Source organism: Salvelinus namaycush, chromosome 5, assembly GCF_016432855.1.
Source record: "Salvelinus namaycush isolate Seneca chromosome 5, SaNama_1.0, whole genome shotgun sequence".
In the NCBI taxonomy this organism is placed as follows: Eukaryota; Metazoa; Chordata; class Actinopteri; order Salmoniformes; family Salmonidae; genus Salvelinus; species Salvelinus namaycush.
The window spans coordinates 24714295-24782311 of NC_052311.1; the positions used below are offsets into that span (position 1 = coordinate 24714295).

At 46.6% G+C, this 68017-nt stretch overlaps 2 protein-coding genes across 2 annotated transcripts; one reads left to right on the forward strand and one right to left on the reverse strand.

The window, feature by feature from the left end:
* Positions 1 to 23583: 23583 nt before the first annotated feature.
* LOC120048098 (E3 ubiquitin-protein ligase RNF38-like) lies at positions 23584 to 31536 on the forward strand. Its single transcript, XM_038993804.1, has 12 exons — positions 23584 to 23819; positions 24485 to 25067; positions 27744 to 27793; positions 27923 to 28134; positions 28271 to 28652; positions 28790 to 28930; positions 29113 to 29301; positions 29475 to 29636; positions 29797 to 29900; positions 30124 to 30327; positions 30446 to 30545; positions 30732 to 31536. The coding sequence occupies exons 2-12, from the start codon at positions 24800 to 24802 to the stop codon at positions 30792 to 30794; spliced, it is 1875 nt and encodes a 624-aa protein (XP_038849732.1). The 5' UTR covers positions 23584 to 23819; positions 24485 to 24799; the 3' UTR covers positions 30795 to 31536.
* Positions 31537 to 32738: 1202 nt separating this feature from the next.
* Positions 32739 to 41233, reverse strand: LOC120046983 (proline-rich extensin-like protein EPR1). Its single transcript, XM_038992531.1, has 7 exons — positions 40945 to 41233; positions 40555 to 40793; positions 40126 to 40513; positions 39466 to 39954; positions 38856 to 39284; positions 38158 to 38654; positions 32739 to 32819 (listed from the first exon to the last, which is right to left on the reverse strand). Exons 1-7 carry the CDS (start codon positions 41231 to 41233, stop codon positions 32739 to 32741), a joined length of 2412 nt encoding a protein of 803 aa, XP_038848459.1.
* Between the last annotated feature and the right edge of the window lie 26784 nt (positions 41234 to 68017).

A 68017-nucleotide genomic window follows, 5' to 3' on the forward strand; every position in this document is an offset into this window, starting at 1 on the left:
TATAAGCTATTTATGAAATTGGTTTGCCAGCTCCAGGTAGCCCAGCTAGCACAATGGATCTGGGCCGTTTCCGGCTGAGGGTCGGGGCACTGCCATGTGGCCCAAGTCTGGGCCGCATTCGGCATTATTAGTTATGGCTAGGATGCGAGGATTGAGCTCGGGCCGATTCCGGTGTGAGTTATCTAGCTCAAATGTATTACTTGGGGCTCGGGCCGATTGTGGCTACTCTCTGGCAGATGATTACATGGGGTGCTTTATATTTATTTATTTTTCCATATTTTCTCATTGTTTCTGTGATCAAAAAATAAAATTAACATTTAAATTAAATTCTTTAAGAGTCCTGTTTAAGTAATATTTGAGTATTTTGATACTTTGTGCAAGGCAATTGATAAGCATTGAAAACTTTGTGGATGGGGCCTCCTGAGTGGCGCAGCGGTTGTCGTGGACAATCGGTTCAAATATAACGCTGACAAGAACTTGTGAAATCAAACATGCTTTTAATACAATTGTATAGCAAGCTGGAATGTCCCGCGGAACACACAATTTCCCAGAGCCCTAGCTCTTCTATTTATACACACATAGTATTATGTCCATCCCTTATGCAAATGAAGTTTCTCTTCTTAAGTCATTCACCACCATTATCTTTTAGTTCAAGCTTCCTACTTGTTCACGCCCAATAACGCCCATATCTGCTTTCAATTAGTTTATAATGGTGGCCGGACCCTCTATCTTAGTGTGTCAGCAGATTCTGTGTCTCTTCCTTTCATTCATGTGTCAATGTACTCTTTGTTCTGCCTTTATTGGAATCAGCAGATTCTATCCTATAAGCCTTCTTTTTAGAAGGAGCTGACTATGGGTCTTTTTATCATTAGTGTGTCACGTCAGCAGACCATGTGTCTCTCCCTTTCATTACTGTGTCAATCTACTCTTTGTTCTGTTCTCCCCTATCCTTAGTGTGTCCAATTGTCTTAGGCGCCTATGTGTCTCCCTGTCTTCCTGTAGTCTATTCTTAATGTTCAGCTATCTTATACATCTATGTGCTGTCCTATACGTCTCATTTACTCCTACTCCTAAGACACTGCATGCCAGTGCAAACTGCGTTGCTACAGACGCTGGCTCGATACCCGTGCCGGCTGCGACCGAGAGACCCATGAGGCGACACACAATTGGCCCAGCATCGCCCTGGTTAGGGGAGGGTTTGGCAGGCCGGGATGTCCTTGTCTCATCGCGCTGTAGCGACTCCTGTGGCAGGCCGGGCGCATGCACGCTGACATGGTCACCAGGTGTACAGTGTTTCCCCCGACACATTGGTGCGGCTGGCTTCCGGGTTAAGCGTGCATTGTGTCAAGAAGCAGTGCGGCTTGGCGGGGTTGTGTTTCGGACAACGCAAGGCTCTTCACCTCTCCAGAGGCCATACGGGAGTTGCAGCGATGGAACAAGACAATTGTTTGGATATGACGAAAAGGGGGTAAAAAAATAAATAAATACAATTATGTAAACAATGTGTTGATGGGTATAATTTGTATGTATAAAATGTATAATAGTAATATTTAAAATGACTAAATTGGGTAATTTTGAATACATTTATTTAAAATTGCATCAGGCCGCTTCTGGGGTGATTCTGGTAAGATGCCGGCAAAGTCGGCTCTAGTGCGGCCAAAGTCGTTTTTCCCATTATTTCTTGATGTGCATCAGTTCTAGCATATTAATGTATTTTACAGCAAAATAGTTGGAAATTGGTTTCTGCATAATAACAATCTAAATAGCCTACCCTGGTAAAAAGTTGTCATGACGTGTCCTCGCCTCTCGCTCACCTAACTCAGTCAAAAGCTGTAGCGCTCTCTCAACACACACACACACACACACACACACACACACACACACACACACACACACACACACACACACACACACACACACACACACACACACACACACACACACACACACACAGACCCCCCCCCCCCCCCCCCCCTCTCCGTCCCTACTCACTCGCTCAGCAACAGCCTGACTCACTGCCTGACAGTCAGCAGCAGGTCACAGTGAAATATTTATTTTTTTACGAGAAATGCCAAGGAGGCCCCGGTGCTACTTAGAAATAGCCCAAAAACCCGCAACACGTGACCAATACAAAGTAGCCCAATTTCCCTAGAAAACACATGGCAACACTGGGGGCATGGACTCTACAAGGTGTCAAAAGCGTTCCACAGGAATGCTGGCCCATGTTGACTCCAATGCTTCCCACAGTTGTGTCAAGTTGGCTTGATGTCCTTTGGGTGTTGGACCATTCTTGATACACATGGGAAAAAGTTGAGCATGAAAAACCCAGCAGCGTTGCAGTTCTTGACACAAACCGGTGCGCCTGGCACCTGCTAGCATACCCTGTTCAAAGGCACTTAAATATTTTGTGTTGCCTATTCACCCTCTGAATGACACACATACACAATCCACGTCTTGATTATCTCAAGGATTAAATGCTCTTCTTTAACCTGTCTCCTCCCCTTAATCTAAACTGATTGAAGTGGATTTAACAAGTGACATCAATAAGGGATCATAGCTTGCCATAGAAAGAGCCAGTGTCCTTAATGTTTTGTACACTCAGTGTACTTCATGGTGTGTAGCCTAACATGCACAATGTTGTGCCAAATTTTGATTTAGTGCATTATTATAGAGTAAGCATTAGAATAAGCCGCCTCAATATTTGCAGTCATCGGTGGTAATGTCTCTCTAGGAGCTGATACGGTATGTAGTATTGTGGAATATTTCTAATGTAGGTAAGATTTGAATGTAGAAAACTGATCCGAGAGCAGCACTGTCTTTCCTATCAGTATCGACACATGCTCCAATGACGCGCTTAGCGAGAATTCTCTCTGCTTGGTGTTTTTAGGTTAGCTGACAACGTCACAAAAAGGATGCTCACGCTTCAATGGGGCAGAAGGCATGTCTTTTTGTGATTCTGGATGGCCAGATAGCAAGCAACAATTACAAGAAACTCCCATGTGTGGAATCGTAAGTGACTTTTTTCAGCTAGTTTCATCTGTTCATGATACCATGTCTGCTTTTGAGGTGTTTGGACTGATTTAATGTCAATGCTAATATGGCAAAAATTCGCTAGCCAGCCTACCAACAACTGTAATAATGTATTTGAGGCAAGTGCTCATTGTATGCAAATTAATTTATGTTTTCAGTGAACTTTGGAGACAAAATCTAGTTTACTGAGAACGTGTGCTCAGTCAACTTAGCTGTTAAAATAACGTTAAAATAAAAATAAATAAATAAAAATGTACATGTTGTCAACAATCTAAGTCAACCCTGTCTGTTTTACCCCATAGTTGAGATCACTATCAGGGCATTACCTTGTTTCTTTTGGATACTGAATCATGTCCTTTTAGACTTGTTTTGTGTTTTTTACTGTTAAAATACAAGGAATATAATGAGATTCACAGAAATATGTTAAATTACATGTTTTAAATAAGTTGAAGCCTATTTCTTTGCAATACATGATTTAAAATCACAGTTTATGTGAGAATGAACGAGGTCCAGCGTTCAGAGAGACGAAAGAAGAGCTGAAGGTTTTCCGCCGCTAAGGAAGTTGAACAGAGTTGAGTTTGGGGGTCATTTTTCTGTGTGTGGCCACTGCTTTTGATACTTAAGTATATTTTAGCAATAACATTTACTTTTGAAACTTAAATATATTTAAAACCAAATACTTAGACTTTTACTGAAGTAGTATTTTACTGGGTGACTTTCACTTTTACTTGAGTCATTTTCTATTACTGTATCTTTACTTTTACTCAAGTATGACAATTGAGTCATTTTCCACCACTGGTGTCGAGTGAGCAGTGCACCAGACCGAGTTCTGGAGGTGAAATGGAAGTGAATGAGGGGGAGTTAAGTGAGGTAGAAGGTGTGGTGAAGAGCTCGGAACCTGAGCCTGGCGATCAATGGACATGATAAAGAAGAATCTGGTTCAGTAGGAATGAAATCGTTGGAGAAAGTGGGTCCTTGCCTTTTGGCGGATCCATTTGTTGTTTCGGGGTGGTTGAGAAAGGAGTTGGGTGCAGTTGAATCAGTGAAGGTAACCTGTAGTGGACTTGTGATATTTGTTTGTGTTTCTTCTGACCAGAGGGAGTGGGCACTCTGTGTCACACAACTTGGGTCAAGATCTGTTTCTTGCTTTGCTCTTAGGAACAGGGCACCATTGAAATGAGTGATTTCTGGGGTAGATTTAAATGTGGAGGTGGAGCAATTGAAGTTGAAGATTCCTGGTGTTAGAGGATTGTGTAGTTTCGGTGGATAAAGTTGTGTATGTCAACTGTAGGGGTGCCCACGTTGCTGGGGATCGGAAGTGTCCGGTGCCAGAGAGGCAGGTTGAGATGGCTAGAGTCAGAGTAGTGCAGAAGGTGTTGTATGCTGAGGCAGTGAAGAAAGTAGAGGAGAATGGGTCAAGGGTGAGGGATCCTGAGAGGATCCCTGTGAGTAGTAGATCTGTGCCAGCACAGAGGGAAAGGACAACGAGTAATAGGGAAGGGAAAGGGGGATACTTAGTCAGTTGTACAAATGAATGCCTTCAACTGAAATGTGTCTTCCGCATTTAACCCAACCCCACTGATATGCTTCAGTAAGGTTGGCTTCTTAGTGTTCATAGCAATGGTTATTAACTGTACCACAGAAATGGAATGTAAATCACAGAAAATATATGCTGTGGTGGCAGCTGCAGAGAAGTATTTGGGTATATGAGATTTGACTTCAGAAGAGTTACAGGGTGTGTTGAGTGGTGGTGTCCCATCTTCCCAGGCCATTGACATGGTGCAGGACTAGATAGGGTCAAAGTAGTGGAATGTGGTGGTGGGTTTTAATGAGTGTAGGGTTAGTTTGAAGGGTGGTGTAGACCTTACCGTGAAATGCTTACTTACAAGCCCTTAACCACCAATTCAGTTCAAGAAATAGAGTTAAGAAAAGATTAGCTAAATAAACTAAAGTAAAAAATAAATTAAAAAGTAACACAATAAGATGACATAACAATAATGAGGCTATATACAGGGGGTACCGGTACCGAGTCAACGTGACTGACAATTTTTTGGGCTTTCCTTTGACACCACCTAGTATACAGGTCCTGGATAGCAGGAAGCTTGGCCCCAGTGATGTAATGGGCCGTACGCACTACTCTCTGTAGCGCCTTATGGTCGGATGCCGAGCAGTTGGCATACCAGGCGGTGATGCAACCGGTCAGGATACTCTCGATGGTGCAGCTGTAGAACCTTTTGGGAATCTGGTGACCCATGCCAAATCTTTTCAGTCTTGTGAGGGGGAAAAGGTGTTGTCGTGCCCTCATCACGGCTGTCTTGGTGTGTTGATAGTTTGTTGGTGATGTGGACATCAAGGAACTTGAAACTCTCGACCCGCTCCACTACAGCCCCGTCAATGTTAATGGGGGCCTGTTCGGCCTTCCTTTTCCTGTTGTCCACGATCATCTCCTTTGTCTTGCTCACATTGAAAGAGGTTGTTGTCCTGGCACCACACTGCCAGGTCTCTGACGTCCTTCCTATAGGCTCTCTCATCGTTGCCGGTGATCAGGCCTACCACTGTTGTGTTGTCAGCAAACTAAATGATGGTGTTGGAGTCGTGCTTGGCCAGTTGTGGGTGAACAGGGAGTACAGGAGGGGACTAAGCACGCACCTCTGAGGGGTCCAGGTGTTGAGGATCAGCGTTGAGGATCAGCGTGGCAGATGTGTTGTTGCCTACCCTTACCACCTGGGGGCGTCCCGCCAGGAAGTCTAGGATCCAGTTGCAGAGGGAGGTGTTTAGTCCCAGGGTCCTTAGCTTAGTGATGAGCTTTGAGGGCACTATGGTGTTGAATGCTGCGCTGTATTCAATGATTTCCGGGATGATGGTGTTGATGTGAGCCATGAGTGCTATGGGGCAGTAGTCATTTAGGCAGGTTACCTTCGCATTCTTGGGCACAAGGACTATGGTGGTCTGCTTGAAACATGTAGGTATTACAGACTCGGTCAGGGAGAGGTTGAAAATGTCAGTGAAGACACTTGCCAGTTGGTCCCTGCACGCTCGGAGTACACGCCCTGGTAATCCGTCTGGCCCTGCGACCTTGTGAATGTTGACCTGTTTAAAGGTCTTGCTCACATCGGCTATGGAAAGCGTGATCACACAGATGTCTTTATACGTTTGTTGATTGCAGTAGAGTTAGACTACTTACGTACATTTTAGTTCAAGTGCACCGTATAATTAATATAACTGACAGCTTCAACCCCTCGACTGCCACTAAACCGGTCAAAGTTTTTGTTGTCCAACCAATTGTATGACTAGCGTGGAAAATCATGGGAACATCATTACCCCATGTCTGTCCAACACTGAAAAGGTTGATAAACAAATTTCTCACTCAGCTACCGGTGTTCAACTAATATAAAGCGGTACATTATCAATTTGGATAACATATTAAGTCTCTCTTTTGACTTTTAATAAGTCTTCGTTAACCATCACTCACTACACGTGGACATTTTCAGCACAATTTACTAGCTACTGTAACATTAGAATATAATATTGTCAGTAAGTTAACGAATGGAAATGTATCAACTTTACAATTGAGGCTGGGGATGTAGTTTCAGTTGTGTGATCAAATTTAGCTACCAGTCACTGCCATTTCATTGGCGGGCACGGTGAAATGAGACAGATGAGAAATGTGTTTTTCAGCCAGCAGAACAAGTTGTGGCATGTCTGCTGGTGATGGAAGCAAATATTATCTATTGTATTGACAATATGGTCGAGTGACTGCTCTAACAATGGACATACATGTCCTCAAAGATGGAAGGGAGGCGATATCAGGTGAGAAGCATCCAGTTGCAGATTTTTACATGCTGACGCCGTGTGGTCTGCGAACGTTCAGTGCTATCCGGGATCCTTGGGACTCCACACTATGTAGCTAGCAGACACTCTAGCTTGTAACTTCTAATTCTAAATGTAATTTCAGCACCTGTCCTGTTGGGGAATGGTGCGTTACCGCCAACCACGCACCATTCGACATCCTGTCTTATCTTATATGTCTCACAGTGTCTGTGGAGTGAGAAGGTATCTGCTGGAGCCAGACTCAATTGTATCAGGTGGGACCCCCAGGAACTTTGACATGTCAACCTCAACATCCTTGATGTTTTATTTATTTTATTTATTGAACCTTTATTTAACGAAGAAAGTCAGTAAAGAACAAATTCTTATTTACAATAACGACCTACCAGAAGACAAAAGGCCTCCTGCAGGGACGGGGGCAAGGATTAAAAAAGATATACATATCAAAATATAGGACAAAACACACATCACGACAAAAGAGACAACACAACACTACATAAAGAGAGACCTAAGACAACAATATGGCAAGGCAGCAACACATGACAACACAGCATGGTAGCAACACAACATAACAACAACATGGTAGTAGCACAAAACATGGTACACACATTATTGGGCACAGACAACAGCACAAAGGGCAAGAAGATAGAGACAATAATACATTACACATAGCAGCCACAACTGTCAGTAAGAGTGTACATGATTGAGTCTTTGAATGAAGAGATTGAGATAAAACTGTCCAGTTTGAGTGTTTGTTGCAGCTCGTTCCAGTCGCTAGCTGCAGCGAACTGAAAAGAGGATCGACCCATGAATGTGTGTGCTTTGGGGACCATTAACAGAATGTGACTGGCAGAACGGGTGTTGTATGTGGAGGATGAGGGCTGCAGTAGATATCTCAGATAGGGGGAGTGAGGCCTAAGAGGGTTTTATAAATAAGCATCAACCAGTGGGTCTTGCGACGGGTATACAGAGATGACCAGTTTACAGAGGGGTATAGAGTGCAGTGATGTGTCCTATAAGGAGCATTGGTGGAGAATCTGATGGCTGAATGGTAAAGAAGATCTAGCCACACGAGAGCACCCTTACCTGCCGATCTATAAATGATGTCTCTGTAATCAAGCATGGGAAGGATGGTCATCTGAATCACGGTTAGTTTGGCAGCTGGGGTGAAAGAGGAGCGAATACGATAGAGGAAACCAAGTCTAGATTTAACTTTAGCCTGCAGCTTTGATATGTGCTGAGAGAAGGACAGTGTACCGTCTAGCCATACTCCCAAGTACTTGTATGAGGTGACTACCTCAAGCTCCAAACCCTCAGAAGTAGTAATCACACCTGTGGGGAGAGGCATTCTTCTTACCAAACCACATGACCTTTGTTTTGGAGGTGTTCAGAACAAGGTTAAGGGTAGAGAAAGCTTGTTGGACACTAAGAAAGCTTTGTTGTAGAGCATTTAACACAAAATCCGTGGAGGGGCCAGCTGAGTATAAGACTGTATTATCTGCATATAAATGGATGAGAGAGCGTCCTACTGCCTGAGCTATGTTGTTGATATAAATTGAGAAGAGCATGGGGCCTAGGATTTTCTGACTTTGTACACAGCACTCTTTGAGAGAGGTAGTTAGCAAACCAGGCCAAAGACCCGTCAGAGACACCAATACACCTTAGCCGGCGCACAAGAATGGATTGGTCTACCGTATCAAAGCTTTGGCCAAGTCAATAACAAAAATGTTGTGGATGTACATGGTGTTGGAGGTTTAAGCTGTAGAGACATACTCACAACTGGTAGTGCCTTATTATGGATAAGAAGGCTTAGAGCAGGTTTGGTGAGGCATTTTCAGGAGAGAAGACGGGCCACATGTTCCACTGAATCAGGGCCACATGTACCACTGAATAAATAACTGGAGATGGTGGGTTGAATCCAGGTAGAAGGCAATGCAAGTCAGTTGGATGGTCTGTGCCCCTTGGTAGTGGGATAAAACAGGGGATTAAAAAAATAGTTAGTGAATGCACAACTAACACAACACACACATCTCAAAGTCAAAGCACTGAGCTTGTTCCCATTTCAAGACTATTTTAGATGTTAATTTGCCTGGCTACCCAAACTCCCTGGTTCGGCCAAACGCTACGCCACGCCCACGGACATTCGTTTCTTCTCTGCAATGAGTCTGGTTCTGAGTAGCTTCCCGACGATTTCTAGAATGCAAACACATTCTAACCGGTCTAATTGGTCCCAGAAACCGATGGGTTGGGCCAGAGCCAGAACACACGTGGGTAAAGCAGCATTTTGAAAATTCGTCATTGGGTTTATAACTGATTGGTTAGAAATAATCCAATCGCTGATGACTTTGTTTTGTACAACACCCCTCATTTTGACGTCACCATAAATTACTTCAATGACTGCCGTCTCGGACTGAAGTATGTAGCGAATGATAGAGCAGCAGAAGATTCCAGTTTGAGTCATCAGGCAAGATGTTAATTAGACATTTTATTGATATTCATTATTTGACTATTAATTATACTGTCAACTAGTTCATGCCAACAAATCCAATACATTCCATTAAAAACTGCTGGTTCATTAAGTGTCACTTTTGTTTTTAAACTATCAGAACAGGGGTGAAAAAAGACTGCTGCAGCCTGATTGGCTGAACGCGGTGTCCAACATCCGGGAGAAACATTAGCCACTCTAGCATAGTGGTGGAAAATTGTTTTTATGTAGACAGTACGCACATTTTACACATTTTTTAGACATTAGATTGAGTTAAAGGTGTAATATGCAGAAATCGCACCGCCATTTCCTGGTTGCAAAAATTTGAAGAGTTCGTCTAATTTTAGTTTATGTGACAAAAAAAGCAATGTAGAGAGTCATTGTACCATCTAAACCGCTGTGAAATATATTTTCAATAACCAAAAATATTGTATTTTAAAATGTTTGAAGATGGTGTACAAAACCGAAAGTAAAACAAAATGCATAGAAATAGCGCACATATAACATATCTACTGCTTCTTAGACTTGCTTTCAATGAGAATGACAGATTTACAGCTCACATTTTTATGTGAATTTGGTCGGGTTGTGCGCGGTGCAGTTGCCGTACCAGCCGGTGATACAGCCCAACAGGCTGCCTTCAATTGTGCATCTGTAAAAGTTTGTGAGGGTTTTAGGTGACAAGCCAAATACCATCAGCCTCCTGAGGTTGAAGAGGCGCTGTTGCGCCTTCTTCACCAAACTGTCTGTGTGGGTGAACCATTTCAGTTTGTCCGTGATGTGTACGCAGAGGAACTTAAAATTTTCCACCTTCTCCAATGCTTTCCCGTCGATGTGGATAGGGGGTGCTCCCTCTGCTGTTTCCTGAAGTCCACAATCATCTCCTTAGTTTTGTTGACGTTGAGTGAGAGGTTGTTTTCTTAACACCACACTCCGATTGCCCTCACCTACTCTCTATAGGCTGTCTCATCGTTATTGGTAATCAAGCCTACTACTGTTGTGTCGTCTGCAAACTTGATGATTGAGTTGGAGGTGTGCATGGCCACGCAGTCATGGGTGAACAGGGAGTACAGGAGAGGGCTGAGCACGCACCCTTGTGGGGCCCCAATGTTGAGGATCAGCGAAGTGGAGATGTTGCCTATTCACCCTCTGAATGACACACATACACAATCCACGTCTTGATTATCTCAAGGATTAAATGCTCTTCTTTAACCTGTCTCCTCCCCTTAATCTAAACTGATTGAAGTGGATTTAACAAGTGACATCAATAAGGGATCATAGCTTGCCATAGAAAGAGCCAGTGTCCTTAATGTTTTGTACACTCAGTGTACTTCATGGTGTGTAGCCTAACATGCACAATGTTGTGCCAAATTTTGATTTAGTGCATTATTATAGAGTAAGCATTAGAATAAGCCGCCTCAATATTTGCAGTCATCGGTGGTAATGTCTCTCTAGGAGCTGATACGGTATGTAGTATTGTGGAATATTTCTAATGTAGGTAAGATTTGAATGTAGAAAACTGATCCGAGAGCAGCACTGTCTTTCCTATCAGTATCGACACATGCTCCAATGACGCGCTTAGCGAGAATTCTCTCTGCTTGGTGTTTTTAGGTTAGCTGACAACGTCACAAAAAGGATGCTCACGCTTCAATGGGGCAGAAGGCATGTCTTTTTGTGATTCTGGATGGCCAGATAGCAAGCAACAATTACAAGAAACTCCCATGTGTGGAATCGTAAGTGACTTTTTTCAGCTAGTTTCATCTGTTCATGATACCATGTCTGCTTTTGAGGTGTTTGGACTGATTTAATGTCAATGCTAATATGGCAAAAATTCGCTAGCCAGCCTACCAACAACTGTAATAATGTATTTGAGGCAAGTGCTCATTGTATGCAAATTAATTTATGTTTTCAGTGAACTTTGGAGACAAAATCTAGTTTACTGAGAACGTGTGCTCAGTCAACTTAGCTGTTAAAATAACGTTAAAATAAAAATAAATAAATAAAAATGTACATGTTGTCAACAATCTAAGTCAACCCTGTCTGTTTTACCCCATAGTTGAGATCACTATCAGGGCATTACCTTGTTTCTTTTGGATACTGAATCATGTCCTTTTAGACTTGTTTTGTGTTTTTTACTGTTAAAATACAAGGAATATAATGAGATTCACAGAAATATGTTAAATTACATGTTTTAAATAAGTTGAAGCCTATTTCTTTGCAATACATGATTTAAAATCACAGTTTATGTGAGAATGAACGAGGTCCAGCGTTCAGAGAGACGAAAGAAGAGCTGAAGGTTTTCCGCCGCTAAGGAAGTTGAACAGAGTTGAGTTTGGGGGTCATTTTTCTGTGTGTGGCCACTGCTTTTGATACTTAAGTATATTTTAGCAATAACATTTACTTTTGAAACTTAAATATATTTAAAACCAAATACTTAGACTTTTACTGAAGTAGTATTTTACTGGGTGACTTTCACTTTTACTTGAGTCATTTTCTATTACTGTATCTTTACTTTTACTCAAGTATGACAATTGAGTCATTTTCCACCACTGGTGTCGAGTGAGCAGTGCACCAGACCGAGTTCTGGAGGTGAAATGGAAGTGAATGAGGGGGAGTTAAGTGAGGTAGAAGGTGTGGTGAAGAGCTCGGAACCTGAGCCTGGCGATCAATGGACATGATAAAGAAGAATCTGGTTCAGTAGGAATGAAATCGTTGGAGAAAGTGGGTCCTTGCCTTTTGGCGGATCCATTTGTTGTTTCGGGGTGGTTGAGAAAGGAGTTGGGTGCAGTTGAATCAGTGAAGGTAACCTGTAGTGGACTTGTGATATTTGTTTGTGTTTCTTCTGACCAGAGGGAGTGGGCACTCTGTGTCACACAACTTGGGTCAAGATCTGTTTCTTGCTTTGCTCTTAGGAACAGGGCACCATTGAAATGAGTGATTTCTGGGGTAGATTTAAGTGTGGAGGTGGAGCAATTGAAGTTGAAGATTCCTGGTGTTAGAGGATTGTGTAGTTTCGGTGGATAAAGTTGTGTATGTCAACTGTAGGGGTGCCCACGTTGCTGGGGATCGGAAGTGTCCGGTGCCAGAGAGGCAGGTTGAGATGGCTAGAGTCAGAGTAGTGCAGAAGGTGTTGTATGCTGAGGCAGTGAAGAAAGTAGAGGAGAATGGGTCAAGGGTGAGGGATCCTGAGAGGATCCCTGTGAGTAGTAGATCTGTGCCAGCACAGAGGGAAAGGACAACGAGTAATAGGGAAGGGAAAGGGGGATACTTAGTCAGTTGTACAAATGAATGCCTTCAACTGAAATGTGTCTTCCGCATTTAACCCAACCCCACTGATATGCTTCAGTAAGGTTGGCTTCTTAGTGTTCATAGCAATGGTTATTAACTGTACCACAGAAATGGAATGTAAATCACAGAAAATATATGCTGTGGTGGCAGCTGCAGAGAAGTATTTGGGTATATGAGATTTGACTTCAGAAGAGTTACAGGGTGTGTTGAGTGGTGGTGTCCCATCTTCCCAGGCCATTGACATGGTGCAGGACTAGATAGGGTCAAAGTAGTGGAATGTGGTGGTGGGTTTTAATGAGTGTAGGGTTAGTTTGAAGGGTGGTGTAGACCTTACCGTGAAATGCTTACTTACAAGCCCTTAACCACCAATTCAGTTCAAGAAATAGAGTTAAGAAAAGATTAGCTAAATAAACTAAAGTAAAAAATAAATTAAAAAGTAACACAATAAGATGACATAACAATAATGAGGCTATATACAGGGGGTACCGGTACCGAGTCAACGTGACTGACAATTTTTTGGGCTTTCCTTTGACACCACCTAGTATACAGGTCCTGGATAGCAGGAAGCTTGGCCCCAGTGATGTAATGGGCCGTACGCACTACTCTCTGTAGCGCCTTATGGTCGGATGCCGAGCAGTTGGCATACCAGGCGGTGATGCAACCGGTCAGGATACTCTCGATGGTGCAGCTGTAGAACCTTTTGGGAATCTGGTGACCCATGCCAAATCTTTTCAGTCTTGTGAGGGGGAAAAGGTGTTGTCGTGCCCTCATCACGGCTGTCTTGGTGTGTTGATAGTTTGTTGGTGATGTGGACATCAAGGAACTTGAAACTCTCGACCCGCTCCACTACAGCCCCGTCAATGTTAATGGGGGCCTGTTCGGCCTTCCTTTTCCTGTTGTCCACGATCATCTCCTTTGTCTTGCTCACATTGAAAGAGGTTGTTGTCCTGGCACCACACTGCCAGGTCTCTGACGTCCTTCCTATAGGCTCTCTCATCGTTGCCGGTGATCAGGCCTACCACTGTTGTGTTGTCAGCAAACTAAATGATGGTGTTGGAGTCGTGCTTGGCCAGTTGTGGGTGAACAGGGAGTACAGGAGGGGACTAAGCACGCACCTCTGAGGGGTCCAGGTGTTGAGGATCAGCGTTGAGGATCAGCGTGGCAGATGTGTTGTTGCCTACCCTTACCACCTGGGGGCGTCCCGCCAGGAAGTCTAGGATCCAGTTGCAGAGGGAGGTGTTTAGTCCCAGGGTCCTTAGCTTAGTGATGAGCTTTGAGGGCACTATGGTGTTGAATGCTGCGCTGTATTCAATGATTTCCGGGATGATGGTGTTGATGTGAGCCATGAGTGCTATGGGGCAGTAGTCATTTAGGCAGGTTACCTTCGCATTCTTGGGCACAAGGACTATGGTGGTCTGCTTGAAACATGTAGGTATTACAGACTCGGTCAGGGAGAGGTTGAAAATGTCAGTGAAGACACTTGCCAGTTGGTCCCTGCACGCTCGGAGTACACGCCCTGGTAATCCGTCTGGCCCTGCGACCTTGTGAATGTTGACCTGTTTAAAGGTCTTGCTCACATCGGCTATGGAAAGCGTGATCACACAGATGTCTTTATACGTTTGTTGATTGCAGTAGAGTTAGACTACTTACGTACATTTTAGTTCAAGTGCACCGTATAATTAATATAACTGACAGCTTCAACCCCTCGACTGCCACTAAACCGGTCAAAGTTTTTGTTGTCCAACCAATTGTATGACTAGCGTGGAAAATCATGGGAACATCATTACCCCATGTCTGTCCAACACTGAAAAGGTTGATAAACAAATTTCTCACTCAGCTACCGGTGTTCAACTAATATAAAGCGGTACATTATCAATTTGGATAACATATTAAGTCTCTCTTTTGACTTTTAATAAGTCTTCGTTAACCATCACTCACTACACGTGGACATTTTCAGCACAATTTACTAGCTACTGTAACATTAGAATATAATATTGTCAGTAAGTTAACGAATGGAAATGTATCAACTTTACAATTGAGGCTGGGGATGTAGTTTCAGTTGTGTGATCAAATTTAGCTACCAGTCACTGCCATTTCATTGGCGGGCACGGTGAAATGAGACAGATGAGAAATGTGTTTTTCAGCCAGCAGAACAAGTTGTGGCATGTCTGCTGGTGATGGAAGCAAATATTATCTATTGTATTGACAATATGGTCGAGTGACTGCTCTAACAATGGACATACATGTCCTCAAAGATGGAAGGGAGGCGATATCAGGTGAGAAGCATCCAGTTGCAGATTTTTACATGCTGACGCCGTGTGGTCTGCGAACGTTCAGTGCTATCCGGGATCCTTGGGACTCCACACTATGTAGCTAGCAGACACTCTAGCTTGTAACTTCTAATTCTAAATGTAATTTCAGCACCTGTCCTGTTGGGGAATGGTGCGTTACCGCCAACCACGCACCATTCGACATCCTGTCTTATCTTATATGTCTCACAGTGTCTGTGGAGTGAGAAGGTATCTGCTGGAGCCAGACTCAATTGTATCAGGTGGGACCCCCAGGAACTTTGACATGTCAACCTCAACATCCTTGATGTTTTATTTATTTTATTTATTGAACCTTTATTTAACGAAGAAAGTCAGTAAAGAACAAATTCTTATTTACAATAACGACCTACCAGAAGACAAAAGGCCTCCTGCAGGGACGGGGGCAAGGATTAAAAAAGATATACATATCAAAATATAGGACAAAACACACATCACGACAAAAGAGACAACACAACACTACATAAAGAGAGACCTAAGACAACAATATGGCAAGGCAGCAACACATGACAACACAGCATGGTAGCAACACAACATAACAACAACATGGTAGTAGCACAAAACATGGTACACACATTATTGGGCACAGACAACAGCACAAAGGGCAAGAAGATAGAGACAATAATACATTACACATAGCAGCCACAACTGTCAGTAAGAGTGTACATGATTGAGTCTTTGAATGAAGAGATTGAGATAAAACTGTCCAGTTTGAGTGTTTGTTGCAGCTCGTTCCAGTCGCTAGCTGCAGCGAACTGAAAAGAGGATCGACCCATGAATGTGTGTGCTTTGGGGACCATTAACAGAATGTGACTGGCAGAACGGGTGTTGTATGTGGAGGATGAGGGCTGCAGTAGATATCTCAGATAGGGGGAGTGAGGCCTAAGAGGGTTTTATAAATAAGCATCAACCAGTGGGTCTTGCGACGGGTATACAGAGATGACCAGTTTACAGAGGGGTATAGAGTGCAGTGATGTGTCCTATAAGGAGCATTGGTGGAGAATCTGATGGCTGAATGGTAAAGAAGATCTAGCCACACGAGAGCACCCTTACCTGCCGATCTATAAATGATGTCTCTGTAATCAAGCATGGGAAGGATGGTCATCTGAATCACGGTTAGTTTGGCAGCTGGGGTGAAAGAGGAGCGAATACGATAGAGGAAACCAAGTCTAGATTTAACTTTAGCCTGCAGCTTTGATATGTGCTGAGAGAAGGACAGTGTACCGTCTAGCCATACTCCCAAGTACTTGTATGAGGTGACTACCTCAAGCTCTAAACCCTCAGAAGTAGTAATCACACCTGTGGGGAGAGGCATTCTTCTTACCAAACCACATGACCTTTGTTTTGGAGGTGTTCAGAACAAGGTTAAGGGTAGAGAAAGCTTGTTGGACACTAAGAAAGCTTTGTTGTAGAGCATTTAACACAAAATCCGTGGAGGGGCCAGCTGAGTATAAGACTGTATTATCTGCATATAAATGGATGAGAGAGCGTCCTACTGCCTGAGCTATGTTGTTGATATAAATTGAGAAGAGCATGGGGCCTAGGATTTTCTGACTTTGTACACAGCACTCTTTGAGAGAGGTAGTTAGCAAACCAGGCCAAAGACCCGTCAGAGACACCAATACACCTTAGCCGGCGCACAAGAATGGATTGGTCTACCGTATCAAAGCTTTGGCCAAGTCAATAACAAAAATGTTGTGGATGTACATGGTGTTGGAGGTTTAAGCTGTAGAGACATACTCACAACTGGTAGTGCCTTATTATGGATAAGAAGGCTTAGAGCAGGTTTGGTGAGGCATTTTCAGGAGAGAAGACGGGCCACATGTTCCACTGAATCAGGGCCACATGTACCACTGAATAAATAACTGGAGATGGTGGGTTGAATCCAGGTAGAAGGCAATGCAAGTCAGTTGGATGGTCTGTGCCCCTTGGTAGTGGGATAAAACAGGGGATTAAAAAAATAGTTAGTGAATGCACAACTAACACAACACACACATCTCAAAGTCAAAGCACTGAGCTTGTTCCCATTTCAAGACTATTTTAGATGTTAATTTGCCTGGCTACCCAAACTCCCTGGTTCGGCCAAACGCTACGCCACGCCCACGGACATTCGTTTCTTCTCTGCAATGAGTCTGGTTCTGAGTAGCTTCCCGACGATTTCTAGAATGCAAACACATTCTAACCGGTCTAATTGGTCCCAGAAACCGATGGGTTGGGCCAGAGCCAGAACACACGTGGGTAAAGCAGCATTTTGAAAATTCGTCATTGGGTTTATAACTGATTGGTTAGAAATAATCCAATCGCTGATGACTTTGTTTTGTACAACACCCCTCATTTTGACGTCACCATAAATTACTTCAATGACTGCCGTCTCGGACTGAAGTATGTAGCGAATGATAGAGCAGCAGAAGATTCCAGTTTGAGTCATCAGGCAAGATGTTAATTAGACATTTTATTGATATTCATTATTTGACTATTAATTATACTGTCAACTAGTTCATGCCAACAAATCCAATACATTCCATTAAAAACTGCTGGTTCATTAAGTGTCACTTTTGTTTTTAAACTATCAGAACAGGGGTGAAAAAAGACTGCTGCAGCCTGATTGGCTGAACGCGGTGTCCAACATCCGGGAGAAACATTAGCCACTCTAGCATAGTGGTGGAAAATTGTTTTTATGTAGACAGTACGCACATTTTACAAATTTTTTAGACATTAGATTGAGTTAAAGGTGTAATATGCAGAAATCGCACCGCCATTTCCTGGTTGCAAAAATTTGAAGAGTTCGTCTAATTTTAGTTTATGTGACAAAAAAAGCAATGTAGAGAGTCATTGTACCATCTAAACCGCTGTGAAATATATTTTCAATAACCAAAAATATTGTATTTTAAAATGTTTGAAGATGGTGTACAAAACCGAAAGTAAAACAAAATGCATAGAAATAGCGCACATATAACATATCTACTGCTTCTTAGACTTGCTTTCAATGAGAATGACAGATTTACAGCTCACATTTTTATGTGAATTTGGTCGGGTTGTGCGCGGTGCAGTTGCCGTACTAGCCGGTGATACAGCCCAACAGGCTGCCTTCAATTGTGCATCTGTAAAAGTTTGTGAGGGTTTTAGGTGACAAGCCAAATACCATCAGCCTCCTGAGGTTGAAGAGGCGCTGTTGCGCCTTCTTCACCAAACTGTCTGTGTGGGTGAACCATTTCAGTTTGTCCGTGATGTGTACGCAGAGGAACTTAAAATTTTCCACCTTCTCCAATGCTTTCCCGTCGATGTGGATAGGGGGTGCTCCCTCTGCTGTTTCCTGAAGTCCACAATCATCTCCTTAGTTTTGTTGACGTTGAGTGAGAGGTTGTTTTCTTAACACCACACTCCGATTGCCCTCACCTACTCTCTATAGGCTGTCTCATCGTTATTGGTAATCAAGCCTACTACTGTTGTGTCGTCTGCAAACTTGATGATTGAGTTGGAGGTGTGCATGGCCACGCAGTCATGGGTGAACAGGGAGTACAGGAGAGGGCTGAGCACGCACCCTTGTGGGGCCCCAATGTTGAGGATCAGCGAAGTGGAGATGTTGTTTCCTACCTTCACCACCTGGGGGCCGCCTGTCAGGAAGTCCAGGACCCAATTTCACAGGGCGGGGTTGAGACCCAGGGCCTCAAGCTTAATGATGAGCTTGGAGGGTATTATGGTGTTGAATGCTGAGCTGTAGTCAATGAACAGCATTCTTATATACAGTTACATACAAGTCGGAAGTTTACACACACTTAGGTTGGAGTCATTAAGACTTGTTTTTTAACAACTCCACAAATTTCTTGTTAACAAACTAGAGTTCTTGCAAGTCGGTTAGGACATCTACTTTGTGCATGACACAAGTCATTTTTCCAACAATTGTTTACAGACAGATTATTTCACTTATAATTCACTGTATCACAATTCCAGTGGGTCAGAAGTTTACATACACTAAGTTTACTCTGCCTTTAAACAGCTTGGAAAATTCCAGAAAATTATGTCATGGCTTTAGAAGTTTCTGATAGGCTAATTGACATAATTTGAGTCAATTGGAGGTGTACCTGTGGATGTATTTCAAGGCCTACCTTCAAACTCAGTGCCTCTTTGCTTGACATCAAGGGAAAATCTAAAGAAATCAGCCAAGACCTCAGAAAATAAATTGCAGACCTCCACAAGTCTGGTTCATCCTCGGGGGCAATTTCCAAACTCCTGAAGGTACCACGTCCATCTGTACAAACAATAGTACGCAAGTATAAACACCATGGACCACGCAGCCGTCATACCGCTCAGGAAGGAGACGCGTTCTGTCTCCTGGAGATGAACGTACTTTTGTGCGAAAAGTGCAAATCAATCATGATGTTTAATGAGCTTCTTGATATTCCACACCTATCAGGTGGATGATTATCTTGGCAAAGGAGAAATGCTCACTAACAGGGGTGTAAACAAATGTGTGCACAATTTGAGAGAAATAAGCTTTTTGTGCATATGCAACATTTCTGGGATTTTTCATTTCAGCTCATGAAATATGGGACCAACACTTTACATGTTCTGTTTATATTTTTGTTCAGTGTAATACCTACATGAAGCTAAGTCCCTCCTCTTCAACAGCGGCAAGTGGACGATGCTTCCAAGGCTATGTTTTTTTCCACAATTGCATTTTTAAATGATTTACGATCAGAACACATTTTTCTCTTGAGCGCATGGGGGAGATGAGAGTCGCTCGCTCATTACAGCAGCAGGCCCCAGTGAAACTGGGGCAGGGCACACTTTCATGACAGGAATCATGAGAATAATGCACTTACTGTTGGACCAAATCATGGTTTTAGCTGCCCAATTTAGTACACTTTTGATTGAGGTAACAATATAGAATGTGCTATTTTTATGTTTATAGGCACCCTTTCCGTTTTTTAAGATCCGTGATCTTGGCTGCGTAACTGATGACAGTCGGAGCAGGCGTCTTTGCTGATGCCGCGTTTGATTTTGAACGTGAGTTTACATGACTGTAGCTCAGCCTATCAGAAAATCGGGCTGCCCCATCTTGGTGGAGGGGGAGGCCGTTGCACACCGATCAGCCAAGGCTCATTATAGATTAGTATAACAGATATTATTATGTTTTACTTCACAGGCCTATGGGCCGACGGCCATGTCATGTTTTCATAAAAAATAATAATATATATACATTACTACTCAAAAGTTTGGATACACCTACTCATTCAAGGGTTTTTCTTCATTTGTACTGTTTTCTACATTGTAGAATAAAAGCGAACACATCAAAACTATGAAATAACACATTGAATCATGTAGTAAGCAAAAAAGTGTCAAACAAATCAAAATATATTTTATATTTGAGATTCTTCAAAGTAGCCACCCTTTGCCTTAATGACAGCTTTGCACAGTCTTGGCATTCTCTCAACCAGCTTCATGAGGTAGTCTGGAATGCATTTCAATTAACAGGTGTTTGGTAAAAGACCAAACTATATTATGGCAAGAACAGCTCAAATAAGGAAAGAGGAACGACATTCCATCATTACTTTAAGGCATGAAGGTCAGTCAATGCAGAACATTTCAAGAACTTTGAAAGTTTCTTCAAGTGCTGTTGCAAAAACCATCAAGCGCTATGATGAAACTGGCTCTCATGAGGACACCCACAAGAAAGGAAGACCCAGAGTTACCTCTGCTGCAGAGGATAAGTTCATTGAGGTTACCAGCCCCAGGAATTGCAGCCCAAATAAATGCTTCACAGAGTTCAAGTAACAGACACATCTAACATCAACTTTTCAGAGGAGACTGTGTGAATCAGGCCTTCATGGTCGAATTGCAGCAAAGAAACCACTACTAAAGGACACTAATAATAATAAGAGACTTGCTTGGGCCAAGAAACACGAACAATGGACATTAGACCGGTGGAAATCTGTCCTTTGGTCTAATGAGTCCAAATTTGAGATTTTCTGTTCCAACCGCCATGTTTTTGTGAGATATCACAGAGTAGGTGAACGGATGATCTCTGCATGTGTGGTTCCCACCGTGAAGCATGGAGGAGGAGGTGTGATGGTGCTTTGCTGGTGACACTGTGATTTATTTAGAATTCAAGGCACACTTAACCAGCATTCTGGTTTGCGCTTAGTGGGACTATCATTTGTTTTTCAACAGGACAATGACCCAACACACCTCCAGGATGCGTATGGGCTATTTGACCAAGAAGGAGAGTGATGGAGTGCTTCATCAGATGACCTGGCCTCCACAATCACCAGAGCTCAACCCAATTGAGATGGTTTGGGATGAGATGGACCTTAGAGTGAAGGAAAAGCAGCCAACAAGTGCTCAACACAGGCTTTCAGCACACATATAGGGAAGGACACTCAACAAGCATGGCACTTACACAAATGACTGATGATTGGCTGAGAGAAATTGATGATAAAATGATTGCGGGGGCTGTCTTGTTAGACTTCAGTGCAGCTTTTGACATTATCGGATATAGTCTGCAGCTGTAAAAACGTATGTGTTATGGCATTACACCCCCCTGCTATGATGTGGATAAAGAGTTACTTGTCTAACAGAACACAGAGGGTGTTCTTTAATGGAAGCCACTCAAACATAATCCAGGTAGAAGCAGGAACTCCTCAGGGTAGCTGTTTAGGCCCCTTGCTTTTTTCAATCTTTAATGACATGCCACTGGCTTTGAGTAAGGCCAGTGTGTCTATGTATGCTGATGACTCAACACTATACACGTCAGCTACTACAGCAGCTGAAATGACAAAAACACTCAACAAAGAGCTGCAGTTAGTTCCGGAATGGGTAGCAAGGAATAAGTTAGTCCTAAATATTTCCAAAAGTAAAAGCATTGTATTTGGGACAAATCATTCACTAAACTCTAAACCTTAACTACATATCGTAATGAATAATGTAGACATTGAGCATGTTGAGGTGACTAAACTGTTTAGAGTAACCCTGGATTGTAAACTGTCATGGTCAAAACATATTGATACAACAGTAGCTAAGATTGGGAGAAGTATGTCCATAATAAAGCGCTGTCTGCCTTCTTAACAACACTATCAACAAGGCAGGTCCTACAGGTCCTGGTTTTGTCGCACCTGGACTACTGTTCAGTCGTGTGGTCAGGTGCAAAGAGGGACTTGGGAAAATTGCGGTTGGCTCAGAACATGGCAGCACTGCTGGCCCTTAAAAGTACACAGAGAGCTAACATTAATGACATGCATGTCAATCTCTCATTGCTCAAAGTGGAAGAGAGATTGACTTCTTCATTACTTGTTTTTGTAAGAGTTGTTGGCAAGCTGAAGGTACCAAGTTGTCTGTTTAAAATACTAGCACACAGCTCAGACACCCATGCATACCCCACAAGACATTCCAACAGAGGTCTCTTCACAGTCCCCAAGTCCAGAACAGACTATGGGAGGTGCACAGTACTACATTGAGCCATGACTACATGGAACTCTATTCTACATCAGGTAACTGATGCAAGCAGTAGAATCAGATGTAAAAAACACAGAACAGCGGGACTGTGAAGTAACACAAACATAGGCACAGACACATGCATACAAACACATGATAACATACGCACTATACACACACGTACACATGGATTTTGCGTTGCAGATATGTGGTAGTGGAGCATGGGCCTGAGGGCATACACTAAGTGTGTTGTGAATTCTGTAATGAATGTATTGTAATTGTATAACTGCCTTAATTTTGCCGGAACCCAGGAAAAGTAGCTGCTGCCTTGCAGCAGCTAATGGGGATCCATAATAAATATAAATACACATATCTGGGAACTCCTACAAGACTGTTGAAAATAATTCCAGGTGAAGCTGGTTGAGAGAATGCGAAGAGTGTGCAAAGCTTGCCATAATATGGTCTTTTACCAAATAGGGCTATCTTATGTATACTGCCACTACATTGTCACAACACAACTGATTGGCTCAAACGCATTAAGAAGGAAAGAAATTCCACAAATGAACTTTTAACAAGGCACACCTGTTAATTGAAATGCATTCCAGGTGACTACCTCATGAAGCTGGTTGAGAGAATGCCAAGAGTGCACAAAGCTGTCATTAAGGCAAAGGGTGGCTACTTTGAAGAATCTCAACTATAAAATATATTTTGATTTGTTTAAAATTTTTCTGCTTTCTACATGATTCCATATGTGTTATTTCATAGTTTTGATGTCCACTATTATTCTACAATGTAGAAAATAGTAAAAATAATGAAAAACCCTTGAATAAGTAGGTGTGTTCAAACTTTTGACTGGTACTGTATATTATGATATGTGTCAATTTCGACTAGCCCCCCCCCCCCCCCAAAAATGGTCCAGCCTATTTGGCATTTGCCAGAATTGTCAGATGGCCAATCCGCCGCTGATACCAAACCAAATTCCTTAGTACTGAAACAAGACTACTGAATTATTAATTAGGTTGATTCTTCCCCGTCGTTTACCAGACAAAGCGAATCAATGCAGTGATCTTTTGTTAAAGGGGTAATCAACAATATGGCCTGAAAAAGACACCACTGGTTTTAAATAAAACATATGCACTAATAAATATATTCTAGTTGTGGTATGTCTTTGAGGATTTTTGCACAATGTAACAAATGTGTCGTCAGAGATTTATGTACTCGATTAGATCGGTCTGACCAGAGATCTGAAAATCCCAATGATTGATCTCCATTTACGCTCCCCACTGACATCTACAGAGAAAACACCACTAGCTTCAGCCGTGAATGTACATTTCGTGGTGGGGATTTAAATCGTATGAAGACCAGCATTATTTGAAGATCAGGCAAGGCATTCGACCGCGCCTATCTCGGATCAACCAACATCGTCTAAAAAGGTTAGCAGCATGCATGCCAATGAGCAGACATTCTTGCTAGCGCTCTGTAAGGCTTGGTAATGTCGGCAGCGAAATGGTTTTCCTCCTGCTAGCTAAGATAGCTTTCATGTTAGCAATAAACTCGTTAACAACGACGGGTTGAGTTAAAATGTTAGTAGTAACAAAGCGTAGTTAGTAATGTAGAATCAGTGGTGGGTTACCAAGTGTATAATGTGAGAAATATTACAGGAAGGTTTTATGTAGGAACTTAGCACTTCTGAACCGTGGTTTTGTTAGCTTACGTAAGCTAGTCCGCGATCCAGCTAGCTATAATATGCTAAACAGCAGAAAGCTAAGTTAGTTGGCTAGCTAGCGACAGTTAATATTATTACACAGCCAGCTGTGTGTTAACATGATCAAACTAGCAAATACTCTAACTAGCTAACTGAATGTGAACTCTGGCTAGTTTGCGTGCCATTTCACCAGGAAAAGTAGAAAGCCAGTAACGTTAGTCGCCAAGCTTCATAGCTGATGAGACAATAGAAAGAAACCCGAAGGGGTACAGCCCAGATACATTCACTAAAGCTTTTTGTTATAATGTACCTATCTGTATTGTTTGTTTTGTTTCGATTGCATACGGTGTATTGCAATGACAGAACAAACTAACATACCAAATCGACCTCTAGGGATACAAATAAAGCTGTTTTTGGAGTGTTGACTGACAGTGACGCGCAACACAGGCAGAGGGGAGAGCTGACAGGAAATAACCATCGCTGCTGATGGTGTACGAACGACAGTAGAGAGAGGACTACTCGTACACCCGCCGCTTTCCGTTTTACCTACGCCCCAAACCAAGCTGTTCATGCGAAGGAAGATCCTCTCTAGAACAGGCCGATTACGAAGATAGCAAGGAGTGGCGGCCAGGCGAGAGGGAGGCTACGGCAAACCATCTCTCCCAGATATACCTCCATTACGCCCACCTACCACCGCCTCCTTCAGCCATGGATCCGCCGAGGACTCGGTCACGTTCAGGTTTCTTTCATTATGGCATGAACGGTGGTGGAAACGGCAATAACACAATCAACAATGGGAACATGATGAATGCCAGCGGAGGGATCGGGGTGAATTACCCTCAACAGAACAACCCCGGCTGGGTTCCGCACGGAGCGCGCGGTAGCTATTCGGAGAACCAGCACACCCAGGGGAACTACCTGTCCGGTGGGGCGCAACGCCACCCTTCCCACGGAGCACACAGACACCCCGGCACCGGTAAGCTTCAAGGCTCCCTTTCCATACGAGTCTAGATGCATCACACCCCGTGCATAGATTAGTATACCTACATGATTTAGCATGTGCCAGGCTTGACATGTAAACAGTGCAGTCTTCCTCGTCAGTGTAATGTTCTAGCTGTTTGTCTAAAAAGATAAGATGCCAACAACCAGATTTGAACCTCCAGTGTTGTCTGTAGTCAGGTGGCTATGCAAGGAATGGGCTTTGACTCAGTTAGTAGTTTCCTCACTGCTTATGTGAATGGCCCGTCCATCCAGTCTGCCTGACCTATAAATTGCTTAGATTTCCAAACAACATGAACACATTTCAGTTATTGAAAGATTGCTCATGCCACCTTCTCAGAGCATTTAAGGGATCTTTGAACAAATGGGGAGTGAGTGAGGGAGCTGGACAGGACAGTTGTGGACAAGGTAAATTAGCATATGGAGGTGTGCAGAATATATGTTATGACTTGATAACCTAAATTGTTTTCCGGAAAAGAAAATACTCATGTTTTGTGCTACATAATTTCTATGTTGTAGTAATATACATCTGAGGCAGTAGGCTTGGGCGATATACTGTATACCAGGGTATTTCATAATACAGCTTTGCGTTTATATTTTTGTTCAATGTAAAGTGTTGGTCCCATGTTTTACCCCCAGTGGGTGCGCCTGGCTGCCAAGTGGGTGGGCCTATGTCCTCCCAGGCCCACTCATGGCTGCTCCCCTGCCCAGTCATGTGAAATCCATAGATTAGGGCCTAATGAATATATTTCAATTGACTGATTTCCTTATGAACTCTTAACTCAGCAAAATCTTTGAAATTGTTGCTTGTTGCGTTTTTATATTTTCAGTATAATTATATAAGAAATCTAAGATGTCAAATGATATCCAGCTCAGGGTTCCAGCTATGCATTTAGTTTGCTAGCGAAGTGGCTAGATGTCAAGATCAAGCTTCTTGGTTACAGCAGAGACATTCAACCACCTCCAGGGATCAACATCCCTGTTGCCTAAATTCTTTTGTGCGGCATTTGCATTTCATTTTTATTTTTAAATGGCTCCCCTTGTGTGCACATTCGGTAATACCGTATACACTGGTGTGGTACAGAAATGGTATGACTGCATGAACATCTGGATATCGCCAACCACTGAGGCAGTAGACGTCAATGAGCTATGAGAATACTGCCCCCTATGGTGGGATGGAACACACACTGAAGAGTTTCCCATGTGAGCCATAATGGCATGTTCAAACAGTGATGGTTACTCTGTCAGTCATGCTTTCAACAGTGACGTCAGTCTGTGTTTACACAGTAGTCTTTCGTGGCTTCCACTAACCTCTGAAGAAACGGGTTACCATTATAACAGAGTGGATTCCCTAGAGGCAGAAAGGCCTATGAATGCAAGCTTTTAATGGAGAGCTTTTGTAATAGCACGTTTGCCATCCAGACCTAAAATAACACTTGCACATACGCACACTTTTGAACATGCTTGTGCGGCACACAGACTCCCTGCTCTAAGCAGCTGCAGATGCCTCTACTTGAATACCCTGTGTGTGATTTACGGTCTGTGTGCTCTGTGAGCAGAGCTCTCAGCATGTCACGCCTCTGAACATCACTTTCAGGGGAATGTGTTAGGACTGGATTTGGAGGTGTTGAAAATGTCTGCATTTTGCCACGGTTTCTCTCCTTCTCTGAGCTCAAACAGATAAACTGTGTGTTTTGGGCTCGTGGAAGAGCAGCTTAGACTAGTGGCTCAATCCTGGAACCAGGGTTGTATGCAGCTGCTGGCTCAAATAGATGCCTTTTCTGTACTGAGGCCCAGATACTAGGACTACGCCTTATAACCTGGCAATCCGCACCCAGCCCAATGTCTGGATCTCTGTCCCTCCCTGTCGGAGCTGAGCGCCAGTCGCCTGGCTGCTCTGTTCTGTTCTGCTGGCGGGGCGTCTTTGAGCTGTCACTCTCCTTTGACTTCACAGAGCAGCAGAGAGGAGCGATGGGATTGCTCTCAGATCTGTTGTTTCTGAAGCGACTGAGGGAGGGAGGGGGCTAGTTTGGAGATGGGAGGCTGGGGAGGGAGGTGTTTTCAGAGGACTGTTTTAAAGCAAACTCCATCCGCACAGTTCAAGGGCATCTCTGCCTGTTGGAGATTGGAGGGGATTGTGTCTGTGTAAGGTTGAGGCAGCAGAGGGGGTCGTTTTTATATTTGAGATCAGAGAACAGCGAGATTATTGTTACATCTTAGAGTGGTTCTCCCTCTTGTCAGTGGCAGACACTGTCTGACTGAACCCGGCAATTCAAAGCCCTACACCAGTTTCCCATACTCATCCTCGGGTCCCCGAGGGGTGCACTTTTTGGTTTTTGCCCTATCACTACGCAGCTGATTCAAATGATAAAAACATGTAGATTTGAAGCACCTGTGTAGTGCCAGGGAAAAAACATGAGTTTGGAGAAACCCTGCCCTAGACTGAGCAGACTTTATCCAGCTATAATACGTGCATATTTGTAGACACAATTTGGGCCGCTACTTTCTCTACAGATGGTAATTGTAGACAGGGTTTAAAGGAGCATGAGTACTGGTGTGTACCTGTTAGCCAGGCCCGCCCAAGTCTGAGCTTTGAGGTTTTGTGTGGCCTATAGCCTGGTTTGACCCTCCTGTTATTCTCTGTGGCCTGTAGGTGTCCTGCACTTCCACCCTGATAACATCTGCAGTGATGAGCGGGACAAGGTGAGTATATTAACCTCTCCCTATTGTCCCACACAGCAGTAGGAATGCTATAGCCTTATTTAACACCATGCTGTCTTTCTACTCCCTTATCTCTTTCTGTGGCTGTCTCTCTCTCTGTCTCATCTATAGATGGAGGACAGTCCTAGCCCCAAGCGACAGCGTCTTTCCCAGCAGTCTATGTTAGATCTGAGCTCTGCCCCTCCCTCCACCCCATCCTCTCCCATTCGTCCCTGGGAGCTACCCCACACCCCCACTACCTGGGCCACACCCCCACCCAGTCGCAGGCCACACCCCCACTACCTGCCAGAGCGATGCCACACTCCTGTTCGCAACCGCCGCAGGTATGCGTGTGTCAATGTTACAATGAGTCCACATCAGTGTGTAGTCATTTTTCCTTGGGGCATTATCTGTTGTGATAGGATGAGGATGTTTGGTATAAATGATGATGTAATAATCTCAAGCGTCCTCTTTCCCCAGTCCTCCAATGAGACGCCAGCGTGGCCGCCGTGACCGTCTCACCTCCCACCCTCATCACAACTCTCACCCCCAACATCATCATCACCACTACCACCACCATCACCACAACCCGCACCCGCACCATCATCATTCTCACCCTCACCACGGCCTCTCAGCAGGGCCTCAGGATGAGAACTACCGCCACCCCGTCCCTCCTCAGAGTTACCCCTACAACCAGCAACCTCCCCGGGGGCCAGAGGAGCGCCCCTACCACCCCCCCAACCTATCCCCACGCCCCCTCCACCACCCTCCTAACCTGTCCCCCAGGCTGATGCACCCTGCCGCCCACCCCCAGCACCCCCCTCAGCAGCAGAGCAGTGTGGTGCTGGACCTTCATGACCAGGTCAGTGGGGAAACAAGAAGCCATTTTGTTTGTATAGTTGTCAATCAAACATTTGATTAGAGGCATCTTTATCCTTCTATGTGGGCGTTCGGGTAACGTGGTGGTTTGAATTCTGACCTTTTGACTTCTGCTCCCAGGGTTCTTCTCAGGTGTCGTACCCGCTCTCTCCCCCTGGCGCACCCCCTGGCCTGTCACCCCGCTCTGCCCCCCCGCAGCTCCCAGCATGCTCGGTGGTCTTCAGTGGACAACACTACCCTGTCTGCAGTGTTCCTCCATCGGTGAGTTCAACTACCCTGTCTGTTTGTCTGATATAGTACGCACGGTATGCCTACTTCATATGGGTCTAATTCCCTCCCTGTTTTCCATCAGCATGTATGTTCATGTGTACATAACGCTACATTATCTCTCATCTATATTGTAATAGAATAATGTATTTTAAATGGCTCCCTCTTGGTCTCAGGTTCTGCAGACATGCTCTGTGCAGCACCTGCCCATGCCCTACCCATTCCCCTCCCTGCTGTCCAGTGACCCCACCTTTCTCCTGCCCCCTCCCCACCTGTCCCACCATCCCCCTCACCTCCCCCACCATCCCCCTCACCTCCCCCAGCCTGGACAGTTTGGACCCTACCCCACACAGCAGGCCAGATCGGTGAGTGGCATTAGCAATTTGAACCTCCTTTAGCGACTTAAAGCAGTATTTCAGTTAGTAATTGAAGTTGTAGGTAATCATTTAACTATTTGGGTAGCTCCACTTGCTCTCATGTAATCAACCCACCCCCCCCTATCTCTCTCTTTCTCTCTCTCTCTCTCTCTCCCTCCTAGCCGTTACAGAGGATAGAGAATGACGTGGAGCTGTTGGGGGAACACCTGTCCTTAGGGGCGGGTCTCCACTACCCCCCCGCAGCGCACCCCGGCCTGCCCCCCCACTCCACACAGCTCCACTTCCTTTCCCATGATCCACTGCCACAGGAGTTCTTTGGAGTGGTGAGTGTCTCTCTCTGCCATTCTCCTCAAACCACCTTTATCACACATCAGGGTGATGGTTGCATCGTTGTCTTTTAAGCCATTTTAAAAGCCTGTGTTGGCTTTATTTTAAAATCTGGTATTGCCAGCGACGTTGATGATGCCACATCTCTTCTCTCAGTCGTATCCCAGCTTCATACCACGACGTATCCCAGGACGACGCTACCGCTCCCAGCAGCCACTGCCACCCTCGCCTTACCACCCCAGTTTCCTGCCTTACTTCCTGTAAGTCCACCATCCGCTTCTAGCTCGACATCATGGGAGTTGTAGTTTAGAGAATCTGGAGACGCGGCCATATTGTGTGGAAGAAACCTACTCTTGTGGCACAGCATATTTGTGTAAATACTGCTGAGCTTTCATGTACAGCATGTATCTGCCACTCTCAGTTCTAATGCGCTGTGTAGGCACACAGTGTCTGTAGGTAAGTGTGTTTCTCTCCCTCTGTCAGCTCCATGCTGCCAGTCCAGCCAACAGGCCCTGCCATCAGCCTGGAGCTAGACGTAGATGACGGAGAGGTGGAGAACTATGAGGCCCTTCTCAACCTGGCTGAGCGTCTGGGAGAGGCCAAACTCAGAGGACTGACCAAGGGAGACATTGAACAGCTGCCTTCCTATAGGTTCAACCCCAACAACCACCAATCAGAACAGACGCTGTGAGTACTTCCCCTATCAGAACTGAATATGAGGATATTAACCTTCGCATTTATCAATCGGATCATACAGTTGGTGTTGGCGTTTCTGTTGTAATAACATTGTACTGTTGATTTGCAGGTGTGTGGTGTGTATGAGTGACTTTGAGTCTCGTCAGCTGCTGCGGGTTCTACCCTGCAGTCATGAGTTCCATGGAAAGTGTGTGGACAAGTGGCTCAGGGTGAGTTTCTCTCGCTCCAGTATTTCACAATTCAGGATCAACTAGTTGGCAAACGTACTGTCCTAGATGCCGTGAAACGTCTTAATTCTTAGTTCCCTCATATCTGGAGTTGTTTCCCTGTAATGATCAAGTCATCCCTGCAGGTTAACTGACATTGTCACTCTCCCTCCCTCTGGTTGTCTCCAGGCTAACAGGACGTGTCCCATCTGTAGGGCTGATGCCTCCGAGGTCCAGCGAGACTCGGAGTGACCAGCAGGGGGGACAACCACGCTGACAGTTGTAGCACTGCCCTCCATCTCTCCTTTAGCGCTCTTGCCCTTCTGTCCTCTCTTTATACTCAAACTCCATTCCCACTGGTCCAGCACACACCCATTGCATCTCTCTAGCTCTGAATGTCCTTCAGCTGGTATGTGTGTGTGTGCGCAGGAACGTGTCTATCTGTATGATTCCTGGCGTTGGTATGTACAAGCTTTGAGTGTGTGTGTGTATGATACTGTATTTTAGTGTCTCTGATCGTGTGTGTGCTTAGACTTGGGTGTCCACACGGCCCTCTCCATGTAGTTGACACGTGAAGGTCCATGCCACTGCGCTGCCTCTCTGTAGAATTAGTTTCTGTTTGTTTTTGTTTAGTTTCTCTGCCTGGCTGTTTACCTCTTCATTCCTGTTGCTCATTGTTACCACGACAACGCGCTTCACCGTATTCCTCTGAAGTTTCTCTTCTATTTCTCTTTATTTTTGTTCCTTATTAAATATGATCAGTTTGTCTGACTGCAGTGGCACATATATAAATATACTGTATAAATATATGAATATCTGTATACCAAATAAAAGGCTTGATATTAACTTTTTAAAAATCACATTTTGTACAGGTTATTTTTTTTTTGTATTATGAGCTGTGGTGCAGTTAGGTTTGATTGTGCTCAATTGATTTGTGTTCTGGATGTGTTAGACTTTAGGTGGTGGTTCGTTAATAAAATACATTATACACTGATCTGTCTGCTGTCTGTTTCATGTCGAGGAAACACACCAGAGTATAGGACGCCCGACCTCAGGCAATCCTATCACCTCTCCACAGAACATGATCCATCAATTTCCTGTCACTTCTACATGTGTTTGTTAACACCCAGCAGGTGATCACTAGCACACTGCAGCCACCTGCTGCTTTCAGCCGTTAGTCTTTCCGGTGTGTTTCTTCTCAATTGGTGGCTGGCTTTGTTTATTTGCACCTTAAACTGTAATAACTGCAAACTGCCACGGGGTGGTGTCACAGTTCTTTCTAAGGCATGGTGATTTATTTTAGAGGGAGGAATGGGTCTCAGTGTTTCAAAGAGGCTTCCTCTCCTTATATCCTCAAGGTTTACTCCTGGGTACAGATGGAAGCCAGACGGATGCGTTTTACACAGAGACCAATTCTGATCTTTTGCCCAATTATTGGTCTTTTGACCAACCCGATGTGTTCTTTTGCCATTTGGGAAAAAATATTACAATTGGGCTCCCTGTGTAAACGGAGGCTATAATAATCAGATGACACAACCATCCAGTTCTATCAGATTGTTTAAGGGTGGAGATTAGGGTTTGGTTAAGGACTAGGCACTAGATCAAAATAATAAAATGAGTCCCAAAAGACAAGAATGAACAGGTTCTACAAGGCAGGATATGATGTGTTTAACACTTTAACCAACACATTTTTCCACAGTCTGGCCTATGAGATATGCAATGATCAACACATTAACTTGTGTTTACCCTGGCCGGTGACCCACTTACGCTAGTCTGCTCTGTGACCCCATATGGAGCATCGACATAGCCGTGCGTCTGGCCTGTTAGTTGCCTGGTGCACGGCTGTTAACTACATCACATGGAGGGAGTTGTCTGTTCATGGTGAGCCTTTCTCCAGGCAATGTGCCCTCTGACCTGTGTAATGTAACCATACAGGATTACTCACACATTTGACTTTGTATACTCTTTCATTTTATTCTCTTCCACTCTCTCTATTCTCCCTCTTTTGGTCATTTCCCTTACTCTACCCTTGTTTCCTCTCATTTTGTTTTACTATCCTTTCTTCGTATCGCATTTGATGATTCATGATCACTCACCAGCTAAAGAGAGAGAGGTTATTATTCCAAGCTGAATGCCCTGGCTCTAAGTAGCCTGATGCATGGAGAGTGAATGAGATCCGTTTGGCATATTGTCCCTTCACGCCACACTGGTGCGTTGGGCCTGTTGTGGAACAGAAGCCTTCCTCTGAGACACCCTGACACTGATCCACACCTCTGTCTGTCACAGACACTGTCAGGAGTCATCTGGTACGCCAGATGCAGACGGATCTGAACACATACACACTGGACACAGGAGACAGTTGCATTTGACTTGTGTGTGTCGTGGGATGTGCAGAAAGAGAGAGGGAGGGAGTGGTAGGTAAAAGAGGGGTAGAGGATGGAGAGAAAAATAGTCAATCGTAACTGCAGGTTTATTTCTAAAAAACGGAGAAATGCAACTCAGCTCTGAGCAGGAGCAGGTCTAAAGATTAATTAGCATTTTAGCAACTATCTTTCATTAACTTTCACCAATTATACAAGGGTATAAGAAACAGTTTCTTACAAAACAGCAAAGGGAGAGAGAGTGTGTGTGTGACAGCAAGAGAGGCAAAAGGAGAGCGAATCTGAGTTCATGTTTAACTGAATCGGAGGCCTTTTTGCCCAACTTTGATGACTCAGAACAATAAGCAGAGGAGAGGCAACTCTTCCCACGTCCTTCACCCTAAATACCCTTCCATCCCTCCTTCCTCCGCTGTGACCACTGCCCATCCCTACATCCTCCCGTCCAAACCATCCTCCACCCCTCGCAGAGTAATGAAATGGAAGAGATATGGGATTTCTGCCTAAACTGTCTCTCCAGTTAAAGCTGAATGAATTCACTGAGCACTGTTTCACATTCTCTGTGTGTCACTCTCCGCGCTTACATCTCTGTGTCTGTCTCTCAATTCATTTTGAATTTAAGGCAGCTTTATAGGCATGGGAAACATATGTTTACATTGCCAAAGCAAGTGAAATAGATAATAAACAAAAGTGAAATAAACAATAAATAATGAACAGTAAACATTACACTCACAAAAGTTCCAAAAGAATAAAGACATTTCAAATGTCATGTTATGTCTATATACAGTGTTGCAATTATGTGCACAATGTTAAAGTACAAAAGGGAAAATAAATGTAAATATGGGTTGTATTTACGATGGTGTTTGTTCTTCACTGGTTGCCCTTTTCTTGTGGCAACAGATCACAAATCTTGCTGCTGTGATGGCACACTGTGGTATTTCACCCAAATACATATGGGATTTTATCAAAATTGGATTTGTTTTAATATTCTTTGTGGGTCTGTGTAATCTGAGGGAAATAGGTGTCTCTAATATGGTCATACATTTGGCAGGAGGTTAGAAATTCAGCTTAGTTTCCACCTCCTTTTGTGGGCAGTGTGCACATAGCCTGTCTTCTCTTGAGAGCCAGTTCTGCCTATGGCGGCATTTCTCAATCGCAAGGCTATGCTCACTGAGTCTGTACATAGTCAAAGCGTTCCTTAATTTTGGGTCAGTCACAGTGGTCAGGTATTCTGCCCCTGTGTACTCTCTGTTTAGGGCCAAGTAGCATTCTAGTTTTCTTTGTTTTTTAAAATTCTTTCCAATGTGTCAAGTAATTATCTAATTTTCCTCTGTATGCATTATTTGGTGTTTTACATTGTACAGGGAGGATATTTTTAGCAGAATTATGCATGCAGAGTCTCAATTTGGTGTTTGTCCCGTTTTGTGAACTCTTGGTTGGTGAGCGGACCCCAGACCTCACATAACCATAAAGGACAATGGGTTCTAGAACTGATTGAAATATTTTTAGCCAGATCCTAATTGGTATGTTGAATTTTATGTTCCTTTTGATGGCATAGAAAGCCCTTCTTGCCTTGTCTCTCCGATCGTTCACAGCTTTGTGGAAGTTACCTGTGGCGCTGATGTTTAGGCCGAGGTATGTACAGTTTTTTGTGTGCTCTAGGGCAACGGTGTCTGGATGGAATTTGTATTTGTGGTCCTGGCAGCTGGATGTTTTTTTGGAACACCATTATTATTCTTGTCTTACTGAGATTTACTGTCAGGGCCCAGGTCTGACAGAATCTATGCAGAAGATCTAGGTGCTGCTGTAGGCCCTCCTTGGTTGGGGACAGAAGCACTCTCTCTCTGTTACTCAGACGCAGATAAACACATTGACAGACACAGACACGAATAACTGTGCAAAAAGACCAGACCTTCAAACTTTGTCACTTTGTCCTTCAAACTACTTCCCCGTCGCAGCATTATCACAGATACATTATCTCTGTGTTACACATAGAGAAATCAACACTAACATGCAACATGCAGCTTCCAATTACCGATCCTACTCATAAGATTTTGGTTGGTTGGCTCTCCTCAAGCTGTTCACTGATTTGCTGTATGTCCTCTAGCTGTTTCCTGATTGGTGGCATACCATCATTGGCTGTAGGGGGGGAAGGGAGCAGCAGAGTTGTGCTTATCTGAAGACACATGAACGGAACGACCTCGGATTCCTCGGTTAGTCCCTCACACAAACACTTTTCCTGTCATTCTGTCTATGTCATGTTCTAGATTTGGTTGTGGGTGTAAATATAGGAGTGAATGAGTGTGTGTGTGTGCATCAGTGGAGGCTGCTGAGGGGAGGACGGCTCATAATAATGGCCGGAATGGAGAATCAAATACATTTTTTGGGGTTTTAATGTGTTTGATCCCATTCCATTTACTCCATTCCAGCCATTACACTCCATTTTAGCCATTATTATGAGCCGTCCTCCCCTCTGCAGCCTCCACTGGTGTGCATGCGTATGTGTTAATGCGTATGTGTTAATGCGTATGTGTTCATGCGTATGTGTTTATGCGTATGTGTGCATGCGTATGTGTGCATGCGTATGTGTTCATGCGTATGTGTTCATGCGTATGTGTGCATGCGTATGTGTTCATGCGTATGTGTGCATGCGTATGTGTGCATGCGTATGTGTGCATGCGTATGTGTGCATGCGTATGTGTTCATGCGTATGTGTTCATGCGTATGTGTGCATGCGTATGTGTGCATGCGTATGTGTTCATGCGTATGTGTGCATGCGTATGTGTTCATGCGTATGTGTGCATGCGTATGTGTTCATGCGTATGTGTTCATGCGTATGTGTTCATGCGTATGTGTGCATGCGTATGTGTTCATGCGTATGTGTTCATGCGTATGTGTTCATGCGTATGTGTTCATGCGTATGTGTGCATGCGTATGTGTGCATGCGTATGTGTTCATGCGTATGTGTTCATGCGTATGTGTTCATGCGTATGTGTGCATGCGTATGTGTTCATGCGTATGTGTTCATGCGTATGTGTTCATGCGTATGTGTGCATGCGTATGTGTGCATGCGTATGTGTGCATGCGTATGTGTTCATGCGTATGTGTTCATGCGTATGTGTGCATGCGTATGTGTTCATGCGTATGTGTTCATGCGTATGTGTTCATGCGTATGTGTTCATGCGTATGTGTGCATGCGTATGTGTTCATGCGTATGTGTTCATGCGTATGTGTTCATGCGTATGTGTTCATGCGTATGTGTGCATGCGTATGTGTGCATGCGTATGTGTGCATGCGTATGTGTTCATGCGTATGTGTTCATGCGTATGTGTTCATGCGTATGTGTGCATGCGTATGTGTGCATGCGTATGTGTTCATGCGTATGTGTGCATGCGTATGTGTTCATGCGTATGTGTTCATGCGTATGTGTGCATGCGTATGTGTGCATGCGTATGTGTTCATGCGTATGTGTGCATGCTTGTGCGCGTGTGCCGCCGTCTTTCCCAAAGAATCTAAATGTTGATTAAAAGTAAATACTGTCACTGATGATGTCATGCTAGATTTATGGGCGTGATGCACGTGGTATGATGTCACAGTATCCTTTAGGGCAGACCCTCTGGCACTGTTAGAGGGGCACTGAGGATGGCATGTCACTGAGTGGGTCTATGACTCATGGTTCATGTCACGCTAGACAAACGGATGTGTTCCTCCTTTCTCTCTCTATCCCTCTTACCTCTCTCCATTCAACTCTCTCCATTCAACTCTCTCCATTCAACTCTCTCCATTCAACTCTCTCCATTCAACTCTCTCCATTCAACTCTCTCCATCCTTCTCATTCCGTCTCCCTTCTTCGGTTTTATTCTTCTCCTTTATGCATCCTACTGCCTTCATGTGTGTGTGTGTGTGTGTGTGTGTGTGTGTGTGTGTGTGTGTGTGTGTGTGTGTGTGTGTGTGTGTGTGTGTGTGTGAGCCTTCACAGGAAGGCCAAAAAGATCATCAAGGACAACAACCACCCGAGCCACTGCCTGTTCACCCCGCTATCATCCAGAAGGCGAGGTCAGTAAAGCTGCATCATAACTGGGACCAAAAGACTGAAAAACAGCTTCTATCTCAAGGCCATCAGACTGTTAAATAGCCATCACTAGCACAGAGAGGCTGCTGCCTAGACACAGACTTGAAATCATTGGCCACTTTAATAAATGGAACACTAGTCACTTTAATAATGTCACTTTAATAATGTTTACATATCTTGCATTACTCTTCTCATATGTATATACTGTATTCTATACTATCTATTGCATCTTAGCCTATGCCGCTCTGAAATTGCTCATCTATATATTTACATATTCTTATTCCATTTCTTTACTTAGATGTGTGTGTATTAGGTACTTGTTATGGAATTGTTAGATACTACTTGTTAGATACTGCTGCACTGTCGGAACTAGAAGCACAAGCATTTTGCTACACTCACAATAACATCTGCTAAACATGTGTATGTGACCAATAACATTTTATGTGTGTGCGTGCACGCATGCTTGTAAGTAAATCGGGCAGAGCTTGGCGTTTCCTCTACTTTCTAAAGAGGCAGGATGGAGATTCCCTGTACCCTATCAACCTGGGGCACTGCAGACAGAGGCAGAAAAACACACTCAAGCAAACAAACAAACAAACACGCACGCACGCACGCACGCACGCACGCACGCACGCACGCACGCACGCACGCACGCACGCACGCACGCACGCACGCACGCACGCACGCACGCACGCACGCACGCACGCACGCACGCACGCACGCACGCACGCACACACACACACACACACACACACACACACACACACACACACACACACATGGTCTATGGTGCTTCATTCCCTGCCTGTCTTAGCTGTGTGTTCATCTTCCAGAGTGAGGAGTGTAGGATGAGTGTGTGAGTTAGTGTCACAGTGAGTGTGTGTGTATCTCACTGTGTGTTTGGGTGTATGTGCAATATTTCTTTCAGGGGGATTTCCCCCACTGGATGCTCTGTGACTGCTGTCCATGTTCTGAGCTGTCACAAGCCATCACTGTTACCCCCAGGACACGAGGTGAGTATGTGTGTGTGTGTGTTTGTAGAGGGAGCAAGCAGGGAGCAAGAAAGGAGAAGCACAGGGGCTTACGGGAGAAGGAAAGTTGGGAGAAGTCTCAATTTGATGCAGCAGAAGAGAGCAAGGCAAAACATATATATATAGCGCATCACATGGCGCCTGTAGGGGACTGTGGTGGCCTGCGGGGGCCTGTAGGGGACTGTGGGGGCCTGCGGGGGCATGTAGGGGACAGTAGGGGACTGTGGGGGCCTGCAGGGGACTGTAGGGGACTGTGGGGGCCTGCAGGGGACTGTAGGGGACTGTGGGGGCCTGCAGGGGACTGTGGGGGCCTGCAGGGGCCTGTAGGGGACTGTAGGGGCCTGTAGGGGACTGTAGGGGACTGTGGGGGCCTGCAGGGGACTGTAGGGGACTGTGGGGGCCTGCAGGGGACTGTAGGGGACTGTGGGGGCCTGCAGGGGACTGTAGGGGACTGTAGGGGACTGTGGGGGACTATAGGGGACTGTAGGGGACTGTGGGGGCCTGCAGGGGACTGTAGGGGACTGTAGGGGACTGTGGGGGACTATAGGGGACTGTAGGGGACTGTGGGGGCATGCAGGGGACTGTGGGGGACTGTAGGGGACTGTGGGGGCCTGCAGGGGACTGTGGGGGACTATAGGGGACTATAGGGGACTGTGGGGGCCTGCAGGGGACTGTAGGGGACTGTGGGGGACTATAGGGGACTATAGGGGACTGTGGGGGCCTGCAGGGGACTGTAGGGGACTGTGGGGGACTATAGGGGACTATAGGGGACTTTGGGGGCCTGCAGGGGACTGTAGGGGACTGTGGGGGACTATAGGGGACTATAGGGGACTGTGGGGGCCTGCAGGGGACTGTGGGGGACTATAGGGGACTATAGGGGACTGTGGGGGCCTGCAGGGGACTGTGGGGGCCTGTAGGGGACTGTGGGGGCCTGCAGGGGACTGTGGGGGCCTGCAGGGGACTGTGGGGGCCTGCAGGGGACTGTGGGGGCCTGTAGGGGACTGTAGGGGCCTGTAGGGGACTGTAGGGGACTGTGGGGGCCTGTAGGGGACTGTGGGGGCCTGCAGGGGACTGTAGGGGACTGTGGGGGCCTGCAGGGGACTGTAGGGGACTGTGGGGGCCTGCAGGGGACTGTAGGGGACTGTAGGGGACTGTAGGGGCCTGTAGGGGACTGTAGGGGACTGTGGGGGCCTGCAGGGGACTGTAGGGGACTGTGGGGGACTATAGGGGACTGTGGGGGCCTGCAGGGGACTGTAGGGGACTGTGGGGGACTATAGGGGACTGTAGGGGACTGTGGGGGCCTGCAGGGGACTGTAGGGGACTGTGGGGGACTATAGGGGACTGTAGGGGACTGTGGGGGCCTGCAGGGGACTGTGGGGGACTATAGGGGACTGTGGGGGCCTGCAGGGGACTGTAGGGGACTGTGGGGGACTATAGGGGACTATAGGGGACTGTGGGGGCCTGCAGGGGACTGTAGGGGACTGTGGGGGCCTGCAGGGGACTGTGGGGGCCTGCAGGGGCCTGTAGGGGACGGTAGGGGCCTGTAGGGGCCTGTAGGGGACTGTAGGAGACTGTGGGGGCCTGCAGGGGACTGTAGGGGACTGTGGGAGCCTGCAGGGGACTGTAGGGGACTGTGGGGGCCTGCAGGGGACTGTAGGGGACTGTAGGGGACTGTGGGGGACTATAGGGGACTGTAGGGGACTGTGGGGGCCTGCAGGGGACTGTAGGGGACTTTGGGGGACTATAGGGGACTGTAGGGGACTGTGGGGGCCTGCAGGGGACTGTAGGGGACTGTGGGGGACTATAGGGGACTGTGGGGGCCTGCAGGGGACTGTGGGGGACTATAGGGGACTGTGGGGGACTATAGGGGACAATAAGGGACTGTGGGGGCCTGCAGGGGACTGTGGGGGCCTGCAGGGGACTGTGGGGGCCTGTAGGGGACTATAGGGGACTGTGGGGGCCTGCAGGGGACTGTAGGGGACTGTGGGGGACTATAGGGGACTGTGGGGGCCTGCAGGGGACTGTAGGGGACTATAGGGGACTGTGGGGGCCTGCAGGGGACTGTGGGGGACTATAGGGGACTGTGGGGGACTATAGGGGACAATAGGGGACTGTGGGGGCCTGCAGGGGACTGTGGGGGCCTGCAGGGGACTGTGGGGGCCTGTAGGGGACTATAGGGGACTGTGGGGGCCTGCAGGGGACTATAGGGGACTGTGGGGGCCTGCAGGGGACTGTGGGGGCCTGTAGGGGACTATAGGGGACTGTGGGGGCCTGTAGGGGACTATAGGGGACTGTGGGGGCCTGCAAGGGACTGTAGGGGACTGTAGGGGACTGTGGGGGACTATAGGGGACTATAGGGGACTGTGGGGGCCTGCAGGGGACTGTGGGGGCCTGTAGGGGACTATAGGGGACTGTGGGTTCTGCAGGGGACTGTGGGGGCCTGCAGGGGACTGTGGGGGCCTGTGGGGGCCTGCAGGGGACTGTGGGGGACTATAGGGGACTGTGGGGGACTATAGGGGACAATAGGGGACTGTGGGGGCCTGCAGGGGACTGTGGGGGCCTGCAGGGGACTGTGGGGGCCTGTAGGGGACTATAGGGGACTGTGGGGGCCTGTAGGGGACTATAGGGGACTGTGGGGGCCTGCAGGGGACTGTAGGGGCCTGTAGGGGACTATAGGGGACGGTGGGGGCCTGTAGGGGACTATAGGGGACTGTAGGGGCCTGTAGGGGACTATAGGGGACTGTGGGGGACTGTGAGGGACTGTGGGGGCCTGTAGGGGACTATAGGGGACTGTGGGGGCCTGTAGGGGACTATAGGGGACTGTGGGGGCCTGCAAGGGACTGTAGGGGACTATAGGGGACTATAGGGGACTGTGGGGGCCTGCAGGGGACTGTGGGGGCCTGTAGGGGACTATAGGGGACTGTGGGTTCTGCAGGGGACTGTGGGGGCCTGTAGGGGACTATAGGGGACTGTGGGGGCCTGCAGGGGACTATAGGGGACTGTGGGGGCCTGTAGGGGACTATAGGGGACTGTGGGGGCCTGCAGGGGACTGTGGGGGCCTGCAGGGGACTGTGGGGGCCTGTAGGGGACTATAGGGGACTGTGGGGGCCTGTAGGGGACTATAGGGGACTGTGGGGGACTGTAGGGGACTATAGGGGACTGTAGGGGCCTGTAGGGGACTGTGTTTTTTAGGTTGTATCCACATAACATTATTATGAATATTTTACCACAGGATAAGATGTCTCCATTCTCAGGCATGGTATGAATCCTGAACAAACCCAAAGTGGCTGGGTGAGATATTTGTGCTACCTCCACCTCCCCAGAATGAGAAAGAATACAGAGGTATGATGCACCAGCTTCCCCCTGGGATCCACAATGGGCCCAGCTAGGCTTTTGTTTGTTCCTGTTTTGTTTTACCGCTTTGTCTCACCCTTGTTTCAACACTTTAGTCTGTTACTTCTGTGCAAAACAGCAGTAAAATCGCTCTGATGACTGGATGAATGTGTATTTCTGGAGAATGATAACGGTCCTGGGATGGTTTTGTTTCTCTCTCACTCTCTCTCATAATCCTATTCTGCTTTTGTATCGGTGTGCATTTCATGTTTTTGTGAGTGTGGGTGCGTGCGGTTTGTGATTTGTATTTTTTGTTATTCACCATATGCGTTTTTGTGAGGATTCTGCATTGTGTGTGTGTTATTTGTGGCATCTTATCTGTACTCATTGCACACTGTGTTTAAGACTGTATAGAAGTGTATGTTATTATTTCACAGTGTGTTTGTGTTGTCTGTGTTGTCAGACCTATCGGCTGCCTTTGATACAGTGAACCATCAGATCCTCCTCTCCACCCTCTCCGAGTTGGGCATCTCCGGCGCGGCCCACGCTTGGATTGCGTCCTACCTGACAGGTCGCTCCTACCAGGTGGCGTGGCGAGAATCTGTCTCCGCACCACGTGCTCTCACCACTGGTGTCCCCCAGGGCTCTGTTCTAGGCCCTCTCCTATTCTCGCTATACACCAAGTCACTTGGCTCTGTCATATCCTCACATGGTCTCTCCTATCATTGCTATGCAGACGACACACAATTAATCTTCTCCTTTCCCCCTTCTGATAACCAGGTGGCGAATCGCATCTCTGCATGTCTGGCAGACATATCAGTGTGGATGACGGATCACCACCTCAAGCTGAACCTCGGCAAGACGGAGCTGCTCTTCCTCCCGGGGAAGGACTGCCCGTTCCATGATCTCGCCATCACGGTTGACAACTCCATTGTGTCCTCCTCCCAGAGTGCTAAGAACCTTGGCGTGATCCTGGACAACACGCTGTCGTTCTCAACTAACATCAAGGCGGTGACCCGTTCCTGTAGGTTCATGCTCTACAACATTCGCAGAGTACGACCCTGCCTCACACAGGAAGCGGCGCAGGTCCTAATCCAGGCACTTGTCATCTCCCGTCTGGATTACTGCAACTCGCTGTTGGCTGGGCTCCCTGCCTGTGCCATTAAACCCCTACAACTCATCCAGAACGCCGCAGCCCGTCTGGTGTTCAACCTTTCCAAGTTCTCTCACGTCACCCCGCTCCTCCGCTCTCTCCGCTGGCTTCCAGTTGAAGCTCGCATCCGCTACAAGACCATGGTGCTTGCCTACGGAGCTGTGAGGGGAACGGCACCTCCGTACCTTCAGGCTCTGATCAGGCCCTACACCCAAACAAGGGCACTGCGTTCATCCACCTCTGGCCTGCTCGCCTCCCTACCTCTGAGGAAGTACAGCTCCCGCTCAGCCCAGTCAAAACTGTTCGCTGCTCTGGCACCCCAATGGTGGAACAAACTCCCCCACGACGCCAGGTCAGCGGAGTCAATCACCACCTTCCGGAAACAACTGAAACACCACCTCTTTAAGGAATACCTAGGATAGGATAAAGTAATCCTTCTAACCCCCCCCTCCCCCTTAAAAGAGTTAGATGCACTATTGTAAAGTGGTTGTTCCACTGGATATCATAAGGTGAATGCACCAACTTGTAAGTCGCTCTGGATAAGAGCGTCTGCTAAATGACTTAAATGTAAATGTAAATGTAAATGTCTGTGCCCTTTGCTTAGTGACACTTCCTCTGACAGTGACTGATATGATTGGTCAGCTGGCATACAGGCAATGTCTCGCCTCCGGTGTTTTCTGAGGGAGGGTATTGAAGCCGCGTTCTTAGCTCATCCCACCCTTCTATGATCCCCTCTGCTTCCGTCTTGCCCCCCCCCCCTGCACCCCTCTGTCCTCCTCTACACCCCCTCCCTCCACAGAGGGTAGAGACAGTTGGGCGACAGCTATTCATCACAACTTTTCATCACTGTATTTCATGTGACACAGTTGGCGAAAATGTGAATTGTATTTGTGTACGTGTGTGTGATAGGGCATTTTGCTAGCTTCGATCATAAGCTGTTATTCCTTTCCTCTGTAGCTGTAGGCTTACCTAAAAGATTTGAGGACAATAAAAAAATGATGAAATAATTGTATTTATTGATATTATATTTGGAGGCTCCAGAGTATCTGTGATAGGAAATATGTTTAGGTCCAGCTAAGGAGGCTGTTTGTCTTTCTGTAATACAATTGTAGTTGTATTAATATAGTCATCAATACAATGCTAAGAGTTTGCTCCACTTACTGTCAGGGTACACAAGTTCAAGAGGCTATGCATTGGGGACAAGACAATACTTGAGTACCGTGTGTTTTCCCGTTCCCTGTTCACTGTAGTACACATAACACTAACACATGTACATACGTTGATAGTCACATGCTACAGTGAGGACACCATGAACCATGTCCAACCCTCCCAGCTATTTGGTCGATATTTGGCAGAATGTGTTTGTCCTGGAATAATATCAAACAAGGGCACGAACGCACGCACGCACGCACGCACGCACGCACGCACGCACACACGCACACACACACACACACACACACACACACACACACACACACACACACACACACACACACACACACACACACACACACACACACACACACACACACACACACACACACACAGGAGAGCAGGTGCAGCAGAAGCCAAAAGCATGAGGCCCATCGTCACGTTACACCTCATCTCTGCATGGTCATATGGGGCATGTTTGTGTGTGTGTGTGTGTGTGTGTTTGTGCACTTAGTCATGCTGAATCTCTGCTCAGCCAGAGGGTTTTCATGGTTCAGGCAGTGAAACTGTAAACTGATCAAAGTGACAGAAGGCCATACAGCCCTGCAATCTGCCCCTGACAAACACACACATTTCTCTTCTCTCTATACCAGGTGAACTTCTCAGTCTCTGTCTGTCTGTTTGCTATTCAAATGAAGTGATTTAATGCATCTGCAGTGAACTCATTAACAAGATGTAGTGTCCCATGACTGGATTGTCTGAGAACTAATGTGTGTGTGTGCGCCGGTCTGTCTGTCTGTGTGTCTGTATGTACAGCATGTGGCATGCACATGTGTGAGTGGTGAACTATCTGTCTTTGAATGATTCGCTTTCTGTTTTTCAGTTGACCCCAGGGCATAAGTCTGAGGAGGAATTAAAAAACCTCCGTTTTCTTTCTTTCTTCCTCCCTTTCTCTCCTTCTCTGCTAATGAAGTGCCTATCCAGCTAGCAACAAACGTTCCCAATACGTTAGAAAACATTGCCTTAAGTCTCATTAGGTCATTACCTAACGTTTTCATGGGAATGTTCCTGTGATGTACAAGGACTGTTTCCAAGAGATGTCAAACAGAACGCCCCCAGCCCCCAGAGTATGATTGCCATGTTCTCATTTAAGATGATAATGTTCTAGACATGTTTCATGGGAACGTTGCAAGAACATTCCATTGTCCAATGATGTTTAAAACAGAGGACATTCTGTTATGGTCCCCTGGTGTTTTTTGTCTAGTTCTCAGCTTGTTCCAGGGACGTCCTTAAAGATGTTTTTAGGACCTTGCCAGACTTTTTTGTTGTTGTTGATATTTTTGTTTTACTCACCAACCCTTATTACTGTTGCTGAGCCCATCGAAGCCCTGATGAGTGAACCACTGATCCATTCATAGCTCTTTGTCTGTTGGCAATGCCAGGGACTCCCACACACACTCACAGTGCTTTTAACATACAATATTTTCAACTTACATATTTGACACACTTAGACATACGTGATTACATTGTTCATGTTAATGTATACAGTAAATACTATTCAACATGTCTTCACCTGGGATTTAAACTCACGGCATTCCGATCTTGCTGCTACGCCACCATGTCTGTGTCAGTGATCGGTCAATTTCACTATTTTCAAAATGGATTGGATTTACTTACACTGTATATACAAAAGCATGTGGACACCCATTCAAATGAGTGGATTTGGCTATTTCAGCCACACACGTTGCTGACAGGTGTTTAAAATCGAGCACACAGCCATGCAATCTCCATAGACAAACATTGGCAGTAGAATGGCCTTACTGAAGAGCTCTGTGACTTTCACCGTCATAGGATGCCACCTTCAACAAGTCAGTTCGTCAAAATGTCTGCCCTGCTAGATCTACCTCAGTCAACTGTAAGTGCTGTAATTGTGAACTAGAAAGCTTTAGTAGCAACAATGGCTCAGCCGCGAAGTGGTAGGCCACACAAGCTCACAGAACGGGACTGCTGAGTGTTGAAGCGTGTAACTCGTAAATATCATCAGTCCTCGGTTGCAACGCTCACTACCGAGTTCCGAACTGCCTCTGGAAGCAACGTTTGTCGGGAGCTTAATGAAAAGGATTTGCATGGCCGAGTAGCTGCACACAAGCCTAAGATCACAATGCGCAATGCCAAGCGTCGGCTGGAGTGGTGTAAAGTTCGCCGCCATTGGACTCTGGAGCAGTGGAAACGCGTTCTCTGGAGTGATTAATCACGCTTCACCATCTGGCAGTCAGACGAACGAATCTGGGTTTGGCGGATGCCAGGAGAACGCTACCTGCCCCAATGCATAGTGCCAACTGTAAAGTTTGGTGGAGGAGGAATAATGGTCTGGTACTGTTTTTCATGGTTTATGTTAGGCCCCTTAGTTCCAGTTTAAGGAAATCTTAACGCTACAGCATATAATGACATTTTAGACAATTCTGTGCTTCCAACTTTGTGGCAACAGTTTGGGCCCTTTCCTGTTTCAGCATGACAATGCCCCCATGCACAAAGCAAGGTCCATATGGAAATAGTTTGTTGAGATCGGTTTGGAAGAACTTGACTGGCCTGCACAGAGCCCTGACCTCAACCCTATCGAATACCTTTGGGATGAATTGGAACGCCGACTACGAGTCAGGCCTAATCGCCCAACATCAGTGCCCGACCTCTCTAATGCTCTTGTGGCTGAATAGAAGCAAGTCCCCGCAGCAATGTTCCAACATATTGTGGAAAGCCTTCCCAGAAGAGAAGAGATTGTTATAGCAGCAAAGGGGACACCAACCCGATATTAATGCCCATGATTCTGGAATGAGATGTTCGACGAGCAGGTGTCCACATACTTTTGGTCATGCAGTGTATTTCAGCTATTTTAGGGTTTTCTGTATAGTTGTCTAATGTTGGTGGGGAATATTTATCTGTTTTAATGTCACTCCTTAATCACTGTGATAAATAAAATAGTTTTTCTTGAGGGTAATTTTAACAGACATGACATTTACTTCAAAGTGCAAAGTGTAGCAATACAGGTGAATTCAGTCATTGACACAGACACGGTTGCACAGCAGGTGTAACGGCTGTCCTCCTCCTCTTCGGAAGAAGAGGAGGAGTAGGGATTGGACCAAAGCGCAGTGTGGAATGTGGACATAATGAAGTTTATTAAAGAAAAGACGAAAACCGAAAACACTTCAACAAACTACAAAATAACAAACGAACGTAGACAGACCTGAACTATGAGAACTTACATATAACACGAAGAACGCACGAACAGGTACACACTACAACAAACGAACAAACCGAAACAGTCCCGTGTGGTGCAACATACACAGACACGAAAGACAATCACCCACAAACAAACAGTGTGAACAGCCTACCTTTATATGGTTCTCAATCAGAGGAAACGTCAAACACCTGTCCCTGATTGAGAACCATATAAGGCTAATTACACCTGACCTAAACATAGAAACACAAAACATAGAATGCCCACCCCAACTCACGCCCTGACCAACTAAACACATACAAAATTAACAGAAAACAGATCAGGAACGTGACAGAACCCCCCCCCTCAAGGTGCGAACTCCGGACGCACCACCAAAAGTCTAGGGGAGGGTCTGGGTGGGCATCTGTCCACGGTGGCGGCTCAGGCTCTGGGCGTGGTCCCCATCCCACCATAGTCAATCCCCGCTTTCGTATCCCCCTCTCAATGACCACCCTCCAAATAAACCCACCTAAATTAAGGGGCAGCACCGGGATAAGGGGCATCACCGGGATAAGGGGCATCACCAGACTAAGGGGCATCACCAAGATAAGGAGCAGCACCGGGATAAGGGGCAGCACCGGGATAAGGGGCAGCTCCGGACCGAGGGACGGCAGCTCCGGACCGAGGGACGGCAGCTCCGGACCGAGGGACGGCAGCTCCGGACCGAGGGACGGCTGCACCGGACCGAGGGACGGCTGCACCGGACTGGATGGCGGATCCTGGCTGGCTGGCTCTGGGGGATCCTGGCAGGATGACGGCTCTGGCTGGTCATGGCTGGATGACGGCTCTGGCTGGTCATGGCTGGATGACGGCTCTGGCTGGTCATGGCTGGATGACGGCTCTGGCTGGTCATGGCTGGATGACGGCTCTGGCTGGTCATGGCTGGATGACGGCTCTGGCTGGTCATGGCTGGATGACGGCTCTGGCTGGTCAAGGCTGGATGACGGCTCTGGCTGGTCAAGGCTGGATGACGGCTCTGGCTGGTCAAGGCTGGCGGAAGGCTCTGGCTGGTCATGTCTGACGGAAGGCTCTGGCTGATCCTGTCTGACGGAAGGCTCTGGCTGATCCTGTCTGGCAGAAGGCTCTGGCTGATCCTGTCTGGCAGAAGGCTCTGGCTGATCCTGTCTGGCAGAAGGCTCTGGCTGATCCTGTCTGGCGGAAGGCTTTGGCTGCTCCTGTCTGGCGGAAGGCTCTAGCGGCTCCTGTCTGGCGGAAGGCTCTAGCGGCTCCTGTCTGGCGGACGGCTCTGTAGGCTCATGGCAAACGGGCGGCTTTGCAGGCTCATGGCAGACGGGCGGCTTTGAAGGCTCAGTACCGACGGGCAGTTCATGCGACGCTTGGCAGACGGACAGTTCAGACGGCGTTGGGCAGACGGGCAGTTCAGGCGCCGCTGGGCAGACGGGCAGTTCAGGCGCCGCTGGGCAGACGGGCAGTTCAGGCGCCGCTGGGCAGACGGCAGACTCTGGCCGGCTGAGACGCACTGTAGGCCTGGTGCGTGGTGCCGGAACTGGAGGTACCGGGCTAAGGACACGCACCTTCAGGCTAGTGCGGGGAACAACAACAGGGCACACTGGACTCTCAAGGCGTACTATAGGCCTGGTGCGTGGTACCGGCACTGGTGGTACCGGGCTGAGGGCACGCACATCAGGGCGAGTACGGGGAGAAGGAACAGTGCGTACAGGGCTCTGGAGACGCACAGGAGGCTTGATGAGTGGTGCCGGGACTGGAGGCACTGGGCTGGAGACACGCACCACAGGGAGAGTGCGTGGAGGAGGAACAGGGCTCTGGAGACGCACTGGAAGCCTGGTGCGTGGTGTAGGCACAGGTGGTACTGGGCTGGAGCGGGGAGGTGGCGCCGGAAATACCGGACCGTGCAGGCGTACTGGCTCCCTTGAGCACTGAGCCTGCCCAACCTTACCTGGTTGTATGCTCCCCGTCGCCCGACCAGTGCGGGGAGGTGGAATAACCCGCACCGGGCTATGTAGGCGAACCGGGGACACCATGCGTAAGGCTGGTGCCATGTAAGCCGGCCCGAGGAGACGTACTGGTGGCCAGATATGTAGGGCCGGCTTCATGACATCCGGCTCAATACTCATTCTAGCCCTGCCAGTGCGGGGAGGTGGAATAACCCGCACCGGGCTATGCACACGTACAGGAGACACCATGCGCTCTACTGCGTAACACGGTGTCTGCCCGTACTCTCGCTCTCCACGGTAAGTACAGGGAGTGGGCGCAGGTCTCCTACCTGACTTCGCCACTCTCCCTTTTAGCCCCCCCCAATACATTTTTGGGGTTTACTCACAGGCTTCCTACCGCGTCGTCGTGCTGCCTCCATTCGCCGGTATCCCTCCTCGCACTGCGCCAGAGAATCCCAGGCGGGCTCTGGCACTCGCCCTGGGTTGATCGCCCACCTGTCGATCTCCTCCCACGTAGTGTAGCCCAGATCCTTCTCCTGCTTCCGAGCTAGCTCCTCGAAACGCCGCCTCTCTGCTTTCGCTGCCTCCAGCTCAGCTTTGGGGCGGCGATATTCTCCTGGTTGAGCCCAGGGTCCCTTTCCGTCCAATATTTCCTCCCAAGTCCACGAGTCCTGGTTCTTTGGCCGCTGCTGCTGGTTCCTCTCACGCTGCTTGATCCATGGTTGGTGGGTGATTCTGTAACGGCTGTCCTCCTCCTCTTCGGAAGAAGAGGAGGAGTAGGGATTGGACCAAAGCGCAGCGTGGAATGTGGACATAATGAAGTTTATTAAAGAAAAGACGAAAACCGAAAACACTTCAACAAACTACAAAATAACAAACGAACGTAGACAGACCTGAACTATGAGAACTTACATAAAACACGAAGAACGCACGAACAGGTACACACTACAACAAACGAACGAACAAACCGAAACAGTCCCGTGTGGTGCAACATACACAGACACGAAAGACAATCACCCACAAACAAACAGTGTGAACAGCCTACCTTTATATGGTTCTCAATCAGAGGAAACGTCAAACACCTGTCCCTGATTGAGAACCATATAAGGCTAATTACACCTGACCTAAACATAGAAACACAAAACATAGAATGCCCACCCCAACTCACGCCCTGACCAACTAAACACATACAAAATTAACAGAAAACAGGTCAGGAACGTGACAGCAGGAAGATCGTAATGCCGTGATATAAGAGGTTGTGAGTTCAAATCAAATTGTATTTGTCACATTCACAGAATACAACGGGTGTAGACTTTACCGAGAAATGCTTGCTCACGAGCCCTTCCCAACGATGCAGAGTTAAAAAGAATAAATTATGAAAAATACAACACAAGTAACACAAGAGGAATAAAATACACAAGAATGAAGCTATATACAACCAGTACCAGATCAATGTGCAGAAGGACAAGGTATGTACAGAAAGGCTAGGTAAAGTGACTAGGCATCAGAATAAATAATAATAAGAGTAAAATGAAAAACAGCATATGATGATTGTGAAAGTATGTGTGTGTATATGTGACGTCGGTATGTCAGACTTCGGAGGTGCAATTGGTGCAATTGGTGCAATTGGTGCAATTGTAACAACATACAGGAACTCAAGTCCTTCTGTTCACCTGACCTAGAATTCCTCACAATCAAATGCCGACCTTATCTCCCAGGAGAATTCTCTTCGGTTATTGTCACAGCCGTGTATATCTCCCCTCGAGCCGATACCACGACGGCCCTCAAGGAACTTCACTGGACTTTATGCAAACTGGAAACCATACATCCTGAGGCTGCATTTATTGTAGCTGGAGATTTAAAAAAAGCTAATTTGAGAAAAAGGCTACCTAAATTCTATCAGCATATTGATTGTAGCACTGGCATTGGAAAAACACTGGACCATTGTTACTCTAACTTCTGCGATGTATACAAGGCCCTCCCCCGCCCTCCTTTCGGCAAATATGACCACGACTCCATTTTGCTCCTACCTTCCTATAGGCAGAAACTCAAACAGGAATGAGGGGACTAAGCACACACACCTGAGGGGTCCCTGTGTTGAGGGTCAGCACGGCCGAGGTGTTGTTGCCTACCCTCACCACCTGGGGCTAGCCCATCAGGAAGTCCAGGATCCAGTTGCAGAGGGAGGATTTCAGTCACAGGGTCTTGAGCTTTGTGATGAGATTGGAGGGGACTAAGGTATTGAATGCTGAGCAGTAGTATGAACAGCATTCTCATATAGTTATTTCCCCTCTTGTCCAGGTGGGAGAGAGCAGTATGAAGTGCAATTGAGATTGCGTCATCTGTGGATCTATTGGGGCGGTATGCGAATTGGAGTGGGTCCAGGGTGTCTGGGATGATGGTGTTGATTTGTTTCATGACCAGCCTTTCAAAGCACTTCATAATTACAGAAGTGAGTGCTGTGGGACAATAGTAATTTAGGCAGGCTACCTTGGAGTTACTGGCAATAGGGATAATGGTGGTGAGTTTGAAATTTGTTGGGATTATAGACTGGGACAAGGAGAGATTGTCCTTGAAGACACTTGCCAGCTGGTCTGCACATGCTCTGAGAACAGGACCTGGTATTTGCGGCCTTGCCAGTGTTAACCTGTTTAAAAGTTTTACTCACTTCGGCCACAGAGAGCGAGATCACACAGTCATCTGGAACAACAGGGGCTTCATGCAAGATTCTGTGTTGTTTTCTTCAACGTGAGCGTGCATCACTGGGCATCTCACAGCGGGGTTTCTTGTATGCGTCCACGTCCATGTGCTGTTCCTGGTAAGCCGCCTTTAGCCCAGCACAGATACTGCCTGTAATCCATGGTTTTTGGTTTGGATATATTCGTATGGTCACTGTGTGGACGACGTCGTCTATGGACTTATTGATGAAGCCGGTGACTGATGTGGTAAACTCCTCAATGTTATTGGGTGAATCCCAGAACATATGCACTAGCAAAACAGTCTTGTAGCCTCTCGCCTGCTTCATCGGACCACTTCTGTTTTGAGCGAGTCACTGGTTCTCCCTGTTTGAGATTTTGTTTGTAAACAGGAAGCAGGAGGATAGAGTCATGGTAAGTTTACCCAAATGGATAGCGAGGGAGGGCCTTGTATGCATTTCTGTGGGTATAATAAAAGTAGTCTCGAATTGTAGCGTCCCTTGTGGAGCAGGAGACGTGTTGGTAGAAGACGTAGAACGGGTTTAAGTCTCCCTGCGTTAAAGTCTCCACCCACAAGAAACGCTGCCTCTGGGTGTGCGGTTTCTTGTCTGTTTATGGCTCCATACAGTTCGTTGAGTGCCAAAGTGGTATTGGCTTGTGGTGGGATGTAGACAGCCGTGATAATTAAGGATGAGGACTCTCTTGGTAGATTAAAAGGTCTGCAGCTTACCATGAGATATATCAGGTGAGCAAAAGCTAGAGATTTCCTTCACACTGCAAGCAGCATACAGGTTGTTGTTTATGAAGAGGATCACCCCTCCCCCTTTGGACTTGTCTGAGGCAAATCCCAGGTGAGGACATGTTGAATAATAATTACTGTATAAATAAACATACACAATGGCATCATGTGTGTCAAAATGTTCTTAAATATATAACTTGAAAACACTGTATGTTGAAAGCACTGTTTGTGTGTGTGGGTGTCCTTAAACTTGCCAACAGGCAAAGAGCTTTGAATGGATGTGTCACGTACACTCCCTCTCCGGCGCTCTAGGTCATTAGGCTGCTCGTTATTACGCACAACTGTCACCATCGTTACACGCACCAGCGCCTCATCAGACTCACCTGGACTTCGTCACCTTCCTGATTACCTTCTCTATATCTGTCACTACCTTTGGTTCCTTCCCCAGGCATTATTGTTTCTGTTTCTTGTCTGTACACTGCTCGTGTTTCTTGTTTTGTCCATGTTCATTTAGTTATTAAATACACTCCCTGAACTTGCTTCCCGACTCTCAGCATCTACGTTACAGGATGAGTGGCTCACCAATCAGGACCTTGAAGTACTTGTCAATAGTAACAAGGGGTGATGTGCAATGAAACACATTACATCAGGCGACGTCCTAAAAATGTCTTTCTGGACATCCCAGGAAAAAGCCGGGAACTAGACAAAAACCTCCCGGGGACCATGGCAGAATGTCCTATGTTTTAAACGTCCTTGGAACAGGAATATTCTTAAAACATGCCAATGAAATGCCAATGAAATAACCCCAAAACATGCTAAATACGTTCTCAGGAGGTTTTTGCTAATGTACATAGAATCTTTCCCAACTAACGGAAAACTGGACACTCAATCGTCAGGGGAACATTCCGGGTATCATTACAAAAACTTTGTCTCTCCCTAGCTAGAACTGTTACCCGGGTATGCCTTTATGCTCATGTTCACTAATTTGAGTGAAGAACAAATTGGCTTTATCTTTATATCCAACCACTCTCACCCTCTTTCTGGGTATTTGGAATGTTCTGCCAGTGATATCCGTGAGGAGCAGAAGGGTATACCGTAGACAGGGGATGAAGCGAAATCTGTATGTGTGTGTGTTGGGTTATAATGCTGATTCACCGGTGTAATCGAGTGTAAATGAAGAGGAGGAGGATGAAGAGTAGAGCCAATCCTTATAACCGGGCTCATCAGCACTGAGCAGATATTCATTGCATAATGACAACATCAAAATAAAGGGGATACCACTTATATAAGTTAAATAACTTTCGACAATGTTGGCTTCCCTCATGTTTTTCCAGACCAACAATATCAATTTATAAAGCTCATCAACTTGACCTGGGGAATGGAGGCAGTTCTGAAATATTACAGTATAGAATCCCGAATTGCATAAGGTACATACTGGAAGGATAAACTCAAGTCTACGCAATAGCCAGTAAGCTGAGTGAGTTTATAGGAGATTTAATGGAGGTAATTCTCTCTCTCTCTCTCTCTCTCTCTCTCTCTCTCTCTCTCTCTCTCTCTCTCTCTCTCTCTCTCTCTCTCTCTCTCTCTCTCTCTCTCTCTCTCTCTCTCTCTCTCTCTCTCTCTCTCTCTCTCTCTCTCTCTCTCTCTCTCTCTCGCAGTGCATGCTGGGTGTTTTTGGAGTTTGAGTGTTTGGTGTGGAAAGCTCTATCCTAACTAACTTTCTTGATTCCTTTCTTTACATGTTATTTTCTATGGTGGAGGGTTAATGCAATATTTGTTTTAGCGGTATCCAAAGTTTTTTTTTTCAAAGTTAGGGTGGAAGAGGACAGAGAAACTTTCCTGGGGTTTGGAAGTTGTGGTGTGCGCGATGGCTTCTCAGCCTAGCGCGGAGGAGACGCTGTCTATACAGCATGGATTCAGGTGTGTTCCTGAGAACGGAGTTAAGGTGGAGGAGGTTCTGCTCGCGGTCGGTGAACAGGTAGGAGCTGAGTTTATACATTCTGCTTCTAGAATGAACAAAGCTGTGGTTGTGTTCATGAAAAGGGCTAATTTGGTTGGTAGGCTAATTGCTAGCGGAATATTTGTAAGGGATGTGTTGGTGTCAATTTCACCTCTCTCTACCCCTTCAACAAGAGTTGTAGTGGCAAATTTGCCTCCGTTTATTACGGATGATCAAATTAGGAAAGAGCTGAGTCGTTTTGGTAAGTTTGCTAGCGGTTTCCGTGTACTGTCAGCAGGGTTTCAGGCAGATGCCGTTAAACACGTTGTTTCGTTCCGGAGGCAAGTGTTTATGTTTCTGAACAACAACGAGCAACAGCTAAATGTGCACTTTAAAGTGAGACATGGGGAGGGGCTCTATGCAGGTTTTGCCAGCACAGATAGTCTACGGTGTTTTGAATGTGGGGATTTGGGGCACAAGAGTTTTGCGTGCCCACACAAAGGCCGTAGACAAGGTGAGGGTACAGGCGCCAGTGGGGGAAATCGAGGTCAAAGTGCAGGGGGTAAGGAGATGCAGACAGCAGAGGCTGGGCCTAGTCAGGCTAGAGATGGTGGTGTAGATGAGGTTGGGCCTAGTCAGGCTAGAGATGGTGGGGTAGCTGTAGCTGAGTTTAGTCAGGCTAGAGATGGTGGGGTAGTGGAGGCTGAGTTTAGTCAGGCTAGAGATGGTGGGGTAGCTGAGGCTGGGCCTAGTTATGCTATGGAGGGTGGTGTAAAGGGTGCTGGGTCTAGGCAGGATATGGATGGTGGTATAGAAGAGGCTGAGTCTAGTCAGGCTATGGATGGTGGGGTAGCTGAGGCTGGCCCTAGTCATGCTATGGAGGGTGGTGTAGATGATGCTGGGCCTAGTCATGCTATGGAGGGTGGTGTAGATGATACTGGGTCTAGTCAGGTTATTCTAGTGGATGAGGAGAGTATAGTGGGGAAGTGTAAGAGATTAGGGGTGGAGGAGGAGGGTGTCAAGCGGAAAAGGAAAAAGGGTGTGGGCAAAGGCACAATGGAAATGTTGCCGGTTGCTGTGGGTGAGGCCCTAACCAGAGAGAAAGAGCAGGTGGTCAGGGTGGGAGATAGAGAAGAGGAGGAAAGTGAGTCTGAGGAAGAGGATGAGGAGTTATTTTTTTCAGACTCTTCTTCAATTGGCCCGGAGCTGACAGCCAGTCAACCAGAGGGGTCTAAGTACACGTTGAGAGAACTGACAAGGTTCCTGAATGAGACTAAGGGGAAAAAAGTTAATCTTGAGGCTTTTTTTCCTGATCCTAGAAAGTTTGTAAGATCAGTAAAACATGCAATGAGAAATGAGGGGCATGGTGTCCTCTCACCCAGGAAACGGTTTAGGTTGAGGAAGTGGGTCACAACAGTGCGTAAAGGTTTACCTTCAGACACTGTTTAAATGTTTAATTTCTTTCTGACACTGGGGCTTTTTGAGCTTTGCTATTGGTCTATTTCTCTGCTGGCTTTTCTCCCACTTCTTATGGAGACTCTTCGGGTAGGCTCGCTTAATATAAATGGCGCCAGAGATGCGGGAAAGAGGAGTGTGTTGGGTGAATATGTAAAACAAAAAAAAGTACATGTGTTGTTTCTGCAGGAGACGCATAGTGATGTGGTGAATGAAGTTGATTGGGGGCTCTGGTGGAAAGGGGCAAGTGTGTTGAGCCATGGGACAAATCTTAGTGCAGGGGTGGCAGTCCTTTTTGCACCGGGTCTGTCAGTAAAAATTTGCTCCTCAAAGGAAGTGTGTAAGGGTAGGTTGCTTGTTGTTAAAGCAGAAATTAACAGCATGGGTTTTGTTTTTATAAATGTGTATGCGCCTAACACAGGGAGAGAAAGAGGGGTTCTATTTGGGAGTCTTAGACAGGAACTCTCACAAGTAGCGCCTGAGGAGACGCTGGTGATCGGAGGTGACTGGAACTGTACAATGGATTTTACAAAAGACAGAAATGGGGAAGAGCCTCATTCAGTGTCAGTGGGAGTGTTAGGGGACATCATTAATCAGTTTGACCTAGTGGATGTTTGGAGAACTAAACATCCAAACACAAGACAGTATACATGGGTGAAGGTTTTTGGGGCTAGGGTGAGTGCAGCCCGACTTGATCGTTTTTACATATCTAGGAATCAGAGCAATAGGCTGCTGGGCGCTACCATTCTCCCAGTGGGTTTTTCGGACCATCACATAACCATGGCTCGGCTGTCTATTTCACCAGGGCCCCGGCAGGCATCTTATTGGAAGTTCAATGTAAAGCTCTTACAAGATGCCACTTTTTGCTCAGTTTTCCAGACCTTTTGGGAAAGGTGGGGGCAGCGAAGAGAGGAGTATGAGTCTCTGAGTCAATGGTGGGATGTGGGGAAAGTGCAGATTCGGCTTTTCTGTCAACAGTACACAGCTCTCTCATCATCAGAGGCTAGGAGAGTATTGGGGGAACTAGAGCGGTGTATTAGTGAGATGGAGGTAGAGATGGTGGGGCAAGGCAATGTAGGCCTCCAGGCTAATTTAGCCGAATTACGTAGGGACCTGGGCAGTTTTTTCCAGGTTAAAGCAAAGGGAGCACTTGTAAGAGCTAGGTTCTCCATGCTCAAGGAGATGGATGCTCCCAGCTCCTTCTTCTTTGGTTTGGAAAGACAGAGCAGTGAAGCCAAGGGTATGCATTGTCTACGGCTGTCTGATGGGCGGGTGACCTCTGTGGTGGGGGAGATGCGGGAGCGGACTGTGGAGTTTTATACTGAATTGTATAGGGCAGAAATGTGTGATCCTATGTGTGCTCAGGTCTTGTTCGCAGGACTCCCTAAGCTCTCTCGGGCACAGAGCGATGAAATGGACATTCCTCTGTTGTCACATGAACTGGCAGAGGCCGTAACCCAGATGTCCCCCGGTCGTGCACCGGGGGTCGATGGACTCCCAGTGGAGTTTTACAAAAAATTCTGGGGAATAATTGGACAGGATTTCTTTTGCGTCTTGCGTGAATGCATCGGGGTAGGAGAGTTGCCGATGAGCTGCCGTCGGGCGGCTCTGACTCTCCTGCCCAAAAAAGGGGACTTGTGTGAACTTAAGAACTGGAGGCCTGTGGCATTACTCTGTGCGGACTACAAGATTTTTGCCAAGGTCCTCTCTAACAGACTGAAGTCCCATCTGGACTCTATAATACACAAGGACCAGACATATTGTGTACCGGGACGCTCAATCACGGACAACTTGTTCTTGATTAGGGACATGTTGGACTTGTCGAGAGGTTCTAATGTGAACTTTGGACTGGTCTCTTTAGATCAAGAGAAGGCTTTTGATAGAGTGGATCATGAGTATCTGTTTAATGTGATGTCTGTGTTTGGGTTTGGGAAGAGTTTTGTGACCTGTGTGAAGCTGTTGTATGCTGGGGTGTCATGTATGGTTAAGGTGGGAGGGGGGCTCAGTAGGCCAGTCTGGGTGAGACGGGGCATTAGACAAGGATGCCCTCTATCTGGGCAGCTATACACACTAGCCATTGAGCCTTTTTTAGGACTGCTACGCAGGAGACTGCAGGGAGTGTGCTGGACAGGCATGGGTGTGGTGACAGGAATAGCAGTCTCAGCATACGCAGATGATGTTTCTGTGATGGTCAGGGATGGGCAAGATATGCAGGAACTAGAGACCAGTCTGAAGGTGTACGAGGGAGCTTCATCAGCTAAGGTAAACTGGGGAAAGAGCAAAGCTCTGTTATGTGGGGCATGGGGGGATAGGGCTCCTCCTCTGCTTCCAGGGGGTTTGCAGTGGGGTTGTGAAGGGCTTAAAGTGTTGGGGGTGTACCTGGGCTCGGAGAGGTGGGTCAGGAAGAACTGGGAGGGGCTGTCACAGGCAGTGGTGTCAAGACTGGCCAGGTGGAGGTGGCTCCTATCCCAAGTGTCATATAGAGGGAGGGTGCTGATAATTAACAACCTGGTGGCATCTTCCTTGTGGCATAAACTGGCTGTCCTCAACCCCCCCGCCGGTCTGCTCGCAGACCTGCAACGCAAGCTGGTGGATTTCTTTTGGTCGGGCCATCACTGGCTGAAGGCAGCAGTGTTGTACATGACCGTCCACGAAGGAGGACAGGGCCTGGTGGAACTGGAGAGCAGGATGGCTGCTTTCCGGCTAAAGGCGGTACAGAGACTGCTGTATCATACCGATGTTGGCTGGAGGGAACCAGCATGCGCACTGCTGAGGAGAGCTGGTGGATTAGGGTTGGACCGGCAGCTGTTCCTCATGAAGCTGGAGAGGCTGAGTACAGCAGGTCTCTCAGAGTTTTACTCTGCGGTGCTGAGGGCCTGGCAGCTGCTAAGGCCCATACGAGAAGGGGGTGTGGAGCCTGGGCAGTGGGTGTGGGAGGAGCCTATTTTCCACAACCCAGCCATCCCTTTGAGATCGGTTCAGTCTGCCACCCTGCAGAGGCAACTGATGGCAGGGGGTTTACGAAGGCTAGGTGACCTGAGACTGCTGGGAGAGGAGGGGTGGAAAACCCCGGAGGTCTTGGCGCAACAAACAGGAATAACGTCTCTTAGACTGTTGGAGAGATTCCTGGAGGAGGTCCAGGAGGCACTGTCTGAGCAGGTAAGGGGGGTGTTTGAGAGGCCAAAGGGAGAGGGGCCACCAATGTTTCCGCCACTGCAGGTGACGGCAGAGACTGGAGACTGGCAAGGGGGTCTGGAGGATTTTAACACTCCGAGCCTGGGGGAATTTGAGGGGGTGGGAGGTAAAGCTCTCTACAACCTCTGCGTTAAGGTTAGGAACATTAGAAGTCTAACAGGAGTGAAGGCACATCAGTGGCAGGGGGTATGTGGGGCGGAGAGTATGGTGGGTTTTAGATGGAGGGCGCTCTACAAACCCCCAGTACCAAAGAGGTCAGGGGACCTCCAGTGGAGGGTTCTTCATGGAGCCCTGGCCACTAACAGCTGGTTGGCACGTGTTGATCCGGGAATTGGGCAGGGGTGTCCTTTCTGTCAAATGAATGAAACTGTGATTCATGTGTTTTCTGTGTGCACCAGGTTAATGCCATTAATGTCTCTGTTGGAATGTCTGTGTGAGAGGTTGGGGGTGGTTTTTGCTGTTGGGATGTTTATAATGGGATACAGGTATTCGAGTAAGGAGAAAGAAAAATGTGTTTTGTTGAATTTTCTGTTTGCTCAGGCAAAATTAGCTATTTGGCTAACAAGGAGAAACAGGGTCAAAGGTGGGGGGATAACAGACCCTTTACTATTGGTTAATGGGATGGTCTCTGCGCGCCTTAGGGTTGAGTTTGAGTTCTATAAACTGATCAAATGTGTGGAGATGTTTGAGGAGATATGGTGTGTTGGGGGGGCTGTCTGTATTGCTGGGGAAGATGTTTTGGATATACGGTTGTAGGAGAGGGTATTGTTTTTGTGTATGGTGATGTTGGTTTGTATCATGTGGTAGATGGAAAGGTGAGTATGGTACATGTATGCAGTACAGGATATATTTTTGTTTTTTTATTTTTAGGGGGGGGGTGAGTGTTAAATGAAATGAGAATGTTTCAATAAAGAAAGACAAAAAGTCAAAAGTCTCTCTCTCTCTCTCTCTCTCTCTCTCTCTCTCTCTCTCTCTCTCTCTCTCTCTCTCTCTCTCTCTCTCTCTCTCTCTCTCTCTCTCTCTCTCTCTCTCTCTCTCTCTCTCTCTCTCTCTCTCTCTCTCTCTCTCTCTCTCTCTCTCTCTCTCTCTCTCTCTCTCTCTCTCTCTCTCTCTCTCTCTCTCTCTCTCTCTCTCTCTCTCTCCTTTTAAACCTTTATCTGTATAACTTTCCCACCATCTCTACTCTCTCCTCCTGAGAATCCCTCGTTTTTCTACCCATCTCATCCCCTCCTCTTTCATCCTTTTATCCCCTTTTCTTTTTCTCCTTTTTTTGTTCTGTCTCATTGCTATTGTTCTCTGTGGCTTCATTTCAAGTGTTAATGTGTTTATTTTATGTGCCCTTCCTGCACTCCTATTTCTATGATCTCTGGTTGTTTTCAACATATTGATCAGCATCCGTTTCCTTGTTCTTAATGGGCCTGTGCTGGGAAATGGGCATAGACATATAGACATAGTATTATCAGACTGGTCCAGTGGGACCAATAATAGTCAAGGTTTAAAAAACTTAAAGCCTTGAGCTTTACTTCTCAACTCAAGTCCAGCAGGGCCATCTCAGACTCAGAGCCAGATAGCCATCATTTTAACTTTAAGGGCAAAAACTTGTATGAACTTATCAATTCTCTTTCACGTTTAAATGAAACTGCTTTAGCCTCCCTCCCAAGTGCTCTAATGTTGAAAGGACCAACTTTTTTGTTAGTCATTTCAAATGGTCTTAATTTTAAAAAGAAGCTTCCTGGGTCTCCCAGTAGAGGGATAGAGGAAAGGACACCATCAGAACACAAGCCTGGTGGAACAAGGACAAAGAACACACTGATTATTTTGGCCCTAATCCTATGTTTGTGTGTGTGTGTTTCTGTCTGTGTGTTTCTGTGTCTATGTGTCTGTCTGTGTACATGTGTGTGTAGATAAGAGAAGGAGGCGATTGTTGAGAGTAGAGAGGGAGGTGTTCTTGGTAGATGCAGTTGGGTGTATGAAGAGTGACTGTGAAGGTAGGAGCAAAGAGGGAGATTTTCTTGGTAGATGCAGTTGGGTGTATGAAGAATGACTGTGAAGGTAGGAGCAAATAGGGAGATGTTCTTGGTAGATGCAGTTGGGTGTATGAAGAGTGACTGTGAAGGTAGGAGCAAAGAGGGAGATTTTCTTGGTAGATGCAGTTGGGTGTATGAAGAATGACTGTGAAGGTAGGAGCAAAGAGGGAGATGTTCTTGGTAGATGCAGTTGGGTGTATGAAGAGTGACTGTGAAGGTAGGAGCAAAGAGGGAGATGTTCTTGGTAGATGCAGTTGGGTGTATGAAGAGTGACTGTGAAGGTAGGAGCAAAGAGGGAGATGTTCTTGGTAGATGCAGTAGGGTGTATGAAGAGTGACTGTGAAGGTAGGAGCAAAGAGGGAGATGTTCTTGGTAGATGCAGTAGGGTGTATGAAGAGTGACTGTGAAGGTAGGAGCAAAGAGGGCGATGTTCTTGGTCGATGCAGTAGGGTGTATGAAGAGTGACTGTGAAGGTAGGAGCAGAGAGGGAGATGTTCTTGGTAGATGCAGTAGGGTGTATGAAGAGTGACTGTGAAGGTAGGAGCAAAGAGGGAGATGTTCTTGGTAGATGCAGTAGGGTGTATGAAGAGTGACTGTGAAGGTAGGAGCAAAGAGGGCGATGTTCTTGGTCGATGCAGTAGGGTGTATGAAGAGTGACTGTGAAGGTAGGAGCAAAGAGGGAGATTTTCTTGGTAGATGCAGTTGGGTGTATGAAGAATGACTGTGAAGGTAGGAGCAAAGAGGGAGATGTTCTTGGTAGATGCAGTTGGGTGTATGAAGAGTGACTGTGAAGGTAGGAGCAAAGAGGGAGATGTTCTTGGTAGATGCAGTTGGGTGTATGAAGAGTGACTGTGAAGGTAGGAGCAAAGAGGGAGATGTTCTTGGTAGACGCAGTAGGGTGTATGAAGAGTGACTGTGAAGGTAGGAGCAAAGAGGGAGATGTTCTTGGTAGATGCAGTAGGGTGTATGAAGAGTGACTGTGAAGGTAGGAGCAAAGAGGGCGATGTTCTTGGTCGATGCAGTAGGGTGTATGAAGAGTGACTGTGAAGGTAGGAGCAGAGAGGGAGATGTTCTTGGTAGATGCAGTAGGGTGTATGAAGAATCACTGTGAAGGTAGGAGCAGAGTCACAGGATGCAGCCTGGTTTGTCTTTTTGTCCTGTCGGCTTTGATTCGCTCTAATTGGTCAGTTTGATCCCGGCCACAGTAAACAGGCATCTGTGGACGCCAGTGGCCTGTACTGTTCATAGTCTGTTAGAGAGATAAAAACAGAAACAACAGCAAGGATGATGGAAAAATGGAAAAGACGAACGTGAGAAAAGAAAAAGCAGAAATCTCAGAGGAGACCTCAAAAATCATGACCATCTGTGTACTCGTTTGAGAGAGTCTGTAAGGACGTGTCACAGTGTGTGTGTATATGTGTGTGTGTGTGTGTGTGTGTGTGTGTGTGTCTGTCTAGCTGCAAATCGGTGTTTGTTGGCGCATTAGAAAGTCTGTTAGAGAAAGCGTGTGTGTTTGTGTTTGTTTGAGATGGTGTTTAAGGACAAGGTTTGTGTGTGTCTGCATGCGCCTGCGTGTGTGCCCATGCATGCGTGTGTTTGTGTGGCGTGTGCATGTGTGTGTGTGTGTGTGTGTGTGTGTGTGTGGATGAAGTGTTGGCGCTGGGCCATGGTGCAGTCTGAGTCAGGTGTGTACTGTCTGGCTGGGGACACAGTACAGTACGAATCATGATGACATAATCCTGCTCCAGACACACAGTCCTCCTTATAGGAGTCATCAACAGACACACAGTCCTCCCTATATGAGTCATCAACAGACACACAGTCCTTCCTATATGAGTCATCAACAGACACACAGTCCTCCCTATACAAAGTCATCAACAGACACACATTCCTCCCTATAGGAGTCATCAACAGACACACCGTCCTCCCTATAGGAGTCATCAACAGACACACACTCCTCCCTATAGGAGTCATCAACAGACACCGCCCTCCCTAAAGGAGTCAACAACAGACACACAGTCCTCCATATAGGAGTGAACAACTGTGTCTTGACTTTACTTTCATTCATCTGGTGACTGTTATTTATCGAATCAACTAACTATGTTTAATTGTTACCCTATTAAATGAATCATGTAACAATTAACTCATTAGGAATTTGGGGCACCACGAAAAGGTTGTTTAAAGAGTTACCATCTCCCAAATTAAACTCTATAAGGTATATATCTTTTACGTCGATAAGCAGTCATCTTATTAACTTTACCTCTTGTCATATCATCATTCTAAACAGTCGTAACCTTTTGGATCTGCAAAAAACCCAGCCTTACTCATGATTCAGTACTACACAAATTTATTTAATTATTTATTTACTAGCTAACTAAATAATAACACAGAATAAACATACACACTTAAAACATGATAAAAAGTTCCCTGGCGGACTGACACAACATGGCGTCTTTTTACACAACAACATGGAAAGGGAGAGAGAGAAAAATACACTTTTCTTCTATACATTTCCGAAACTATTCTCACAGTAATCATATACTTGCAAACGAACCGCCGCCCGTTTGGAATAATAAATCATGAATGTATTTACGTGTGAATGTCTTTGTGCATTGTAAAGTCCTGAACAGAACTACGGAGTTCACTCTGTTCCACTCGGTCCTGAAGCTGCTTATTTGAAGATAGGCTAGCCTGTTACGCTCGTTGTTGGAATGAGTGTACCAAGGTGCAGCGTGGTAGGCGTACATCTTTTTTTATCCGATGAACACCGAAGAAAATAATAAATACAAACGAAACGTAAAGTATAGTAATGCTAAACAGCACAGTACCAAAACAAGATCCCACAAACTACAGGTGGAAAAAGGATCTCTAAGGTCAAGGCGTGACAATACCCCCCCAAAGGTGTGGACTCCGGCCGCAAACCTGAACCTATAGGGGAGGGTCCGGGTGGGCGTCTACTGTCGGTGGCGGCTCCGGTGCGGGACACAGACCCCGCTCCGCTCGTGGCTCCGCCAACTTCGGTGGCGCCTCTGGTGCGTGGATCGTCGCCGGAAGCTCCGGACCGTGACTCATCGCCGGAGGAATCGAACCATGGATCATCGCCGGGGACTCCGGACCGTAGATCATCGCAGAAGGCTCCGGACTGGGAACCCCCACTGGAGGCTCCGGACTGGGAACCGTCGCTGGAGGCTCCGGACTGGGAACCGTCGCTGGAATACTGGAGGGGTGGTAGAGGAAGTCCCTTTCTCCTGTAATTTATGACAGGGTGTGAACTGTCAACCCTCTGTGGGTGAGAGAGGGCCTGGTTATTGTCATTCATTGCCAAGCTGATCTGATGCATTTAGATTCTCACAGGACAGTCAACTGTGTGTCTGTTGTTGACTCCTACAAGTAGGACGGTGTGTCTGTTGTTGTGTGTGTCTATTGTTGAATCCTATAGGGAGGACTGTGTCTGTTGTTGACTCCTATAGGGAGGAGGTGTAGGGAGGACTAGAGAAGAGGGCAAGGGGGAGATATACAGAGGAGAGAGAGAGGGGGGAAGGGAGATGGAGAAAAGGGAGAGGAGAGATGGAGAAGAGAGAGAGAGGGATATAATAAAAGAAGGGGAGAGAGAAAGGAGGAGAGGGATGGAGGGAGGAGAACAATAGTAGAAGATCTGTCAGGGGAGGGAGACTGACAGTATGCGGTCCCGTCCAGAGACTGAGCTATCAGGGTGAGTTGTATTCATCAGAGTAGGACCGTGTCTGGTTGTGACAGACCACCATTCTGGAATTAGGGAAATCCCTGTCCCTGCCTATCATATGGGAGCACAAATGTCCCACAGTCATATGAACTGATTATATTACACTTTCACCAACTGAATTTCAATGGGAAATGCCTCCTACATAATGGCATGGTCGATGAGCACAAAGAAACAGGACTCAAACCTACAAGCAAGCCAACAGTGTGACAAAGGAATGAGTAGAGAAGCGTGGGATAGAAGGAGAATGGAGTCTGGGGAGAAAAGAGTGATCTGAAGCTAGGAGAGGTGTGTGAGTTAGGGGGTTAGGGGTGTGGCAAGAGACAGGAAGGTAGATATTGCCAGGGTAGGTTGGTGGGGAATGTGTTGACGAGGCTGAGGAGAGAGTTGGCGCTGGTGTTGAAATACTACTTTAGGCGGTGTGTGGATAAGTAGTCATTAAACTGTCCTTGCCACACGTCGGGGAGAAAAGTCCTCGTTTCCATCCTGTGTCATTAATGTCGGTGTTTGGAGAGAGGACAGAGTGCTATGGATATTCCATTTTTTTTTGCTTGCTTGTTTGCTTGTTGTCGGAGGCTGCTCGTCTCAGGGGCCTGGTCTCAGTCTCTCTTGGCACAGCCGTCAGTGAGCTCTAAGTAGCTCTGATTAGATTTATGCTGTTTCCACTCTCCCTCCACCCTCCACTCTCGGCCCTCCACCTCCCTCCACCCTCCACACCACAGCTTTTACAACCAGGCCTACTGGTCTGAGGGGTGGGATGAGTGGGGCCAAGGGGGGCGCGTATGGGGTGATGGATGTTAATTTGATTAGGTCATCAGCAGAGATGTAGCTCTTATGGCATACACACTTTAACGGGCAAGGTGGAACTGAGATATCCTGCTGTTAAGGTAACTGGATATCTATACTGTTATCCTGTGAATGTGTGTGTTATGTTGGCAAGTGTGGAGTTAGGGTTGGAGTTGATGAGAGGAGAGTGGGTAGCTGCGTCTCTTCTCTCTCATCCCTCTCCTCTTCTCTCTATTCACCGCCTCCTTTCTCTAGCCTTCCTCCTCTTCCTTCGACTCCATCCCTCCAAACCCACCATCCCTCCATCCTCTTCCCTTCTGTCAACTTTACAGAAGTATCCCTGGGTAGTTAGCATGCGTCTCAGAGTGTAGCGCATTGGGGGGGGGGGGGGGGGGGGGGGGGGGGGGGGGGGGGGGGGGGGGTTTGAACCGTTAATTAAGTTCACACAGAGTTAATTGCATAATCTCCCTCTGTAATTATTACGGAGCCCATGGTTACCAGCTGAGGCCGCCACGCGAGGCTGAAGTAGTTGTTTATTCTCAGGTAATGAAATGAAACACCTTGCATGGTTTCAGCATTGACCTATTTCCTTATTTCCCTATCCAGCATACTGCATACAGTACAGTCAGAGCCATGCATGGGCCTGAGCTTCGTGTTATAGAGGTGTTCACTACACTCATAATTGGCTTGAGTCAAGTGTGCCTGCTCTTTCGGTGTAAAATGATATATTGCATATGTATGTGTCACTGTAGGCCTATGCTCAGTGCTAAGGGTCACATTCACTTTTGGGATATGCTACAATACAGACCTTGTCCGGAGTAAGGGTTGACCTTCAACCAGAGTGGGGGTTGACCTTTCAACCAGACTGGGACCAGAACACAGTGAATCAACTTTTCAACAAGGACTCTAAATGGCCCCGTTTTGGGCCCTTGAATATCCACCTCAGTGAAGCGCCCATAAACGTTTCACCTCTGGTGTAAATACTGTATAGTACCTGCTCATTTTTCTTAGATAACCATTCATTTATCAGACATCTCTGTTATGGGTTAAAGATTATTCCACACCCAAAGCCCTGCCCCATGATGCACACCTCTCCCCAACCAGCATCTCTCTTCAGGCTAGAGGGATGGGACTGCTCCATGTGGTGCACCCGGGTCTAATGTGTTTAATGCTGATAACTATGATATCAGGCATCATGGCGCCCGCATGGTTATTCTGCATGGGCTATCAATCTCTCTCTACATAGATCTTTAAGGGCACGCAGTGTTTTTCTCTGCCATGATCATGTGTTATGGTGATGACTGCTTGTGAAGCCTGAAAAGTACACGTTTATTATTTTATTTTTCACATTAAAAGCGTTTATTTTGTTTCGTTTTTTTGAGTGGCGACCCATGGGGTTTTACTTTAAACCAAAATGTGTTTTTCCAAGGATTAATCCCCATTCAATTAAAATAAGTAAATGCAGTCTATTAGAATAGCCGATCGCCTCGGGGAACTCTACTGTAATTGCTTTCTATTTGTTGTCACAAATATCAACTGTGTAGGCTAGATCAAAACTGAGCGATAGAGACCGGAACCTTCCGCCGCCCGACGGAGAGCGCACCAGACTGGCAAGCGCAAAGTGAGGACGACCGCTTTAATATTTTATCTACAGTAGGCAATGGCTGGACAGTCTACCATCAACGGGATTACCTTATCTCCCGTAACTCGCCATCCATCTTCATAGCCGCCAAATTTTGGGAAAAATAACATTTTAATACTCAAGTGGAATTAGGGACTCCGTTTCTGCACCCCCGGTTTGCCGTGCACTGGCAGTTCCATGACTGGCGGGGATTGGACACGTAGCCCCACTCAGACGCACCTCATCTGCGAAGACTCAACAACCTTCGCCTCGTAACGAGATTTGAAGCCTCCCCCTTTATCAAACTAACGGGATCGTCGGATACCAACGACTTAAAATGACATCTTAAGTTACCCTCTTATTACGCGCTGGTGTGTGCGATCTCTGGTATTATTTTTCATTTTCACAGTGGGAGCGAAAGAGGGGGGAAACAGGAAACTCGTCCATCTCCAAGTTTTTCGGATCTCAGGGGCGCAGTGGAGGGAGCGAGCGGCGATGGCAGCCCAGATGACAGCAGCGTTCGCTCTCCTGGTTCTCACGGTGGCAAGTGGGTAATCCTATACTTAGACAGGCCCATATAGCAATAGCCTACCATGGCTTCTCGATGTTGTAATTTGGCCGCGACACACCCTGCATGTCCATGATGCTTACAGTTGGAGAGTGAATCATACTTTCTTGTGAATTTCAAGACTAGAGGATACATAATGACAAATATTCTCATTCCTGTCTGGATATAGGCTATGCGTAACGGGGATTATGTGTATAATTGTTTCTATGATACTGTTGGAAGTGATTGTGATGTTTTAATTGTTGCCTTGGTTTGATAACATTATATATTTTCAACGGGACATTATAGTCCAGTGGGGAAAGTAGTTTTCCGTGCGTCAGATTGTGGTAAGCACGTGATTTTTAACATGCCTCGATTAACTAACGTGCATTATTTTACACAACTAATACACGCTGGCTGTT

Coding starts and splice junctions, on each gene's coding strand:
- LOC120048098 (XM_038993804.1), top strand. CDS start 24,800: ATGGATCCGCCGAGGACTCGGTCACGTTCAGGTTTCTTTCATTATGGC. Junction 28,135..28,270: donor CCTGTTCGCAACCGCCGCAG/GTATGCGTGTGT, acceptor CTCTTTCCCCAG/TCCTCCAATGAGACGCCAGC. Junction 29,637..29,796: donor CACAGGAGTTCTTTGGAGTG/GTGAGTGTCTCT, acceptor CTCTTCTCTCAG/TCGTATCCCAGCTTCATACC.
- LOC120046983 (XM_038992531.1), bottom strand. CDS start 41,233: ATGTTATGTGGATACAACCTAAAAAACACAGTCCCCTACAGGCCCCTA. Junction 40,794..40,944: donor AGTCCCCTGCAGAACCCACA/GTCCCCTATAGT, acceptor AGTCCCCTACAG/GCCCCCACAGTCCCTCACAG. Junction 39,955..40,125: donor GGCCCCCACAGTCCCCTATT/GTCCCCTATAGT, acceptor AGTCCCCTACAG/GCCCCCACAGTCCCCTGCAG.